General features: G+C 46.1%; 1 protein-coding gene across 4 annotated transcripts; it reads left to right on the top strand.

Annotated features, from left to right (window-relative positions):
* The first annotated feature begins 5,881 nt into the window (after positions 1 to 5,881).
* Positions 5,882 to 16,793, top strand: LOC116979886 (P2Y purinoceptor 1-like). 4 transcript variants are annotated; one of them, XM_033031804.1, is made up of 2 exons: positions 5,882 to 6,159; positions 15,533 to 16,793. In XM_033031804.1, exon 2 carries the CDS (start codon positions 15,578 to 15,580, stop codon positions 16,649 to 16,651), a length of 1,074 nt encoding a protein of 357 aa, XP_032887695.1. In that variant the 5' UTR covers positions 5,882 to 6,159; positions 15,533 to 15,577; the 3' UTR covers positions 16,652 to 16,793. The 4 variants fall into 4 exon arrangements, with proteins under 4 accessions (XP_032887695.1, XP_032887696.1, XP_032887697.1 ...); XM_033031805.1 differs by having other exon boundaries at positions 5,882 to 6,186; XM_033031806.1 differs by lacking the exon at positions 5,882 to 6,159 and adding an exon at positions 6,818 to 7,052.
* The last annotated feature ends 48,965 nt before the right edge of the window (positions 16,794 to 65,758 follow it).

Genomic DNA, 65,758 nt, shown 5'->3' with positions numbered 1-65,758 from the left:
CACGTACATATATTCACACACACACACATTCACACACACAACACTAAAATACACTGCAAAACGAATATTCAAATCCTGCTGTAGAGTCTTTTGCTGAAACAAAATGCTGCTTTTAAATAACGTCCAACAAACACAGACTTAACATAGAGAAAGCAGCCGAATATTTGAACGAATCTTCAAATCCTGTTGTAGTCTGTGGCTGAAACACAATTGCAGCTTTTGCTAAAACACAATTGCCGCTGTGGCTGCAACAAACAAACACTTACCAGTTCTATAGAATTATTCAACACCTCGTGCACTCTGTGGGCAGCCGCCATCTTGCCTCCGACCGGAAATGACGTCATCGCCGCCACCTTGCCTCCGATCGGAAATGACATCATCTCCGCCGGCTTACCGATCGCCGGAAATGACGTCATCGCGCCATCTTGCAACCGCCAAAATCACAAAATGTGCGCCAATTTTAAATTTAAACACAGTTCTGGTCCAAATAAAAAGCTTCATTCGTGCATTACTCGCCTGAAAACGTTGCAACAAATGCATTTCAATTTACATAACCATTTCAAAGACAATAGACATCATGCTTTAGTTACCTGAAAACCGGTGCAACCATTTTAAAACCCAAGAGAAACAAATTTACAACGCTTTATAACAATAACAAATGGTTTTTATTTTCAATTCACATTTCAAACACAATGTAGATAGACAAATATACAAATGGTTTTTATTTTCAATTCACATTTCAAACTCTGGAGAAAATGGATAGGTGACGTTTTGGGTCAAGACCCTTCTTCACACTAGTTTCTTCTGCCTGCATGTGATCCATATCCATCCATTCACTGTATATCCATCTAAAAGCCTCTTAAACATGACTATGGTATCTGCCTCCACCACCACCCCTGGCAGAATGTTCAGGGCACCTACCACCCTCTGTGCAAATGAACCTTGTCCCACACATAGTCGTAATCATAGAAGTAGTCCTGCAGCCTAACTTGTTCATACCGACTAAGACACCTCATCTACGCTAGTCCTACTTGTCCACTTGTAAATCTCTAATCCTTTCCTATCCAAGGAATCTCCTTTAAACTTTCCCCCTCTCAGCTTAAAGCTGTCACAAATCCTCCATCTCTTAGCCTGTTGCCCAGCAGGTTAAATTGTCTCAAGAAGACTGAGTTTTAGATGTAACAAGAGTTTCTGTCTCTTAAATGAAAACCAATCTCCACTCCATTTAGGAACAGTTTCTTCCCAACAATCTTCAGGCTTTTAAACAGTGCGAACACCAGCTAAACTATGTACAATCAACTGTCTTGGTTGCACAAGAGACTTTGAGCTTTTATTTTACACTAATATTACTTACTTCTTTTAATTTATCATTATTTTTTGTTTATTGTGTTATCTATGAGTACAGTAAACCCTCGTTATAATGGACAGTGGGGGGGGGATTGTGTCCGTTATTGCCGATAGTTCGCAGTAACCGAGTAAAGTAACACCGAATAATAGAGTATCATTGCATTATTGTAGAAACAAAGAACTGCGGATGCTGGTTAATACACAAAAGAACACAAAGTGCTGGAGTAACTCAGCGGATCAAGGCAGCATCTCTGGAGAACATGGATAGGTGAAGCTGCGGGCCGGGAGCTTTCTTCAGACTGATTGTGAGGTGGGGGGGGTGGGCAAAGTATGGCAGGCAATAGGTTGACAAGGACAGGGGTGGGGGTTCTTGATAGGCAGATGGATGAAGCAAAGGCTAGTAATAAGAATAGAGGTGTGAAGGTTGGAAGAATTGTGGATTATGAAGTGAAGCCAGAGGGAGGGAAATGGCAGGGGGTGGAGGGGGGGAGGCACAGGGGGTGGAAGGGAAGGGAGGAGAGTTGTGGGGGAGAAAGGGGGCAGGTTAGTGTGAGGTTACTAGGTGGCCGACTATTAAAAGGGGAGATGCAGCGAGACCTGGGTGTCATGGTACACCAGTCATTGAAAGTGGGCATGCAGGTGCAGCAGGCAGTGAAGAAAGCGAATGGTATGTTAGCTTTCATAGCAAAAGGATTTGAGTATAGGAGCAGGGAGGTTCTACTGCAGTTGTACAGGGTCTTGGTGAGACCACACCTGGAGTATTGCGTACAGTTTTGGTCTCCAAATCTGAGGAAGGACATTATTGCCATAGAGGGAGTGCAGAGAATGTTCACCAGACTGATTCCTGGGATGTCAGGACTGTCTTATGAAGAAAGACTGGATAGACTTGGTTTATACTCTCTAGAATTTAGGAGATTGAGAGGGGATCTTATAGAAACTTACAAAATTCTTAAGGGGTTGGACAGGCTAGATGCAGGAAGATTGCTCCCGATGTTGGGGAAGTCCAGGACAAGGGGTCACAGCTTAAGGATAAGGGGGAAATCCTTTAAAACCGAGATGAGAAGAACTTTTTTCACACAGAGAGTGGTGAATCTCTGGAACTCCCTGCCACAGAGGGTAGTCGAGGCCAGTTCATTGGCTATATTTAAGAGGGAGTTAGATGTGGCCCTTGTGGCTAAGGGGATCAGAGGGTATGGAGAGAAGGCAGGTACGGGATACTGAGTTGGATGATCAGCCATGATCATATTGAATGGCGGTGCAGGCTCGAAGGGCCGAATGGCCTACTCCTGCACCTAATTTCTATGTTTCTATGTTACTAAATATTGGAGAATTCAATGTTCACTGCTGTGTTGTAAGCTACCCAAGAGGAATATAAGACCCTGTTCCTCCAGTTGGCATGAGGCTAGTCCAATCTGAGTGTGTGTGTGAATTGTTTTAAAATTATGCCTCCTGTTTACTAACCTCTGCCTCAGAGAAAGGATTGCATTGCTGAGGAGATGAAGCTTTTGCTTCAGCAGAGAACATTGCTCTGTCAGAGGGTGACTTTGAAATAGAAGGTTTCAGAAATGAATGAAGGCTTCTGATGGAGAAATGGGACAGTCACTTATTTTCAGTGGCAAGAGGGTAATTTTACAGTCGAGCCCAGTGGTAGAATGTGTGGGAGGGAACTGCAGATGCTGGTTTACACTGAAGATAGACACAAATTGCTGGAGTAACTCAGCGGGTCAGCCAGCATCTCTGGAGAAAAGGAATAGGCGACGTTTCAGGTCAAGACCCTTCTTCAGATCTGTAATGAATGCACTGGACTTTTTTTTTCCCAAAGAGTCATAAAGTGGTACAGAACAGAACCATGCCCTTTGACCCACCGAGTGTAGCTATCTACATTGAACCCATTGCAGCGAAATTTGTAAAATTGTAAAATTGAAGCCCGGGTTACAAGTTGCCCTTGGAAGTCCTGATGTGGGTGGGATCAGCGGCCACCCGCAGGGACGAGACGCCGCTCTCCCGGCAGCCTCGCAGAAACACGAGCCGCGGAAATGCCATATGTCCGCCTTATTTGATGAGAAGAGCACAGATATATCAATAGAGTGGAGAAGGTTTCAGAAATGGGGAGGGACCAGGCCATGCAAGCCTTTGATCCCACATCCCAGAGATTGGCTGCCTCACTCAGCCTAGGCACCGCATTTTCTGGGGGACTTCTGGGGGCGATTTCAAATGCGCTCTCGTAATTTTGTCCGGTTGACAGGAGGTGCCGGATCACCAGTTGCCGAAAAATCGGTGGTGGACCTGTACTAGTGCATAATAGCGATATGCAATACAGTGTAGGGGCAAGATTACTGAATCCGCAGCGGAGATTTAAGCAACTTATCCGGAAATGTACACCAGAGATGGAAAGACAACGTGTTAGATAAGGAGGGAAGCAGAGAAGAGGTGCAAATCGTGAAGCCAGAGGAAGGAATGCAGGTGGAAGGGGATGGGGGGGGATGAGATGGAAGGAGAAAAAGTGGGGGGAAATCCTGGTGGGGCACAGGGAAGGGAGGCACTTGGAAGGGAAAATAAATAAATGTGGGATTTGTTAGTGGGATAGTTACCTAACATTAGAGATAGCCTGAGTTTGTTTTCCTTGTGGCACAGGAGGCTCTGGGAATGTGGGTCTTAATTGTGGGGATGGGCAGTAGATGCCAATACAGTAAACCCCCACAATACCGGACCTCCATATAACAGATTGTGGTTATAGGGGATCAAGGCGCCCATTGCACTGCCCCCATTTCCTCCAATGGGATGATGTGAGATGGCGTCACGCAACGGTTGCGTGAGCGAGCAGCACGAAGGCGGCGTGAGTACCGGGCCCGTCCCCGGCGCACCGTGTGTTGAGCCGGGAGCTCTGCGGCTCACAGGCCTGGGAATTTCCACTGGTTTAAACCCCATCGTTGCATTCCTTCCCTCCCAGCCTTGGGCCAAACTTTACCTTCACTTCACTCCGTTACAGCGGACAGTTGGCAATAACGGACACAAACCTCCCCCCACGTGGCCCGTTATAGTGAGGGGAGAAAGGAAGGAAGGGAGGAAGGAAGGAAGGAAGGAAGGAAGGGAGGGAGGGAGGGAGGGAGGGAGGGAGGGAGGGAGGGAGGGAGGGAGGGAGGGAGGGAGGGAGGGAGGAAGGAAGGAAGGAAGGAAGGAAGGAAGGAAGGAAGGGACTTTTCTGTATATTGTTATTGTTCCCTCTTGCCCAACAGTATTGGCAGAAGGAGTGGGATCATTAAGGTTTCTCTTTTAGCGGGCAGAGTCTAGAGAGCCAAGATTCAAGAGTGTTTTATTGGCATATGTGCTGAAAATGAAACTATGCAGTTTTTATTTGCAGCATTAGCAGCACACCAAAGATGTAATCATGTACTGTCTTCCCACTGACTGGTTATTACGCAGCGAAAACATTTCAGTTCCTCGGTACACGTGACAATAAACTAAACTAAACTAAATGACAGGTTTGTAATCAGTAATCAGTCGATAATACAGTTAACATACAAAAAAAAATTCAATAAGATTAAATAAATGCAATGTTGTGCAAAACACACAAGGCCAAAGTCCCTAGTGCAACCCAAGCAGTTGGTAGTTCAGAGTTTAATTGGTGTTTGTGGTGGACATTTGTGTGAGTGTAATCTTTAAGCAGTGAACAGTCTGAAAACTCATCCCATTCAGTCGCCCATATATTGGTGGCATCTTGGACATTGTGGCACCTCAAGAGTTCAAGAGTATTTAAATATCATCTGCACCAGAACGGAACAATAACAATTCTCACTAGCTGCAGCTTTAGAGTCATCGAGGCATACAGCACTGAAACAGGCCTTTCGGCCCAACTTGTCCCTACCGACCAAAATGCCCCGACTACACAAATCACTTTTGCCTGCATTTGGCCCATATTCCACTAAACCTTTCCTATCCATGTACCTGTCCAAATGTCTTTTAAATGTTGTTATAGTACCTTCCTGAACCACCTTCTCTGGCAGCTCATTCCATATAGCCACCACCTGTATGGAATGAGCTAAACGTTGCCCCTCAGATTCCGAATAAATCTTTCTCGTCTCAGCTTAAACCTCTGTCCTCTGGGTTTTGATTCACCTACTCTGGGTAAAAGACTTTGCGCATTTAGCCTAGCTATTCCTCCCATGATCTTATACACCTCAATAAGATCACCCCTGCGCTCCAATGAATAATGTCCTAGCCTGCTCAACCTCTCCCTACAGCTCAGGCCCTCGAGCCCTGGCAACATCATTGTAAATCTTCTTTGTACCCTGGTTCAAAAACATCTTTCCTATATTCAGGGTGACCAAATCTGAACCCCTCTTGTTTTTATACATCTCTATAAGATCACTCCTCAGTCTTCTGCACTACAAGGAATAAAGAATTAGTCTGCCCAACCCTTCATCGAGTATTAGCATGGAAACAGGCCTTTCGGCCCAACTTGGCCATGCCGACCAAGATACCCTTGTAGTTCAGGCCCTCGATCTCTGGCAACGTCTACAGAAATGTTCTCTGCATTCTTTCCAGGATATTAATGCAACAAATCAACAGACGAATGTACAATAATATATCATAGAGTAGATTATCAGTAATAATAGGTAAACAAACCACATTAGTGCAAGCTGAAGTACAAAGTGCAACCAAATCAAAGTCCATTGTACATTGTAACTGTGTTTCCTTTATTCACTTTCTCTCGATCTCAGCCTGCTGCCAAGAATTGCTGGCACATGAGGAGTAAGTCGGACATCCGTGCTTTTGGAACTCTACACACGTGGACCCCGACAGTCCTTTCAGGTACAGGGACCCCAACTATCCTTTCAGGTGAGGTAGAGGTTCACTTGCACCTCCTTCAACCTCATCCACTGTATCCGTTGTTCCAGGAGTGGTCTCCTATATATCGGCAAGACCAAGCATAGAATCCGTTGAACACCTTTGCTCCAGGGCCGGCCTTAGGAGGTGCGGGGCCCAATTGGGAGCAATCCGTCCATTCGGCTTAAGGCCGGCCCTGCTTTGCTCAGTCTGCCTTGGCCTACACGGTCTCCCGGTTGCCGAACACTTTAACTCCTCTTTCCATTCCCTCACTGACCTTTCTGTCCCAGGCCCCCTCCACTGTCAGAGTGAGGCCAAACATAAATTGGAGGAACGGCACCTTATATTTTGTTTGGTCAGCTTACAACCCAGCGGTATGAATATTGATTTCTCTACTTTCAAGTAAGCCTTACATCCTCTCTCTCTCCGTCCCACCCCCACCCTAGTCGTCGTACTTGTTTCACTGTCGCCTTGTTGAGTTTCACCGTGTGTATAACTCATTATCACCTACCCCACAGCCAACAATGGACCATTGTGGGTTCCACCTTTCCTTGATCATCTTAGCTTTCATATCTTTCATTCATTTGTTCTATTTACCTTCTATATCTCTCGTTTTCCTTTCCCCAGACTCAGTCTGAAGAAGGGATTTGACCCTAAACGTCACATATTCCTCTTCTACCCACTGAGTTGCTCCAGCATTTTGTGTCTATCCTTGTGGTTTAAATGAGATGGATTGGCCCAGTGGAAAGGTTGGGGCTGGTGTTACAAACCTTGCTTTATTAATGCCTGTTCACATGGAGAATGTGTCTGAAAGATTGGCCATGCAGTCGAGATTTTTTTTGCATGCACTGAAGAAGGATGTGTGGGAATTTCATTGCGTGAGTTGTGAAAGATAAGGAAAGGTAAACAAATGTTATCAGTTTAATACAAGCATTTTAATTATGATGATTGATGTGATCAGCTGCAAAAATCAACCTTCTCTATTCCATGAATTTCATCGTACAGTGGTGGAGTTGCTGCCTTACAGCGCCTGAGACCCAGGTTCGATCCTGACTTTGGGTGCTGTCCGTACAGAATTTGTACGTTCTCCTTGTGACCGCGGAGGATTTCTCAGGGTGCTCCGGTTTCCTCCCACAATCCAAAGATGTGTAGTTTGTAGGTTAATTGGCTTCTGTAAATTGTCCCTAGTGTAGGATGAAACTAGTGTACAGGCTAGAGGTTGGTTAGAGTGGACTCGGTGGGCCAAAGGGTCTGTTTCCACAATGTATCTCTTAACTAAACTAAACTAATTACTCTGTAACGCCTCACAATACTGCTATCGTATTTCAACCTGAATATTGTTTCTAATTAGACGACATAGATTTCCTTCTAATTCTATAAAACCATCCGTACAGGGACCATCCTCAGCTGCTGCTCTGCGGGTGTCAGATGTTATGGGGAGAAAGCAGGAGAATGGGGTTGATGCGGAAAGATATCATCAGCCATGATTGAATGGCGGAGTAGACTTGATGGGCCGAATGGCCTAATTTTGCCATCACCTTGAACTTTTACCCGTGTCTTTGTTGCCTCTTCTCCAAGACTTTCTTGGCAGGTCCCTCTCAACATTCCCTGACTTTAGTGGTGTAGTGAGCGTGGCACAGTGGCACTGCAGGTTGAGCCGCTGCCTCACGGCGGCAAAGGCCCAGGTTCGATCCTGGCCTCCGTTGTTGTTTGTGTGGAGTTTGCATGTGATTGCGTGGGTTTCCGGATTCCGGATTGCGTGGTGCTCCGGATTCCTCCTATAGACGTGGGGGTTTGTAGGTTAATTGCTTCTGTTTATTGCCCCAAGCGTGCAGGGAGTGGATGTACAAGTGAGATAACATGGAACTAGTGAGAACGGGAGATGGATGGTCGGCATGGACTCAGTGGATCGAGGGGCCTGTTTCCATGCTGTATCTTTCAATGAATGAATAATTCAATCTATCAGTCAACCAAAACACTATTCGCATCCTTGTATCCCTCTTGTTGTCACACCTTCCCCTGCCAACAATGGGACGTTATAGGCTCCACCCTTCCTGTCATCTGTTGCCAGCCTTATCTTGCCTCCAGTTTATTTCTCCACCTGCCCCCGCTGACCCCCTCCCCCCTCCCCCACCCCCATGCAGTCTGAAGAAGAATTCCGACCCGGAATGTCACCTATTCCTTTTCCTTTTCTCCAGAGATGCTGCCCGACCCTCTGAGTTACTCCAGCATTTTATGTCTATCTTAGGTATAACCCGGCAACTGCAGTTCCTTCCTCTACAAATCTCTTTGCCTTCTTCCGTGTCTGAAGAGGGGTTCTGACCCAAAACGTCACCTATCTTCTAGGTCAGGCTCATTTGATATGAAGAGCACAATGGGTGGTTAGGATGGAGGAGGTTTCAGAAATGGGAACGGACCATGCCATGAAAGCCTTTGATAACAAAAATGAAAATGTATAGGTGTGTCCATGCTGTGCTGAGAGACTGATGTTGGCAACTACCTTCATACACAGAGGGGCTTTGGTGCAAGTTAGTTGTAAGCAGCAGAGTTTTGGTTGGATGCAAGAAACTGCAAGAAACTGGATACAAGAAACATTGGGTTTATACCAACGATAAACCCAAAGTGCTGGAGTAACTCAGTGGGTCAGGCAGCATCTCTGGTCAACATGGATAGCTGACGTTTGGAGTCAGGACCCTTTCTTTCAGACTGTTTGTGACCGTGGGGCAGGGGGAAAAGAAAGTTGGAAGAGAAATGGGGGAAGAACAAAGCCTGGCAATTGATAGGTAGATACAGGTGAAAGGATTTATAAGAAGATGGTTGTGATATTTGGAAGTCCACCAGCCCAGTCCTCAGACATGATATCAAGGACTTCAAGCATATGTCCTAGGCCCATCCATGAGCTCAGAAGTGTGTGTTCACTGATGATACATAGTGGAGTAGCTCTGGACTTGGTGCCTTACAGAGCCAGAGACCCGGGTACGATCCTGACTACAAGTGCTGTCTGTACGGAGTTTGCACATTCTCCCTGTGAATGCATTGGTTTTGCTCTGGGTGTTCCGGTTTCCTCCCACAGTCCAAGGACATATTGGTTTGTAGGTTAATTGGCTTTGGTAAAATCGTAAATTATCCCTAGTGTGTGTAGGACAGAACTAGTGTACGGGGTGATCGCTGATTGGCGCGGTCTCTGAGGGCCAAAGGGCCTGTTTCCACGCTGTATCTCTGAAGTCGAAATTCTAAACTTTCTTTTCCATTTGTATCTGCTTAGGTACTAAAGCAGTTCACGTCTGCATAAAGCAAATTATATTTAGATTATATTTAGGCAAATAATATTTGTGCCCATCCCCAATAGCAGAGAATCAGCTTCGGATACCAGCATCCATAGTTCCTTGTGTCTCCAAACAACCTTCCTTGTCGCTCAGCAACCCAGCATTTATCAAATTGACATTATTCCGATTCCCCCATTGATTCAATCCATTTCATCATCCTTCCTGACTGCGAATACCAGACGATATGGAGTATAAATTACGATGTTGCTTTAGACTTTAGTGATACAGTGCAGAATCTGGTCCTTCGGCTCACCGAGTTTATGCCAACCAGCGATCACCCTGTACAGTAGTTCTGTCCTACACACAAGGGATAATTTATAGTTTTTACCAAAACCAATTAAACCTCTGGAATGTGGGAGTAAACCGGAGCAGGGAGAATGTACAAACTCCGTACAGACCGCACCCATGGTCAGGATCGAACCTGAGTCCCTGGTGCAGCAAAGTGGCAGTTCCACCGCTGCACCGCCCTCGATGTGCCGAATGGCCTAATTCTGATGCTATGATTTATGAGCATATGAACCCCACCTCCTTCACCAAGCTTTTGTTCAGAGAGTCATAGAGTTATACAGCACAGAAACAGGCCATATGGCCCAACTAATCCAGATGGCCAAGATGCCCCATCTACACTAGTCCCACTTTCCTAAATTTGGCCCATATCCCCTGAAAGCTTTTTTATTCAATACACACTAACAAAATAAGTAGCATCTATGCAGTAATGTATCAAGTCTTTGAGTTGTCCCTACAATCCAGTGTTTCAAACAATGATGTACTTTTGGAGGTCAGTCATTTCTAGTAGATGGGATTAGGCAGCATTTGTAACATAGTCATATTCCACACACAGCAAATGAAGGAGAAAACATTATACTTAGTTTCTGATTATGGGTGGAACGTTGTACAGGGCGGCCAAAGGATGCTCTGCTTAGTGTAGTTTAGTTTAGAGATATGGGGGTGGTGGTGATGGTGGCGGAAGCATCTACGCTAGTGGTGTGTGAGTCTCTTAGATAGGCACATGGATATGCGGGGAATGGAGGGATATGGATTACATGTGGGCTGAGGAGTTTATCGTGGTATCATGTTCGGCATGGATTTGTGGATCGAATCCCATGCTATACATTTCTAATGCTCTATGTTCTCCATCCCTCCAATACATTTAATTCTCTGTCCAGTTTTGTGTTGCCATCAATTCCCACTCCGAACTCGCCCTTTCTAGCTTCCTGCACTGTTGCAAATAGGACCAATTTCACTGGCACATCACAGCTTGCTGTATCCAATTGCAAATAAACCGCTTTTTGGATGTAAATGTTAACAATGTTCTACATTTTGATCGAAAGATATCTGGAAAGGATTCAGAAAAGATATACTGTACGAGGCTGTTGCAAGGATGGAAGGGCCTGAGCTATAGGGAGAGGTTGAGCAGGCTAGGACTTTATTCCTGGGCACGCAGGAGGATGAGGAGTGATCTTATAGAGGTGTACAAAATCATGAGGTGAATAGATGGGGTAAACACACAGAGTCTTTAACCCAGAGTAGTGGAATTGAGAAGCAGAGGTTATAGGTTTAAGGTGAGGGGGGAGAAGATTTAATTGGAACCTGAGGAGAAACATTTTTACACAAAGAGTGGTCGGTGTATGGAACAAGCTGCCAGATGAGGTACTTGAAGCAGGGATTATCACAACATTTAAGAAATGTTTACAGTTACAGGACTAGGACAGGTTTAGAGGGTTATGGGCCAAATGCAGGCGGATGGGACTAGTGCAGATGGGACATGTTGGTCGGCGTGGGCAAGTTGGGCCGATTGGCCTGTTTCCATGCTGCATGACTATGACTCTATGAGATCAACATCTGCAGTGGTTGAAGGACTATCTAGTAAATGAAGATCTGGCCAGGGTCTGCCACAACCAGTTAAGTGAATAAAATAAATTGAGGCTCCGACATCAAGCAATATGAAAACAAACCCAGTCTCTCCTCATAACTGAGACATTCCATCCTAGGCAAAGTCCCGGCGAATGCCCTCTGCTAATCCTGCAGTTTAATCCTCACAAGTACCCAATTTATAGATGGTCTCAGCTATCCATTCAGGGGTGGAGACTATCTTTCAGTACCCGCACATGGCCCCAAGAAATGAAATGGAGAAATAAGAACTTGCATTTTAATGCTGCAGTAAGAGATAGAAACGGCCATATGTATTTGTGCAAGGTATAGATAGGGTAGACATACTGTAGATGGGGAGGCACAGTGGCGCAGCGGTAGAGTTGCTGCAGCACAGCGCCAGAGTTTGTACGTCCTCCCCATGACCGCGTGGGTTTTCTCCGGGTGCTCCGGTTTCATCCCACATTCCAAAGATATGTAAAGGGCCTGTCCCACTTGGGCGTCATTTGCGCGTAATTTATGCGACATAATTTACGCATTACGCGCGCATGGTGCGTGGTGAAGTAGGCAGTGACGTGCAGTTGCGAGCGGCGCCCCAGGATTTTGGGATGTACAAAATCTTCGCGCGCCATCTGCGTGACGCGCAAATGACGCCCAATTGGGACAGGCCCTTAAGTTTGTAGGTTAATTGGTTTCTGTAAATTGTCCCTAGTGTGTAGGATAGAACAAGTGTACGGGTCATAGTTGGGCAGTATAGACTTGGTGGGGTGAAGAGCCTGTTTCTACACTGCATCTCTAAAATTAACCGTCAGTAACTTTGTTTCCCAGGGTGGAAATATCTAATACCAGAGGGCATAGCTACAAGGTGACAGTGAGAATGTTTAATGGAAATGCACGGGAACCATTGCCAGGGGTGGTGGTGGAGGCAGATACGATCGTGAGGTTTAAAAGGCTTTTAGATAGGTACATGGAAGTGCTGGGAACAGAGGGATATAGATTATGAACAGACAGATTAGTTCAGTTTAACATTGTGTCATGTACGGCACAGATATCGTGGACCGAAGGGCCCGGTCCTGTGCTATAATGTTCAATGGATAAACTTGAAAGAGAACCATAGATGTGAGTCAACAGATATCCTCTCAAGCAAAAAACATAGAACATCACATCAGCTTCCAGGAGAGGTAGTGGAGGCAGATACAATGACAATATTTAAGAAGCATTTGGACAAGTACCGGTCACTTCCTGAAGATGAATCAAAGTCAGGAAAAGCCTAGGTTTTATGAGGTCTAACCAGCAACCACAGCCCAACAACAGACCACAAGCAAACATAGTCATAGAATTGCACAGCACGGAAGTGGGCCCTTCGACCCAACTCATCCATTCTGACCTTGATTCCTATCTATGCTAGTCCACTTTGCCCACGTGAGGCCTACACTCCTTATTTATGCAAGGACTTGTCTAAAGGACAGCTTGAAATTGATGGGCCGAAGGATCTGTTTCTCTGCTGTGCTACTCTATTACAGGACATCTCAGCAAATGGCAGCACAGTGGCGCAGCGGTAAAGTTGCTGCATCACACTGCCAGAGACCCGGATTTCGACCCTGACCTCAGGTACTGTCTGCACGAAGTTTGTATGTTCTCTCTGTGTCCATGTGGCTTTTCTCTGAATGCTCTGCTTTCCTCCCACACACCAAAGACATACAGGTTTGTAGGTCCATTGGCTTTGGTAGAATTATAAAAGTGCCGCTGGTGTGCAGGATAGTGCTAGTACACGGGGTGATCACTGGTTGGCATGGACACAGTGGGCCAAAGGGCCTGTTTCCACGCTGTATCTCTAAAGTATAAAGCATTCTTGTGGTACCAGAATGTTCACGGTGCAGAGATGAAAGCCCTAAATTTTGCAGTATTCCCATTGACTATTTTGAAGTCTTAGGGGCCGGAAGGATCCACAGAACTGTATAAGGTTATGAGGGGAATAGATGGAGAATATAATGCACAATCTTTTCCCCAGGAATCAACAACTAGCAGATATAGGTTAATGGCAAAATAGAAAAAAATTGATAGGAACCTGAAGGGCAACTTTTTCACTCAGAGTGTGTTGGGTATATGGAACGAGCTATCAGAGGAGGTCGTAAAGGTTTAGAGGGCAATGGGCCAAAAGTAGACAAATGGGACATCTTGGTCGGTATGGGCTGGTTGGGTCACAGGCCTAGTATTATATGACTCTATGAATGTATATAGGAATGCAGAGATGAGATCACAGTCATACCTGCTGTGATTTTATTGAGTGATCGTAGAGGATTGGAGGGGCCAAATGGGTTTTCTCCAGGTGCTCCAGGGAAGGATAGTGCTAGTGTACGGGGATCGGTGGTCGACACAGACTTGGTGGGCCAAAGGGCCTATTTCTACGCTGTATTTCTCAAGTCTAAAATCTAAAAACTCTATGAATGTACATAGGAAATGGCAAAATGAGATTAGAATCATTCCTGCTACGACCTTATTGAGTGACAGCAGAGGATTGGAAGGGCCAAACGGCGTACTCTTGGTAAAGACACAAGGAACTATAGATGCTGGATAATGCACAAAAGGACACAAAGTACTGGAGTAACTCAGCAGGTCAGGCAGCATCTCTGAAGAACATGGATAGGTGACGTTTCGGGTTAAGATTATTCTTCAAACTTTACTCCTTGGAATTTAGAAGAATCTTGGCAAACTCTTGGTCTTGATTCATATGTTTGTTTCTAGGAGGGATATCAGTAATTGAGGCAGTGGAATGGATACACCAAGATCATTGTATGCAGATTGTTAATGGCAGGGATGGAGACTGTTTAAATATTTGATGTTATTTGAGACGTTGTGTAGTCAGTCGTCCCGTGGTGATGCTCATCTGATACAGAAACTGACACTAGACCGCCACACATTCATGCACAGCCCTACTTTCACACGCAATCCCAATCCAACTCAATTATACACACACAAAATCACATTCATACTTACTGTCACACTCACACAATTGCATTCACACATGCAAATTCACCAACAACTAGAAGGCACAGTTTCAGAAGCATGTGGCACCCATTGAAGCCTTCCTGTTCCAATTTCCTATTCAAATACCAGCGAGCAGAGCTCTAAGGTGAGAGGGACAAGCTCTGTATATACAATTATGAGAGGCATGGATGGGGTAGACAGTCATAATCTTTTTCCCAGGGTGGAAATGACAAAGACTAGCAGGCACTGCTTTAATGTGAGAGGGACAGGGTTTAAAGGAGATATGGAGGACAACATTTTAATACAGAGGGTGGTGAGTGCCTGGAACACACTGCCAGGATTGGTGGTTGAAGCAGATATATTACTGGCATTTAAAAGACTTGGGTAGAGTGGATGTAGAGAGGATGTTTCCACAAGTGGGAGAGTCTAGGACTAGAGGTCATAACCTCAGAATTAAAGGGCGTTCTTTTAGGAAGGAGATGAGGAGGAATTTCTTTAGTCAGAAGGTGGTGAATCTGTGGAATTATTTGCCACAGAAGGCTGTGGAGGCAAGGTCAGTGGGTATATTTAAGGCAGAGATAGATAGATTCTTGATCAGTATGGGTGTCAGAGGTTATGGGGAGAAGGCAGGAGAATGGGGTTAGGAGGGAGAGATGGATCAGCCATGATTGAATGCCGGAGTAGACCTTGTGGGCCGAATGGCCTAATTCTACTCCTATGACATGATCTTATGGGCTTTTCGATAGGCACATGGCTATGCAGGGAATGGATATGGATTATGTGCGGAAAGATAAGTGATCAGATATTGTGGGCTGAAGGGACTGTTCTTTTCTGTTTTTCTATGTTCAGAGCTGCTGAGTCATTGAATAAATCTGAGAATGAGGTTGGCAGATTATTAAATCAAGTGTTGTGGTGACAGGGCAGAAAATTGGAGCTGAGGTCAAGTCAATGGGCAAGGGACAAGAGATCAGCCACGATCCTAGTGCACGGTACAGCATATCCAACGGGCTGAATGGCCCACCCCTCTCTCCATTGTGTAGAAATCCACTTGTTTGCCTTTCAGTTCTCATTGATCGAGATCACATTCTTAAAAAGCAAAACGAGTGATTGCTAGAGTATTGTGTGCCATTAACCGCAATTTTCTGGAATGAAACCCTTCTTGTTTAATGTTTCAGATGTGTCTTATCTTGATGGAACACTGGCCAAATTGTTGATACTAAATGGACGACCTTGACTTCGACACAATGGAGGAGGTGTTTGCAAACCTTTCTGATTTGACTGGCGGCCTCAACAAAACCTGCTCCTTAAACAAGGGCTTCCAATTTTATTATCTGCCCATCATGTACATTATCGTCTTTGTCACCGGATTCATCGGCAACAGTGTTGCTCTCTGGATGTTCATCTTTCACATGAGACCTTGGAGCAGCATCACCATCTACATGTTCAACCTCGTCCTGGCTGACCTCTTCTACGTCTTCTCCTTGCCCGTCCTAATCTTCTACTACTTCAACAAAACCGACTGGATCTTCGGCGAGCTCCTGTGCAAGCTTCAGCGGTTCATCTTCCACGTGAACCTGTACGGCAGCATCCTGTTCCTGACCTGCATCAGCGTCCACAGGTACACGGGTGTTGTCCACCCCATGAAGTCGCTGGGCAGGCTGAAGAAGAAGTCGGCCACCATTGTCTGCGTGTGCGTGTGGATTACCGTCATGGCCGGCATCTCCCCCATACTTTACTTCTCCAGAACGGGGCTGAGAAGAAACAAAACCAACACCTGTTACGACACCACGTCTAAGGATCTCCTGGAAATCTACTTCATCTACAGCATGAGCACCACCTTCTTTGGATTCTGCATCCCCTTTGCCACTATCTTGGTCTGCTACGGTTTCATAGTGAAGGCACTGATATCAAACGATATGAAGACTCCACTCCGAGGCAAGTCCGTGCGCCTGGTCATCATTGTGTTGGCCGTCTTCGCCATCTCCTACCTGCCCTTCCACATCATGAAGAACCTCAACCTTCAGTCCAGACTCTATTACCAAGGGCTAGACACTTGCGAGTGGAACCGAAGGGTCTACGCCACGTATCAAGTGACCAGAGGTCTGGCCAGCCTCAACAGTTGCGTGGACCCTATCCTGTACTTCCTGGCAGGAGATACATTCAGGAGGAGGTTCACAAACGCTGCCAGTAGGTTCATGACTCGACGGGGCGAACTCTCTATGCCGTTCAGGAGTGAAGACAGTCCACTCCAGCCTGTGTCAAATATTTCACAGAATGGAGACACTTCCTTGTAAACCGGTTTTTTGTAGGCAGTGAATTGTGTGACTGTGTAGGTTTGGAGGGTACAGTAAAGTATTACACTTGAGACTTAAACTCTATAGGAAACGATGATACGTGAAATGTCCAGGAATTAAATGTTCGTGCTCGCAATCTTTACGGAAGTATTCTGTTTCAAAATTAATCTCCACTGTGAATCTTTAGACTTTATACAGCGCGGAACCATGCCCTTCAGCCCACCAAGTCCGTGACGACCCGCAATCACCCCTTGTATCTTGTACACTGTGGACGTAGTCATGTATAGTCTTTCCACTGACTGGATAGCACACAACAAAACGCATTTCACTGTACCTCGGTACACGTGACAATAAACTAAACTAAACCCCATACATTAGTTTTATTCTACAAATTTGTGATACACATCTACACACACCACACCCTATCTATTCCCTATCGGGCTCCTGCGTTCCAAGGAATAAAGTCTTCGCCTGACTTCAGTCGGAAACACAAATCTCCTGTGTCTCTTTCTTTCTCTTGTTTTCTCCATCCCCTCCCCCTTCCCAGTTCTCCCACTAGTCTTAGAAACATAGAAACATAGAAATTAGGTGCAGGGGTAGGCCATTCGGCCCTTCGAGCCTGCACCGCCATTCAATATGATCATGGCTGATCATCCAACTCAGTATCCCGTACCTGCCTTCTCTCCATACCCTCTGATCCCCTTAGCCACAAGGTCCACATCTAACTCCCTCTTAAATATAGCCAATGAACTGGCCTCGACTACCCTCTGTGGCAGAGAGTTCCAGAGATTCACCACTCTCTGTGTGAAAAAAGTTCTTCTCATCTCGGTTTTAAAGGATTTCCTTCTTATCCTTAAGCTGTGACCCCTTGTCCTGGACTTCCCCAACATCGGGAGCAATCTTCCTGCATCTAGCCTGTCCAACCCCTTAAGAATTTTATAAGTTTCTATAAGATCCCCTCTCAATCTCCTAAATTCTAGAGAGTATAAACCAAGTCTATCCAGTCTTTCTTCATAAGACAGTCCTGACATCCCAGGAATCAGTCTGGTGAACCTTCTCTGCACTCCCTCTATGGCAATAATGTCCTTCCTCAGATTTGGAGACCAAAACTGTACGCAATACTCCAGGTGTGGTCTCACCAAGACCCTGTACAACTGCAGTAGAACCTCCCTGCTCCTATACTCAAATCCTTTTGCTATGAAAGCTAACATACCATTCGCTTTCTTCACTGCCTGCTGCACCTGCATGCCTACTTTCAATGACTGGTGTACCATGACACCCAGGTCTCGCTGCATCTCCCCTTTTCCTAGTCGGCCACCATTTAGATAATAGTCTGCTTTCCTGTTTTTGCCACCAAAATGGATAACCTCACATTTATCCACATTATACTGCATCTGCCAAACATTTGCCCACTCACCCAGCCTATCCAAGTCACCTTGCAGTCTCCTAGCATCCTCCTCACAGCTAACACTGCCCCCCAGCTTAGTGTCATCCGCAAACTTGGAGATATTGCCTTCAATTCCCTCATCCAGATCATTAATATATATTGTAAATAGCTGGGGTCCCAGCACTGAGCCTTGCGGTACCCCACTAGTCACTGCCTGCCATTGTGAAAAGGACCCGTTTACTCCTACTCTTTGCTTCCTGTTTGCCAGCCAGTTCTCTATCCACATCAATACTGAACCCCCAATGCCGTGTGCTTTAAGTTTGTATACTAATCTCTTATGTGGGACCTTGTCGAAAGCCTTCTGGAAGTCCAGATACACCACATCCACTGGTTCTCCCCTATCCACGCTACTAGTTACATCCTCGAAAAATTCTATAAGATTCGTCAGACATGATTTACCTTTTGTAAATCCATGCTGACTTTGTCCAATGATTTCACCACTTTCCAAATGTGCTGCTATCCCATCTTTAATAACTGACTCTAGCAGTTTCCCCACTACCGATGTTAGACTAACTGGTCTGTAATTCCCCGTTTTCTCTCTCCCTCCCTTCTTAAAAAGTGGGGTTACGTTTGCTACCCGCCAATCCTCAGGAACTACTCCAGAATCTAAAGAGTTTTGAAAGATTATTACTAATGCATCCACTATTTCTGGAGCTACTTCCTTAAGTACTCTGGGATGCAGCCTATCTGGCCCTGGGGATTTATCGGCCTTTAATCCATTCAATTTACCCAACACCACTTCCCGGCTAACCTGGATTTCACTCAATTCCTCCAACTCCTTTGACCCGCGGTCCCCTGCTATTTCCGGCAGATTATTTATGTCTTCCTTAGTGAAGACGGAACCAAAGTAGTTATTCAATTGGTCCGCCATATCCTTGTTCCCCATGATCAACTCACCTGTTTCTGACTGCAAGGGACCTACATTTGTTTTAACTAATCTCTTTCTTTTCACATATCTATAAAAACTTTTGCAGTCAGTTTTTATGTTCCCTGCCAGTTTTCTTTCATAATCTATTTTTCCTTTCCTAATTAAGCCCTTTGTCCTCCTCTGCTGGTCTCTGAATTTCTCCCAGTCCTCCGGTATGCTGCTTTTTCTGGCTAATTTGTACGCATCATCCTTCGCTTTGATACTATCCCTGATTTCCCTTGTTATCCACGGATGTACTACCTTCCCTGATTTATTCTTTTGCCAAACTGGGATGAACAATTTTTGTAGTTCATCCATGCAGTCTTTAAATGTCTTCCATTGCATATCCACCGTCAACCCTTTTAGAATTAATTGCCAGTCAATCTTGGCCAATTCACGTCTCATACCCTCAAAGTTACCTTTCTTTAAGTTCAGAACCATTGTTTCTGAATTAACAATGTCACTCTCCATCCTAATGAAGAACTCAACCATATTATGGTCACTCTTGCCCAAGGGGGCACGTACAACAAGACTGCTAACTAACCCTTCCTCATTACTCGATACCCAGTCTAAAATAGCCTGCTCTCTCGTTGGTTCCTCTACATGTTGATTTAGATAACTATCCCGCATACATTCCAAGAAATCCTCTTCCTCAGTCTTACTGTCTCTGCCTACATTCTATCTCTGTCCCGCCCCTTCCCCGACATCAGTCTGAAGAAGGGTCTCGACCCGAAACGGCGCCCATTCCTTCTCTCCAGAGATGCTGCCTGTCCCTAGGGGGGCAGTCAAAAGTCTTCCACAGTGGTGCAGCCATGGTTGCGGCCTCACAGTGCCAGAGACCCGGGTTCGATCATGACTATGGGTGCTGTTGGTACGGAGATTGTATGTTCCCCCAGCAACCGCGTGAGTTTCCTCCGTTTGCACCAGTTTGCTCCCACATTCCAAAGACGTGTAGGTCTGTAGGTTAATTGCCTAATGCAAAATTGTCCCCACGTGTGTAGGATAGGACCATTAGGATACGATTTCTAGCATCTGCAGGTTTCATTGAAGTAATTCAAACAGGTAGGTTTTCAAATATCAAACACACAAATATCCCAAGAGTTACCTTGGTGCTGTTTAAATGCTACATGAGAGATTACTATTTTATTGGTATATTATTGTCATGTATACTAAGATGCAATGAAAAGCTTTGTTTTGCGCGATATCTATCCACATCATACCATACCTGAGTATATCAGGTACAGCCAAGGAGAAAATAATCAAGATTTCAGAATATAGTATAACAACTACAAAGAAAGTACAAATAAAAAAGTGCAGGGACCTCAACACGGTAGGTTGGAAGATCAGAAATGTATCCTCAACACATGAGATGTCTGTTCAGTGGGGAAGAAGCTGTTCTTTAAATCTGGTGGTACATGCTTTGAAACGTTTGTATTAATTGTGTCAGATTGTACGGTGTAGCACCTCTGTATGTGACTGACATGAGATTGAATCCAAGGTGCAGTTGGCGCTGAACCAAGGGCGGCACAGTGGTGCAGCGGTAGAGTTGCTGCCTTACAGCGCCAGAGACCCAGGTTCGCTCCTGACTACAGGTGCCGTCTGTACAGAATTTGTACGTTCTCCCTTCGGCCCACCGATCAGCGATCAACCAGTACACTAGCACTATCCTACACACTGGGGACAATTTACAACTTTACCGAAGCCAATTAAGCCACAAACTTGTGACGTCTTTGGAGTGTGTGAGGAAACTGGAGAAAATCCATGCAGTCACAGGGAGAACATACAAACTCCGTACAGACAGCACCCGTAGTCAGGGTCGAACACCAGTTCTCTGGCGCTGTAAGGTAGGAACTATACTGCTGCGCCACGGTGCCACCCGTTTATGAAGTTCATGGGGATAGTCTTTGATATTTCCACGCTGACTGACTACCCTATCTATGCCTCTCATCATTTTATATACTTCTATTGTCTGCTCTTAATCTCTGGCGTTCCAGAGCAAATCAATCTGCTTACTCTGCCTTTATTGATTACAGCTTTGCCTTTCAACAAAACCACATTCAGATTTCCAATGTTCGATTAATGTCAAATTGACTATTGATTCAACATCTTAGAGATCCTTACCTTCTTCACATCTCTGTCCAGAAAATGATGAATGTAAGAGATCTCCTGGATGTTAATAAAACAATGATATCCAGACTTTTATTCCCTACATAAGTCACTGAAACATATTATTTGATCAGTATCATGTGTGTGTGACTTTGTTGTGTGACTACCATGTTTCCTACGACAATCCAGTTATCAGATTCAGATTCAATTTTAATTGTCATTGTCAGTGTACAGTACAGAGACAACGAAATGCATTTAGCATCTCCCTGGAAGAGCGACATAGCAAATGATTTAAATAAATAATAATAAGTGATAATAAGTGTCCGGGGGGTGGGGGGGGTGATTGGCAGTCACCGAGGTACGTTGTTGAGTAGAGTGACAGCCGCCGGGAAGAAGCTGTTCCTGGACCTGCTGGTCCGGCAACGGAGAGACCTGTAGCGCCTCCCGGATGGTAGGAGGGTAAACAGTCCATGGTTGGGGTGAGAGCAGTCCTTGGCGATGCTGAGCGCCCTCCGCAGACAACGCTTGCTTTGGACAGACTCAATGGAGGGGAGCGAGGAACCGGTGATGCGTTGGGCAATTTTCACCACCCTCTGCAATGCCTTCCGGTCGGAGACAGAGCAGTTGCCATACCATACTGTGATGCAGTTGGTAAGGATGCTCTCGATGGTGCAGCGGTAGAAGTTCACCAGGGTCTGAGGAGACAGATGGACCTTCTTCAGTCTCCTCAGGAAGAAGAGACGCTGGTGAGCCTTCTTGATCAGAGTTGAGGTATTGTGGGTCCAAGAGAGGTCATCGGAGATGTTGACTCCCAGGAACCTGAAGCTAGAAACACGTTCCACCTCCATCCCGTTAATGTGGATGGGGGTGTGCGTGCCGCCCCTGGACTTCCTGAAGTCTACAATGAGCTCCTTGGTCTTCTTGGAGTTAAGGGCCAGGTTGTTGTCAGCGCACCATGCTGCTAAGTGCTGGACCTCCTCCCTGTAGGCCGACTCATCGTTGTTGCTGATGAGGCCAATCACCGTTGTATCATCTGCATACTTGATGATGGTGTTAGTACCATGTACAGGTGTGGTCATAGGTGAAGAGGGAGTAGAGGAGGGGGCTCAGCACACAGCCCTGTGGAACGCCGGTGTTCAGGGTGAGGGTTGAAGAGGTGTGCTTGTCTAACCTAACAGACTGGGGTCTGTTGGTTAGAAAGTCCAGTATCCAGTTGCAGAGGGAGGGGTCGATGCCCAGGTTACCGAGTTTGGTGATCAGTTTTGATGGTATAATGGTGTTGAATGCTGAGCTGTAATCGATGAACAGCATTCTTACGTAAGTGTCTCTGTTGTCGAGGTGGGAGAGGGCGGAGTGAAGTGCCGTTGAGATGGCATCCTCCGTACTCCTGTTCTTGCGGTAGGCAAACTGATAGGGATCCAGTGTGGGGGGTAGGCAGCTTTTGAGGTGTGCCAGGACCAGCCTCTCGAAGCACTTGGTGATGATGGGGGTAAGTGCAACTGGGCGGAAGTCGTTGAGGCTTGCCGCAGTGGAGTGTTTTGGCACTAGCACGATGGAGGTGGTTTTAAGGCACGTGGGGACAACTGCTTGGGCAAGTGACAGGTTGAAGATGTCAGTCCAGACGTCTGTCAGCTGCGCAGCACAGGCCCTGAGCACGCGCCCGGGGATGCCGTCAGGGCCAGCAGCTTTGCGTGCATTAGTCCTACTCAGTGCCACAAATACGTCGTAGGGGGTGAGTGTGAGGGGTTGGTGATCGGCAGGTAGCACAGCCTTGATGGCTGTCTCTAGATTGTCCCTGTCGAAGCGGCCATAGAAGTGGTTAAGCTCCTCAAGGAAGGAGGCGTCGCTGGATGTGGGGGTGGTGTTGGAGGGTCTATAGTCCGTGATGGCCTGGATGCCTTGCCACATGCGTCGGGGGTCGGAGTTGTTGTTGAAGTGCTCCTCAATCCTGAGCTTATGGCAGTGCTTGGCCTTCTTGATGCCCCTCTTCAGGTTAGCCCTGGCTGAACTGTAGGCTCGAGCCTCGCCTGACCTGAAAGCAGTGTCCCGTGCTTTCAGCAGTAGCCTGACCTCGCTGTTCATCCATGGCTTCTGATTCGGGAATATGGTCACCTGTTTGAGGGAGGTGACACTATTGATGGTGGAGTTTATAAAGTCCAGAACAGAGGATGTGTAGGAATCAATGTCCGTGTGGGAGTCAAGGGTGGCCTGGGCTGCAAACGCCTTCCAGTCAGTGTTTCCAAAACACTGCTGAAGTGTGAAGTCCGCTTCCTCTGACCAGACTTTAACTGTCCTCACAGTTGGTTTAACCCGTCTGATGAGTGGGGAGTACTTAGGGAGCAGGAACAATGAGACGTGATCAGACTGACCAAGGTGGGGGAGGGGGATGGCTTTGTAAGCTTCAGTTATAGTTCACTGGCTATAAAGTGATTGAAATATCTTGAAAGGTGCCCTATAAATGCAATATATTTTTATCTGTTTCTACTTTCTCTAGCCATCCTTCCCACAGCACTGTGCAGTGAGATTGTACGGATATAATTAAGGTTATAAATAACTGTTATCCCTTGGCACCAATGTGAGCAAATTTGAGAAAGGGAAATAAAACTAGTCTTGTTTTCTCTCGTTTGGAAGTGTGCAGTTCTGGTTGCCCCATTAGACAAGAGACAAGAGAGTTTATTGTCAGAGGTACACAAAATTGCTGGGGAAACTCAGCGGGTGCAGCAGCATCTATGGAGCGAAGGAAATAGGCGACGTTTCGGGCCGAAACCCTTCTTCAGACTGTAGAGTTTATTGTCATGTGTCCCAGATAGGACAATGAAATTCTTGCTTTGCTTCAGCACTACAGGAAAGATGTGTAAGCTCTAAGTAACTGCTTGATGGAATATCTCTGATCAGACTACCGGGGAAACACTGACCTTTAAGTGGACTTTCTCCTGCCTTCTCCCTGTAACCTTTGATGGCCTTACTAGTCAAGGGCACTTGGAGATAAGGAGATTGGAATTTTGAACAATTAGAAGATTGTCATGCGTGATCAATACCTCACAACTTCACAACTGGAGTGAAGCAGTCAATTTGATGCATGTCAAATACTGTGGAATGATTGAAAGGTTGATTCAAAGAAATTGATTGAAAGAAACAGCATGGAAACAGGCCCTTCGGCCCTACGGGTCCATGCCAATTATCGGCATCTGTTTGCACTAATCCTATGTTATCTCACTTTTGCCTCCATTCCCTACACACTGGGGGCAATTTATAGGGATGTGGGAGGAAACCGGAGCACCCGGACAAAACCCACAAGGTCACAGAATGTGTGAACTCCACACAGACAGCAGCCAAGATCAAGATCGAACCAAGGTCTCTGGTGCTGTGAGGCAGCGGTTCTACCAGCTGTTCTTGTACCAATGCTGGACTGTCAGAGGAGCTGCCATTTAGGGGATATTGGAGGGAATTGATGTGTTTGACTGGGCTGGGCTGCACAGACATATAATCTTGTAGAACAGCGATAAGTTTCTCAAATAAGTCATTTTATTCAAGGCCTTAGGGGGCGGCACGGTGACGCAATGGTAGAGCTGCGGCCCTACAGTGCAACTGGGGTTCGATCCGGACTTCGGGTGCTGCCTGTACGGAGTTTGTACGTTCTCCCCATGACCACGTGGGTTTCCTCCCACACTCCAAAGACGTACAGGTTTGTAGATTAATTGGCTAGGTGTAAGTGTAAATTGTCCCTAATGTGTGTAAGATGTGCGGGGTTTGCTGGTCGGAGTGGATTCGGTGGACTGAAGAGCCTGTTTACGCATTGTATCTCTAAACTAAACTAAATTAAACTAAACCTTAACAGTATATACTGGGTATATGTTTGAACCCCAAGTGATTCAGTGACTCACAGCACCCACAGGATATTTATACTCTGGGAGTTATTCCACCTCAGAACTTTCAGTACTAACTGCAAATTTCCTCTTCATTCTCAAATGCCATGATTAACTGGAATTGTATAGCCATTTTATATTTGAATGGCCTTTACATCGAAAGCAAGTCTTTCATCCTCCCCTCGTTGTGCTTCTAAATCGTCCTGTCTATGTAGCTCTAGACAGGCAGGCCAATTATGCAGACGAGTGGCTCCACTTCTCTCAATGTGCCCGACTGTGCCCTCGATGCTCCGTGTTCTTGCATGTAAGTCCGATAAATGTGTACAGCGTGTCAGGATTCACTGCATGCTTTACTCACCATGTTGTACATTGGAAGTACTATGCGCAGTGCTGTCACCTCGAGCAGTGCAACACTGAGTCCAGTAACAAAGCTGCTGTAATAGAAAATAGAAAATAATCATTATATCAGGCTGATATTATGGTGTTTGCAATGCATTGTTTTAATGTAGACACAAGGAACTGCAGATGCTCCAGGCCTTTGGGCTTTAGAGATACAGCATGGAAACAGGCCCTTCGGCCCACAGTGTCCGTGCCGACCAATGATCACCCCGGGGCAACCAGCAGTGGGAATGTGATCGATCTAATTATCTTTAATCGGACTTTACTGGACTTTCTCATGCACTACACGCTATTCCCTTTATCCTGTATCTGTACACTGTAGATAACTTGGTTGTAATCACATATAGCCTTTTCGCTGACTGAATAGCACGCAGCAAAAAGCTTCTCACTGTTCCTCGGTTTATGTAACAATAAACTAAACTCAATTCAACTAAACTCAATTCAACTAAACTAAACTAAATTAAACTCTATGGATAGGAAAAGTTTAACACACATGGACCAAGTGGGGGCGAATGGGAGTATCATAGATGGGATGCCTTGGTTGGTATGTATGAGTGTGGCTGAAGGGCTTGTTTGCTTGATGTATTTCCCTACGACAATATCAAAATTCTATGACCCTCGGAGTGAAAAACTTTCTTCCCTAAACTGCTCCCCAGGCACCGTTCCTCCCTTTATCAGGTATCTCTACACTGTGGATGGCTTGATTGTAACGATGTATAGCGTTTGCGCTGGCTGGATAGCGGTGCACGTGGTAATAATACACATTCTTGATTGCTTTGGGCTGTCGGGCGCGTTCAAAATGTATCCAGCAAAAAACAAATCAATATACAGATTATCTGATCGTTGTCACATTGCCGGGCATGGTAACCCTTTGTGCATAAGGTTGCAAGATTTCCTGGGTTACAACAGGAACTTCAGGGCAAAAGTAGCACTTCAGAAACTGGATGCCATCTCGGACAAAGCCGGTGACTTGTTTGGGTGCCAAGTGCCTTGGGCAGCCTGGGGCGATGGAATATGCTATAGATGCTGCTTTCTGGTGCCTCTGCCTCTGCAAGGATTTATTTCAGAAAGAACTCCAGATGCTGGTAAAATCGAAGGTAGACACAAAATGCTGGAGTAACTAGTCGGGTGAGGCAGCATCTATGGAGAGAAGGAATTGGCGACGTTTTGGGTCGAGACCCTTCTTCAGCCTGATCAGGGGAGGGACAAAGATAGAATGTAGGCGGAGACAGTAAGACTGGTGGGAGCACTGGGAAGGGGGAGGGGATGGAGAGAGAAAGCAAGGTCTATCGTAAGTTAGAGATCTACCCAGGTATCCGGTGTAAACTACCCAAGCAAAATATCTGCAAGGATTTCGTTTAGAGTTACAGCGTGGAAACAGGCTCTTCGGCCCACCGAGTCCACACCGACCATGATCATTCGTACACTAATTCTATTCCACACATTCGGGATGATTTACAGAATTAACCTACAAACCTGTACGTCTTTGGAACATGGGAGGAAACCGGAGCACCCGGAGAAAACTAACGCGGTCACAGGGAGAACATACAAACAAACTCCACACAGGCAGCACCCAAGGTCAGGATCGAACCCAGGTATTAGGTGCTGTTGGGTGGTAACTCTAATGCTGTGTCACCCACTTTATGCACATGAAGGCAGGGGAGGCAGACATCGAGGATTTCTGAACCCTGGGAATCGCGTTCAGCAACTAGTAAATTTAAACAGAGTTCCCCACTGTAGTATAAAACCTCCCTTAGATATTCATAGATATTCTCATTCGGAGTAAATATTGGTATAAATACACTCATTGTCGTAAATGGGTACTTGAAGGTCAGCACAGACTCGATGGGCTGAAGCGCCTGTTTCCAAATTGCAAGCCTCCCATGGTGCCGAGCAACACGGAAAGAGGCCCTTTGGCCCATCGAATCTGTGCCGACCATCAAGAAACAGCAAGGCCGGCACAGTGGCGCAGGTGGCAGAGCTGCTGTGTCACAGTGCCAGAGAGCCGGATTCTATCCTGACCGCGGGTGTTGTCTGTGTGGAGTTTGCACGTTGTCCCTGTGAGCTCGTGGGTTTCCTCAGGGTTCTAGTTTCCTCCTACATCCCAAAGACGCGCTGGTTTGTAGGTTAATTGGCATCTGTACATTTCCCCTAGTGTGTAGGCCGCAGATGCAAGATTGGGATAACAGTGTGAATGGATGGTCGAATCGGTGGGTCCTAGGGCCTGTTTCCATGCTGTGTCTCCCTAAATAAGTCAAATTCTACCAGCAGAGAGAGAAACTGAGCCAAAGTTGTAATGTTGGGGAGAAAGAGCAAATTATCAAAAGTTGGAGAATTCAATAATGAGCCTGAGATTGAGGAGAAACCTGATTGTAAAAATGATCAGAGGCATGGATAGGGTAGACAGTTAGAACCTTTTTCCCAGGTGGAAATATCAAAAACTAGAGGGCAGAGCTCAGTGGGCCGAAGGGCCTGTTTCCACAATGTATCTCTAAACTAAATTAAACCCAAACTACTGCACTCCTTAAAACATTTCCGGAAAGCTTAATACTTACTGTATCTTATGTAAACAAAACCCATTAACAATTCCTTTTTATTTTGTTGGTGATTGCTCTCAGTTAAATATTCTAATCCTGTTTATCCTTTGATTATTCATTCAATTATATTTCTGCATGATTGAGGTTTATTTGAGGTGTGTCACTAATTGTAGTCATACGGTATTTGAATAGTTTGCTGCGATGTGTAATCTTGTGTCCCATACAGGAGTTCATACATTCTCCCTGAGACCTCGTGACTTTCCCTCAGTTTCCCCAAAATGTCTGGCTTGATAGGTCAATTAGCCACTGCCAGTAGCCCTCAGAGCGTGGGTGAGTGGTGGAATCTGTCGAGAATCTAGAGCAGCAATGTGCCTGTTCATTAATCTATCTAAATGCCTCTTAAATGTTGCTACTCTATCTGCTTCTACCACCAGCAATGCATTCCAGGCTGTGTCTCTTGGAATAAAAAAATATAGCCTGGCACATCCCCTTTAAACTTTCCTCTTCTCACCCTCACTCTAACCCTCTAGTTTAGTTTAGTTTAGAGATACAGCGCGGAAACGGGTCCTTTGGCCCACCGAATCCGCGCCGACCAATGATCACCCAAACTCTAGTTCTATCCAACACACTTCACTTGGGACGATTTACAGAAGCCAATAAACCTACAAACCTGCACATCGTTGGAATGTGAGAGGAAACTTGAGCACCCAGAGAAAACTCATGCAGTCACAGGGAGAACATACAAACTCCGTACAGACAGCACTTGAGGTCAGGATCAAACCTGAGTGTCTGGCACTGTAGGGAAGAAATTCTACTGCTGCTCCATCATGCCGCCCTATTTTGACCTTTCCACCCATGGAAAAGTGTTTTGACTATGTCAATGTGTTAGTTACATTATCAATTGCTTTTTATTCCATACGTATTTCATTGCTTTCTAAATTCCCAGTTGTAACCTGTCTGTATGTACTTTATGCATTCTCCCCAGAACCGTGTGGTTTTCTCCAGGAACTCCGGTTTCCTCCCATTCTCCAAAGCCATGCAGGTTTGTATGTTAATTGGCTTCGGTAAAAATTGTAAATTGCCCTTAGTTTGTAGGATAGTGTCAGTGTACGGGGTGATCGCTGGTTAGCACGGACCAGGTGGACTGAATTGCCTGTTTCAACGCTAATTTCTAAAGTCTAAAATGTAAACTCTAACATAAACATATCTCTGATGCCTAGTTTACTAATTGAATCAGAAGCTTCCTACAATTTGAAATAGGCCAACAATATCTGTACTGAATCCGATGCCAAGTTAGACTAATGTTCTCTGCCTGCGTGTGATCCATATCGCTCCATTCCCTGCATATCCACGTGCCTACCTAAAACCCTCTTAAACATCACTATGGTATCTGCCTCCACCACCACCCCTGGCAGCACATTCAATGCTCCCTCTGTGTAAAAAAACGGCCCTGGACAACTTCTTTAAACTTTGGCCCTCTCACTGTAAATCTGTGCCCTCTGGTCTTTGACATTTCGGCCTTGATCTAAATTGAATGTGGATCTGATTCAGATGGAACATGGTTTGGAAGGAATCAGAGCCCTCATTCCCAGAAGCATTCTGATTAAATTAATCTAGATTGACGATTGCAACAAGTTAGACTTTATATCATTACCAAGCAGGATTAAGAACAGCTGACGTAGGCGGAATTATTCTGAACTCAAGACTTGCACAGCCTCGCCATTGAATCCAATGACACCATCCTATCTCCAACTAGAGTGCGGTCTTGAACTCCCATCTACCACGTTGAAGACACACAGACTATGTTCTTGACCTATACGTTATTCCCTTTATCCTGTATCTGACCACTGTGGACGGCCCGATTGTAATCCCATATAGTCTTTCCGCTGACTGGTTAGCACACAACTAAAAGCTTTTTACTACTGTACATTGGTACATGTGACAATAAACTAAATTAAAGTAAACTAAATTAAGCAACTAATCTAAACTAAACCAAACTAAACACTAAAGAGAACAAAAAGAAGAAATTCACATTGTACATTGTATAAATGGAAGTGTAGATTATTACAAATAAAGGAAATGTTTGGCATTTTATATAACTATATGGAATTGAGATGTGAAACATATTGCTGGAGTGGGTCAGGCGGCAGCTTTGGGGGAAATGGATAGGTGATGTTTAGGGTCAGACTGATTCTAGTAGGGGAGAGACGGCTCATGCATAGCGATACGTACTGAGCTGTATACAAAAATGAATTTCACTGTATCTCTCGGTACATGTGACAAATAAAGTAACATACCATACCATGCCATGTCATGCCATACCATGCTGTACCATACCATGCCATGCCAAAGCTGGAAAAGAAGCCTGGATGAGACAAAGCCTGGGAGATGATAGATGGATGAAGGTGAGGGAGGGTTTTGTATGGAAAATGGATGGACAAAAGCTATATATGTAAAGGAGACAAAAGGGTCCGATAAGGGGATAAGAGATGTGTTAAGGCATAAAGGCACACGAGGGAAGCATATAGTCATACAACAGGCAACAGGACCTTCGGCCCATCTTGTCCATGCTATTGATACTAAGCACATGTGCCTGCATTTGACCAATATCCCTCTAAATGGTTCCTTTCCATGTATCTTTCCAAATGTCTATAAAATGTTGCTCAGGTACCTTTCAGAATTTTGATATACAGTGCAAAAACGGGCCCTTCGACTCACAGAGTCCGTGCCGACCAGTGATCACCCCGTACACTATCCTACACACTAGGGACAATTTATGGAATCCAATTAAACTACAAACCTGTATGTCTGCGGAGTGTAGGAGGAAACCAGAGCACCCAGAGAAAATCCACAAGTTCAAAGGGAGAACATACAAACTTCGTAGACAGCACCTGTGGTCAGGATGGCATCCAGGTCTCAGGCGCTGTAATGCCCCTGTCCCACTTAGGAAACCTGAACGGAAATCTCTGCAGACTTTGTGCCTCACCCAAGGTTTCCATGCGGTTCCCAGAGGTTCCCGGAGGTTTTTTGTCAGTCTCCCTACCTGCTTCCACTACCTGCAACCTCCGGAAACCACCTGCAACCTCCGGGAATCGCACGGAAACCTTGGGTGGGGCGCAGAGTCTCCAGAGGTTTCCGTTCAGGTTTCTTAAGTGGGACAGGTGCATAAGGCAACAATTCTACCGCTGTGAGAGTGTGCCGCGTGAACAAAAATCGGTGAACAAAAAAAAGACACAAACTGCAGGAGTAACTCCGTGGGTCAGGCAACATCTCTGGATACAAGGATGGGCCATGTTGTCTTGCTTTCCGGAGATGCTGACTGACTTGCTGAGATACTCCAGCACTGTGCCCTTTATTTTTGGGGGAACTAGGAGATGATAGGATGGACAGAGTGGCCTCGGTCCCAATGGGTATGCGGCGAGCTTGTCTCCCAACCAGCAGTGAGCACTGGGCCACCTTCACAGACCACCAAGCTCTCGCTAGTCTCTCTATAACTTGCCAGACTTTATTTTTGTACAGTGGCCATCAAATGTGGATTGTATTAAAGCTGGTTGCTGGGTTCCAGTGTAGCATTCTTTTCATGCCTGTCCAGTAAAATGTAGGGGGAAGCTAGTAATCGGCGGCACAAAGAACTCTTTCATCTGCCTGTCTAACTTTTCCTTGTAATTGTTATTGTCACGTTAAGCAACTGTCCACAATGCTTTCCTCCACTCCAGCAAGAATGATTTGGATTCTCGGATTTGCTTTCATCCACCGATAGCTTTCGCCTGCACTGTTGAGGAGCTTAAGGATTTTCTTTTCAAAGCATTATGTCAGAGAAGGAGGCCATTCAGCCCAGTAGATCTATGCCAGCAGGTGGCAGAACAATGCACTGCCCAGTGGCGCACTGGTTGAGTTACAGCGCCAGAGATCCAGTTTTGATCCTGACTACGGTTGCAGTCTACAGAGTTTGTACGTTCTCCCTGTGACCTGCGTAGGTTTTCTCTGGGTGCTCCAGTTTCCTCCCACACTCCAAAGATATACAGGTAGGCCTATTGGCTTGGTAAAATTGTAAATTGTTCCTGGTGTGTGTAGGATCGTGTTAGTGTGCGGGATCACTGGTCGGCATGGACTCGGTGGGCCGAAGGGCCTGTTTCCACGCTGTATCTTTAAACTAAACTAAACTCTCTGCTTGTGTTGGAAGGAACTGTCGATGCTGGTTTGCACGGACGAGAGACACAAAATGCTAGAGTAACTCAGCGGGTCAGGCAGCATCTCTGAAGAAAAGGAATAGGTGACATTTTGGGTTGGAAACCTTCTTCGGACTCCTTTTCCCCAGAGGCTGCCTGACCCGCTGAGTTACTTCAGCACTTTTCTCTATCTTCAGTGTGAACCAGCATCTGCAGTTCCTTCCCACATAGTTTCACATGTTTGCTGCAGCTGATTGACAATTAATTTCTGGGGCACCAATTGTCTGAATAAAAAACAAATTCCTTCCTATTATTAAGCTGAGGCACAAATGTTCTTACAGTACTGATCAGATAGGCACAAGGACTCTGATCTCAGAAGTCCTGGATAGAACGTTTACATGGATAGGACAGGTTTGGAGGGATATGGGCCAAATGCAGACAGGTGGGACTAGTGTAGATAGGGCATGTTGGCCTGTATGGGAAAGTTGGGCCGAAGGCCTTGTTTGCATTCCTCACCTAATACAATTGATCACATCAAGTGGCAATAATGCCTAGCCACAGTACTATAACAGCATTTAACGCAGTTAACATTTCAAGTCCAATTGAGTTCATGCATGTATTAACAAGTGCAACTGAGAACAGAAGGCCAGAAATTACTGGAGTAACTCAGTGGGTCAGGCGGCATCTTTGGAGACTATGGCCTGGTGACGTTTCGAGTCAGGACCACTCTTCAGAATCTCGGTCTGGAACTGGGCCTAGAATCCAGGTGAGTTGTCGACCCCAGCTTGCAGGATTTAAACCCTAGTCTCTGGGTTTACCAGCTGTGCCACTGTTCCTACATCCCTCCAATCCTTATCTATTCCTGAGTCTGAATAAATGCCTCTTAAACATTGCTATTGTATATGTTTCTCCCACAAGCAACACATTCCAGTCACTGGCCACTCTCTGTGTGAAAAAAACTCTAAACTTGCCTCCATCTCACATTAAACCTATACCTAAATTTGGCATATCCTTGAGAAAAGGTTCTAGCTGTCGACACTATCTATGCCTCTCATCATTTTATAAACTTCCATCAGGTCTCCCATCAGCCTCTGACACTCCAGTGAAAACAATCCAATTTAGTCTTAATTAAAATCTTCTAAACCAGGTAACATCCTGGTAAACCTCTTCTGCACCTTCTCCAAAGCCTCCACATCCTTCCTGGAATGGGGCAACCAAAACTGCACACAATACTCCTGTCATAGTTAACCAAAGCTATATACAATCTGGAACTTTAATTTTGTATCTCACTCTGTAACGGTTTGGATATTAATTTATTCCAAAGAAGCACGGGTTTATAGATTAATGCGCCTCTGTAAATGTGCCCCTGTGTAGGGAATGGATGAGAAAGTGGGATAACATAGAACCAGTGCGAATGGATAATCGAAGGTCAGCATGGGGCTCGGTGGGCCGAAGGGCCTGTTTCCATGTTGCATTTCAAAAAACTAAAAAGAAACTAAAAGATTGTGTACAGGCAGAGTGAAATAGCTTAAATTGCCATCATAGTCTGCTAGATATGTTGGGCCGAATGGCCTGTTCCTGTGCTGTACTGTTCAATGGGCTATTTTTATAAAATTGTTACTTGGAAGCAGACATACCATGCAGCTGCTCTTTGTAAGATCACAACACACACATAAACACACATTGATACGGGAAAACTATGTTCAATGCTTAACGACATATTACAAGGGGAAACTTGCAGGTGTGATGATCTGTACACCTTCTCCCATGTCCTTCCAAGAATAGATGTGATCAGGTGTTGTGAAAGAAATTGTGGTGAGTGTATTTTGTAACTGGTGCACACTGACACCACTGTATTGTTGGGGTGAACTCTTCGAGGCAAGTGAAGGGTATTCAAGCCTTCACCAGGAAGGGATAATTAGGCATTTCTATTAGAGACACAAGGAACTGCAGATGCTGGAATCTTGTATAGAACACAAAATGCTGGAGTAACTCAACGGGTCAGGCAGCATCTGTTGAGGACATGGATAGGCAATGTTTCAGGTCGGTCGGGACCTTTCTTCAGATTCAACACAAGCAACTGCAGATGCAGTCCAAACCCAAAACATCGCCCATCCATGTGGAGTGTAAGAGGAAACCCACACGGTCACAGGGTATATGTGCAAACTCCACACAGACAGCACCCAAGGTCACCTGCCATCTAGAATCATAGTCACACAGTGTGGAAACAGGCCCTACTGCTCAATTTGCCCATATCGACCAACATACCCCATTAGTCCCACCTACCCACATTTGAACCATATCCCTCTAAACCTTACCTAACCATGTACCTGTCTCCAAATGCCTCTTAAATGTTGCAATAGTATCTGGCTCAACTTCTTCGGTAGTTTGTTCCATACACCAACCCCCCTTTGTGTAAAAATGTTACCCCTCGGGTTCCTATTAAATCTTCACCCCCACATCGTAAACCACATCTCACCACTGGGTGGTGCCCGTAATGGCCACCTCGCCATCAATCTGTCTTGTCCCTTCTCTGTTTTTATTATTTTATGTAGTTGAATGTTTGTTTTAATGTCTCCTGGTATGTTTTATGTGGGAGATGCGGGGGGGGGGGGGATCGGGGGAAACCTTTTTCAATCACTTACCTTGACGGAGATGCGATTTCTCTCCGTGTCGCATCTCCACCCCCCTCCCCTCTTTGCGGCCTACAACATGGAGTGGTGCGGCCTTTCCTGGAGACCGGCCCAGAGCTTCAAGCCGCGGGTGCGGCGCGGACTTACCATCGCGGAGCCTGTGATCTTCTGCCGAGGAGCGGCAGTTTTGGAGCTCCAACCAAGGGGCCTCTGAACTTTAACACTGTGAAGCAGCGGTCTCCGGTAAGAAGCGACCGACTCGGGAGCTCCATGCCGTAGAGTGTTCCGATCCATCCCAACGCCGGAGTTTCGATCGTCCCGACGAGAGGGCTTGAACAACGGACCGTCGGCACGGTCCCATTCAAAGATCCCGGCCACGGGTGGCCAAAGGAGGAAGATGCCTGAACTTTATTGCTTTCCGTCACAGTGAGGAATGTTGATTCCACTGTGGTGGATGTTTATGTTAAACTTTATTTTACGTGCTGTTGTATTTTTGCTTTTTTACTTAGTATGGCTGTATGGTAACTCAAATTTCACTGTACCTTAATAGGTACGTGACAATTAAATTGAATCTTGAATCTTGAATCCTTAGTCACCTGGTTTAGAGATACAGCATGGAAACAGGCCCTTCAGCCCACCGAGTTCACACTGACCACCGTTCGCCCATGCACTAGTTCTATCCTACACACTAGGGGCAATTTAGACAAGCTAATTAACCTACAAAACTACAAATCTTTGGATGGAAGCCGGAGCACGTGGAGAAAACCCATGTCAGTAAGGCAGTAACTCTGCCGCTGCTCCACTGTGCCATCCTTCTTCCTCTTTCATCCTGTATTTATTACCAAATTAAGCTAATTTATGTTAGGTTCAGGTTCAGGTGTACCGAGGTACAGTGTAAAGCTGTGTTTTGCATGCTATCCAACAGATCAGATAATGCTACACATAAATATGATTCAAGTACAATAGATAGGTCAATGGGGAAGATACAGAGCACAGGATATAGTTCTCAGCATTGTAGCACATCAGTTCCATAGGCAAATATCAATGTCCGCAATGGGGTAGAGATGAATTGGACAGTACCCTTGTTTATGGAAGGACCTTTCAGAAGCCCGATCACAGAGGGGAGGAAGCTGTTCCTGGCTCTGGCGGTGTGCACTTTCAAACTTCTGTACTATCTTCTGGATGGGAACAGGCAGAAGATGGAATGATTGGCTTGGGACAAGTTTTTGATTATGTTGGATGCTTTCCCGAGGCAGTGTGAGTCTGTGAATGCTTTCCCGAATGGTGGGGAGTCTGGTCTTTGTAATGGGACAGGGCTACATCTACAACTCTCTGCAATTTCTTACGGTCTTGGGCACAGTTGTTCCCAAACCGACCCAACAGTACGGTGTATCAGTGGAAATTTTAAAATGTTTTTATATTTTTACATGTTTCTCTTTTTGTTCTGGCCTTGCTTTGTTTCCATGCCTGCTTTCAGAATTCAAAATGCTCTGCCTGCCAACTTTGTATCTTTCGTCAGCTGAGAGTTAGTGAGGCTAAGTCTACAGTTACAGGAAGAGCAGCTGGAGTCAGTGGGTGTTAGCTACAGTACGAGTGGCCAACACAATGTCCTACAAGATAGTCCCTAAAGGAGCGCAAGGAGGGTGTGCCAGAGGGTGAGGCAATGACTAATCAGCCCGTTGTTCTTCCCCAGGAACCAAGCACCATCTGCTGGGTGCCAACAAGTAGCAATGACCAAGAGCTGGCAGTTGCCATGGGTCAAGTATTAACATGATTGATCAAGCGCAAGAAAGAATGATGAAGAAAGATGTTCCCCTCAGGCTTCCAATTGCCACAGCATTATCTGAGGATTCAAAAATCACTGTGCAGAACTGACGGTGCATTGTTTTAGTGTCTGTTGGTCATGAAAGGGAGTATATTTCCTTTTGTTTTATTTTGTATTCAGTTCTAATTCCTCTGGTATTTTTTAAAGTGTTTTATTTATGTATATGTAGTTGTATGTGCTTATGTTTAGTTTAGTTTGGAGATACGGCGCGGAAACAGGCCCTTCAGCCCATCGAGTCCGCGCCGACCAGCAACCACCCTGTACACAAACAGTGGCGACAATTTACAATCCTTACCGGATTCAATTAACCTACAAACCTGCATGCCTTTGGAGAGTGGGAGCACCCAGAGGAAGCCAACGCGTCACGGGGAGAATGTACAAACACCATACAGACACCACCCATAGTCAGATCAAACCCGGGTCTATGGCACTTAAGGCAACAAATCTACTGCTGCACCACCGTGCCACTCTGTTTGTGCATACATCTGTTTGTGAGCATGCCATAGTCATATGGTGTGTGGAATCATGCCATTCGGCCCATCTCATCTATGCCAACCAAGTTGTTTAATGGAGCTGAACCCTCTTGCCTGTGCCTGGCACATATTTCACGCACCCTTGAATAGACACAAAGTGCTGCGGTAACTCAGTGGGGCAGGCAGCATCTCTGGAGAAAAAGGATTGGAGACGTTTCGGGTCAGTATCCTTCATAAGTTCATGAGTTCTAGGAGCAGAATTAGGCCATTTGGCCCATCAAGTCTATGCCATTCAATCATAGCTTATCTATCATTCCCTCTCAATCCCATTCTCTTGCCTTCTCCCCATAACCCCTGACACCCGTACTAATCAAAATCTGTCAATTTCCTTCTTCAGAAATTTCCTTCTGTGTATTTGTGGCTGTCTATAATGCTGTGTGCGTGAGGAAGAAACAAGGAACTGCAGATGCTGGTTTACACAATAAAAAGACACAAAGTGCCTGGAGTACCTCCATTCCCCTCCCCCCCTCCCCCTCACCCTTCCCTCCCAACTCCAGTCCCGTCCCGACCCCTTGGGAAACTGAAGGGAGCGACAATCAACTGGCACGGATACAAATAATGTCATACACAAGAAAGGGCAGATGCTGGTTGACAAACAGTGAACACACGGTGCTGGAGTAGCACAAAGACACAGCAGAAATTTGGAAACATCGTCCCGTCACCCATTCCTTCTCTCCAGAGATGCTGCGTGCCCGCTGAGTTAAAGAGTACCCACGGTAGACTCACGAATCACTACAGTAAACTCATGGGCTACTATGTTCTTACAACGAGTTTAAATGTTTCATATTTTAACTTCAAGAGTAAATTTGACTCGTGGAAAAACATGTTTAAGATTTTTCAACAGTTAACAAGTTTCCCGGGTACCTGCCGTTAGCGCCACGAGTCGCTAAGTTGCGTCCACGAGTTCCGACGACCCCGCTACGTTAATTGTACGTGATTACCACAAGTTTAAGTTGTTTTAAACTCGGGGTCACTCGTGGGTCGACTCGCACCATGAGACAGGGGTTTAAGAATTTCATTGTTCCGTTTCGGGACATATGAGACGATAAAACACTGATAGAGCTGCTGCCTCACAGCGCCAGTGGCCCCAGTTCAATCCTGGCATTGGGTGCTGTCCTTGTGGAGTTTGTACATTCTCTCTGTGACTGCGTGGTTTTTTTTACTGGGTGCTCCAATTTCCTCCCGCATCCCAAAGACTTGCACGTTTTCAGGCTATTTGGCTTCTGTAAAAGCATGATTAGTAAATTGAAATTAGACACAAAATGCTGGAGTAACTCAGCGGGACAGGCAGCATCTCCAGAGAGAAGGAATTGGTGACGTTTCGGGTTGAGACCCTTCTTCAGTCTTCGATTTAAACCAGCATCTGCAGTTCCTTCCTACTCATCATTAGTAGGTTTGTTGATGACACTAAAAGAGGTGGATATTGTAATTGATGAAAATGTCAACCAAGAATTACAGAGGGATTTTGATCAGATAGTAATGACAAACAGAGTTTAATACATAGAAACGTGAGATGTATTCTACAATGTAAAACCAGGGTAGGACAGTAAACAGTAGGCAGCACAGTGGCGCAGAGGTAGAGTCGCTGCCTTACAGCGCCAGAGACCCGGGTTCGATTTTGAATGTGGGTGCTGTCAACACGGAGTTTGGACATTCGCCCTATGACTGCATGGGGTTTCTCAGTGTGCTCCGTTTTCCTCTCACACTCAGGTTTTACACATTAAAAAGCGTGCAGGTTTGTGAATTAATTGGCTTCTATAAATTGTGATTGTCCCTAGTGTGTAGGATAGTGTTAGTGTACAGGGTGATTAAGGTTCGGCATGGACTCGGTGGGCTGAAGGGCCTGTTTCTATGTTGCATCTCTAAAGTCTAAAGTAGGCAGCGTTGTAGAACAGAGTGGCCACAGTTTCTTCTCAAAACATTCTGCTCACTGGATGTCTTTATCCACTGATAAATTCTCGGATAAAGGTCTGGTTACAACAGGGTTATGTTCCGGAGTGGGGATGAATTTCTGGGAAACGGTGCTCTGGATAAAAACAAATCCTTATCTATCATTTAGCTGAAACAGAAATAATGCTGCTTCATCAGAAGCCTAACTGCAGGGAAGGAAATCAGCAAAATGTTCCTGTCCTGTATGGACGCCATACTCAAGGGGGCTTAGCTCCCCATCGAGGTTTCCTGTCCCATACAGATGATATATTCAGATACAATTGAGTCGGCAATGAAGGATGTGGACCTAATGCTGGCAAATTGCCTTTTTCTGTGCCCTACAACTCTATGACTCTGTGGGTAGGCAATATCACGGCTTGATAAGTAATCAGTTGTTTTGGGTCAGGAAACAACATTGGCCAGGACTTCTGAGATCAGAGCCCTTGTGCCTATCTGATCAGTACCGTTAGATCGTTTCTGTCTCAGCTTAATAGTAGGTAGGAATTTGCTCTTATAGAGACAATTGATGCCCAAAATTCAACATTAATCAGCTGCAGCAAACATGCAATTGTCACACTAGTTATTTGTACCCTGCACTTAAGGGTGGCACGGTGGCGCAGCAGTAGAGTTGCTGCCTTATGGGCCTGTCCCACTTAGGCTATTTTTAGGCAACTGCCGGCGACTGTCATAGTTGTGGCAGGTTGCCGAAAAACCGGCGACTGGACGCCCCTATGAAATAAATTTGGAATAGAATAATTACTTTAACAACAAAAACAACAAAGTCAGCACCGGCGACAACCTACGTTACCTTGTGACAGCCTACGTTAACCTGGCGACAGCACCTACGTCAGGAGAAGTCAAGCTACGCTCATTGGCGTCAAACCCACAGTCGCCGACAGCGGCGACCAGAAAGACGCTACAACTCTTTGGGCGACTGAGGAGACTACTGACGACCATACAGGCGACACCCCGGTGACAATGCAGTGACAGCCTAGCCGCCGGCAGTCACCTAAAAAAGCACCTAAGTGGGACAGGCCCATTACAGCGCCAGAGACCTGGGTTCGCTCCTGACTATGGGTGCTGTCTGTATGGAGATTTTTACGTTCTCCCCGTAATCACGTGGGTTTTCTCCAGGTGTTCCGGTTTTCTCCCACACTCCAAATGCGTGCAGTTTTGGAGGTTAAGTGGCTTCGGGAAAATTGTAAATTGTTCCTAGTGTGTAGGATACTGCTAGTGTACGGGGTGATCGCTGTTTGGCACGGACTCGGTGGGCTAAAGGGCATGTTTGCAGCCTGTAATCTCTAAAGTCTAGAGTCTAAATCCAGTCCGTTGACTTCAACAGAATACATTTAGGAGGCAGATACAATATGTTCTCAATTGTTCAGAACTTCAACCAATCCTAGTGTAAAAAAAAACATTTCCCGCAAAATGTGCTTTGAGTATTGTCACAGTGCCATGCTGTCTACTTGTTATAATTTGCATCTTCCAGGGTATTTCTCGCGATGCAATAGGTCTGGTTACAACGGGTTTCCGCTTCGGATTGGTGATGAATTTCTGGCAAACAATGCTCTGGATAAAAACAAATCCTTATCTATCATTTAGCTTGGAAATAAATAATCCTACATCATCAGAAGCCAAATGTCCTTCTGGAAGGAGATTAGCCACACATTCCTGTCCTGTATGGACTCCACATTCATCACTGTGATTTAAGGGTGCTTAAAGGAAGGGTCTTCCGACCCGAAACATCACCTACCTATGTTCTGCAGAAGCCAATTAACCTACAAATCTGTACGTGTGGAAGGAAACCAGAGCACCCCGAGAAAACCCACGGGGTTACAGGGAAATCGGAGAAACTCCATACAGCCAGCACCCATAGTCAAGATCGAACCCGGGTCTCTGAGGCTGTAATGCAGCAACTCTTCCATTGTGTCACTGTGCCGCGCAATGTGGCCTGACCCTCTAAGTTACTACAGCACTGTGTCTTTTTCTGTAAGCAAGCATTTTCTGTAGAGCTGCTGCCTCACAGCGTTAGAGACTCGGGTTCAATCCTGACCTCAGGGGCTGTCTGTGTGGACTTGTTCTTTCTTTGACATAGTGGCCTTCCTCTGTATGCTTTGGTTTCTTCACACATCACAAAGATGTGCTGGTTTGTTGGTTAATTGGCACTCTGTAAATTGAAACCCTGGTGTGTAGGAAGTGGATAAGAAAGTGGTATAACATCGAACTAGTATGAACGGGTGATCAATGGCCAGTATCTACTGAGTGGGCCAAAGGGCCAGTTGCCCTGCTGTGTCTTTATAAACTAAACTAAACTAATCTAAGCTAAGCTAAGCTAAACTAAACTATATACCAGCATTGCCAGTATCATGAACTTACAGTCAATGAATAAAAATTAAACATATGTGCTATTTCCTAGAATCGTGTTACCTAGAGGAGAAGGGTCTGTCAAACCGAATAAACAAAGTCGAGAAACATATGTGCTGGTCCATTAGTTCCAATTCAAGTCAGTGACAAGAATGTGGATTGAGCCACTGTTGCTCTTTCAGGCTTCAGGCAGCCTAAGCAGGAAAGTTACCCCACCTGCTGGCAATCACTGGTAGTTCCAACACTTCTGAAAGACACAAAGGTAACTCAGCGGGTCAGGCAGCATCTCTGGAGAACATGGACAGGTGATGCTTCGGGTCAGGGCCCTTCTTCAGACACAAATTGGGATCGTTATTGAGTGAGCAAACGGCTGTGCATTCAGAGGGGGTGAGATTGGAGTGGGGGAGCGAAGCGGAGAGGTCAAGAACGGTTGATGTCATGCTGGCAGTTGGAAATGAAATGGTCCAGAGAGGGCAGAAGGTCGGCAGGGGGAGTCTAAGAGGAGGAGGAATGTTGGAGATGAGCGAGAACGTCATCACTGGGTGGAGTGGACTCCCTAGCAGAGAAAAAAGCCTGGTTTGTGTCTGAAGAAGGGTCCCGACCCGAAACATCCAGACCATATTCTCCAGAGATGCTGGATCTCTAAAGTCTCAAGTCTAAAAATCCTTCTCACCTGTATCAACCTGCCAGAGATAGACACAAAATGCTGGAGTTACTCAACAGGTCAGGTACATTCTCTAGGGAAACTGGTGACGTTTCGGATCAAGCATCCTGATAAAGAAGGGTCCAGACCCAAAATGTTACCTGTCCATTTCCCTCCACTGATGCTGTCGGATCAAGACCCTGCTTGGAGTACATTGACTCCATTTATAGTTCAAGTTCAAGTGAGTTTATTGTCATGTGTCCCTGTATAGGACAATGAAATTCTTGCTTTGCTTAAGCACACAGAAAATAGTAGGCATTTACTACAAAACAGATAAATGTGTCCATATACCATGATATAAATATATACACACATGAATAAATAAACTGATAGTGCAAATAACAGAAAGTGGTTGGTAATAATCAGAGTTTTGTCCGAGCCAGGTTTAATAGCCTGATGGCTGAGGGGAAGTAACTATTCCTGAACCTGGTTGTTGCAGTCTTCAGGCTCCTGTACCTTCTACCTGAAGGTAGCAGGGAGATGAGTGTGTGGCCAGGATGGTGTGGGTCTTTGATGATACTGCCAGCCTTTTTGAGGCAGCGACTGCGGTAAATCCCCTCGATGGAAGGAAGGTCAGAGCCGATGATGGACTGGGCAGTGTTTACTACTTTTTGTAGTCTTTTCCTCTCCAGGGCGCTCAAATTGCCGAACCAAGCCACGATGCAACCGGTCAGCATGCTCTCGACTGTGCACCTGTAGAAGTTAGAGAGAGTCTTCCTTGACAATCCGACTCTCCGTAATCTTCTCAGGAAGTAGAGGCGCTGATGAGCTTTTTTGATAATTGCGTTAGTGTTCTCGGACCAGGAAAGATCTTCAGAGATGTGCACGCCCAGGAATTTGAAGTTCTTGACCCTTTCAACCATCGACCCGTTGATATAAATGGGGCTGTGGGTCCCCCTCCTACTCCTTCCAAAGTCCACAATCAGTTCCTTGGTTTTGCTGGTGTTGAGGGCCAGGTTATTGCGCTGGCACCATTATACCTCACGCTACCAAGGCCAGCAGCATAATCAATGGCAAGTCGGCTTTGTCCTGCCCCTCCTCTCTTCCAGCTTTCTTTTCCCACCCCCTCCCCCCTACTATCAGCCTGAGGAAGGATCCCAACTGAGATACAGTGAAACGTGAAGTGTAGATTGAGTCTTTACACATTACTTTAGACTTCAGATAGACAGCAGCGACCAACGACCCAAGAAGACTAAGGTGACGTGCCTCAATGACTATCGACCAGTGGCACTAACGCCCGTGGTGATGAAGTGTTTTGAGAGGTTGATCATGGAGCAAATCAACTCCTACCTCGACAAAAACCTGGACCCACTGCAGTTCGCTTACCGCCACAACAGATCAACGGTGGATGCGATCTCGCTGGCCCTCCACTCCTCTCTGGACCACTTGGACAACAAAAACTCATATGTCAGGCTGTTATTCATCAATTACAGCTCGGCATTTAACACAATCATCCCCTCCAAGCTGGTTACCAAACTCGCAGAACTGGGTCTCTGCGCATCCCTCTGCAACTGGATCCTCGACTTCCTCATTCACAGACCACAGTCTGTTCGTATTGGTGGAAATGTGTTAGCCTTGATAACAATCAGCACGGGAGCACCTCAAGGCTGCGTGCTCAGCCCCCTGCTGTACTCACTCTATACTCATGACTGCGTAGCCAGTCACAGTGCGAACTCCATCATCAAGTTCGCTGACGACACCACTGTTTGGATTGGATTGGATTGGATTCAATTTATTGTCATTCCACTTTTCAATGCAACGAAATGGTTTAGCCTGCAGTCATAACATAGAATAAATAACAAACACTCAACACAGTTTAAAGTCCCAAAGTCATTGTCTCTTCCCTCCTTGCTCTCCCTCTGCGCTGAGGTAATCCAAGCCTCCGATGTTGTGACCCCGCCGGGTGATGGTAAGTAAGTCCCGCGGCTGAATCCGTGCTCCGCAAACGGGCCGGTTCAAACTCTGCGTCCCGGGGCGGTCGAAGCTGCCGAAGCTGCCGCCCTCCAGTCCAGCAGACGCAGCTGTAGTTGCGGGAGCTCCGGAAAAACAGGTCACCACCTGTGACCTGCGAGCTCCCGATGATGTCGTCCACTGGCCCGCGGCCGAGCCTCCGAGGCTCCAAAGTCGGGTCGAAAGTTGGGTCGCACCGCAACCACAGCCCCAAAGTCGGCCAGCCTCGCGTTGGTAAGTCCTGGCTCTGCCTCTGCAGCCTCCAGGTCGGTCGCAGTTGGAGGCCGCCAGCTCCGCGATAGGCCTCAGCGCAGATGGACACGGAGATGGGGGATATGGCAGGAAAGGTCGCATCACCCCCGAAGGAAGATTAAAAAAACATGTTACACCCACCCCCCCACACATACACAACTAAATAATGTCGTGGGACGTATCACTGATGGGGATGAGTCAGAGTATAGAAGAGAGATCGAGCAACTGTCTACATGGCCGTCCGAAGGTAGGGGTGCGTTGGGTTTTTTCCCCCTAAGAAAAAAGTCACCAAAAAAAAAAAAAATCTGAAAAAAAAAACCTGAAAAAAAAATAAGCGTTTCCACTTTGGAAACGGCCAGTTCTCTGTTCTCCCGTCCCCGGGTGGGAGTAGCTGAATCTGAACCCAACAGCTGTAACCCCAACACCTGACATCGCTGCGGCGGAGCCCGCTCCCCTCGCTCCCTCCGCCGCCACCAAGCCATCTTCCCTCCACACCACTCCCGTTGGGCCCACGCCACCCCCGCTGGGCTCATGCCACCCCCGCTGGGTTCATGCCACCCCCGCTGGGCCCACGCAACCCCCGCTGGGCTCACACCACCCCCGCTGGGCCCACGCCACCCCCGCTTGGCCCACGTCACCCCTGCTGGGCCCACGCCACCCCCGCTGGGCGCACGCCACCCCCGCTGGGTCCACGCCACCCCAGCTGGGCCCACGCCACCCTCGCTGATGCCCGCTGGGTCCACGCCACCCTTGCTGACCCCCGCTGGGCCCACGCCCCCCCGCAAGAAAGAGGGGGGATGTGAGAGGGGGGAAGGGGAGAGAGAGAGGGGAAGGGAGAGGAGAGAGAGATGGGGGAGGGGAGAGGGAAAGGGGGATTATCTTGTGAGATTGCAAAAAATTTAGAGCTATTATATTTTCTATGCCATATGAATAATATTAAACAATATCAAATAATATCAAACAATTGGAACTGCTTTCTTTTCCTTGATAACAATACTGAAAAATATGAATTCCATAGTTTATGACATAAATACACATTTTAATGGGATCATTACATACAGATGTAACATTTCAATTTCGAGATCAGGGGGGGGGGGGGGGGGGAATATGCGTCAAGCCGAGAGCCTAATCGTTAAAGAGTTAAAAGATAGCCTAATCGATAAAGAGCTGAGAAGAGGAATCAGAGCTGCCAAGGAAAGGTACTCTGAGAAGTTGAGGTTCTCAGCTAATGATTCTTCTTCAGTTTAAAAGGGCATGCAAGAAATCACCAGCAATAAGAGGAAAGCCCCCCGCTCTTTGGACAATCGTCAGCTGACGAACGACCTGAATGAGTTTTACTGCAGGCTTGAAAATCAGAAACATAACCCTGGTACCACTTCCCCAACAAACACAGCCTGACCTCAGTCTGCAAAGACTGGGCCCTTCTACACCCACTTCACTCCAATCACCACTTCACTCCAATCACCACTTCACACCCAATGACTGCACCTCCACAGACACCTCCGTCAAGCTTCTCAAGTTTGCGGATGACACAACCCTGATTGGACTGATCCAGGATGGGGATCTCTGTACTCTTTTCAGTTTGACATCTTTCCTATAACATGGTGCCCAGAACTGAACACAATATTCTAAATGCGGTCTTACCAACGTCTTATACAACTGCAACATGACCTCCCAACTTCTATATTCAATACTCTGACTGATGAGGGCCAAAGTGTCAAAATACTTTTTGACCACCTGATATACCTGGAACACGACCTTCAAGGAACCATGCAACCATCAACCATTCCTCTGCCCACCTGGCTAATTGATCCAGATCCTGCTGCAATCTTTCACAACCATCTTCACTATCTGCAAAACCACTCACTTCTGTATCATCAGCAAACTTGCTAATCTTGCCCTGTTCTGTGACGTTCCAGAGAGTGCTGGAGTAACTCAGCTGGTCAGGCTGAGTATAGAAGTTGGGAGGTCATGTTTGAGTTGCATAAGAAGTTGGGGAGGCCGCATTCAGAGTATTGTATTCAGTTCTGGGCACCATGTTAGAGGAAAGATGTCATCAAACTGGAAAGGGTACAGTGAAGATTTATGACGATGTTGCCAGGACTAGAGGGCCAGAGCTATAGGGAGAGGTTGAGTAGGCTGGGACTCTATTTCATGGAGCACAGGAGGATGAGGGATGCTCTAATAGAGGTGTATAAAATCATGATTTGAATAGATATGGTTGAGTCTTTTGCCCAGAGTAAGTGAATCGAGGAGCAGAGGACATAAGTTTAAGGTGAAGGGCATAAGATTTAATAGGAATCTATGGGGTATGTTTTTCACACAAAGGGTGGTAGGTGTATGGAACAAGCTGCCAGAGGAGGTAGTTGAGGGAGTGACTATCGCAACATTTAAGAAACAGTTATACAGGTACATGGATAGGACAGATTCGGAGGGATATGGATCAAACGTGGGCAGGTGGGACTAGTGCAGATGGGGCATGCTGGGCCGAAGGGCCTGTTTCCACACTGTATCACTCTATGACTCTATCTTTCCCTCTCAAACCCATTCTCCTGCCTTCTCCCCATTACCTCTGACACCCGTATCAATCAAGAATCTATCAATCTCCTCCTGAAAAATGTCCATTGACTTGACCTCCACAGTTGGCTGTGGCAATGAATTCCACAGTTCACCACCCTCTAACTTAAGAAATTCCTGCTCATCTCCTTCTCAAAGGAATGTCTTTTAATTCTGAGGCTGTGGCCACTGGTCCTAGACTCTCCCACTAGTGGAAACATCCTCTCCAAATCCACTCCATCCAGGTTTTTACCAGGCTGGGACAGACGGCAACAGCTTCACACCATGTCCCAAAGCTTGTGTCCTGTCCTGCATCACCCAAGGCAGCAGAGATGTTATAGGAGAGGGCAAGCACCGTAACAAAGTAGCTCACGATGGTTTGGGTAACATTCAGGAATGTCTATGCATGTCACATCATGAATATTACTGAAGAACGGTCTTGACCCAAACTATAATCTATACCTTTTCTCCAGAGATGCTGCCTGACCCACTGAGTTACTCCAGCACTCTGTGACATATCACCTATCCATGTTCTCCACAGATGCTGCCTGACTTACTGAGTTACTCCAGCACTCTGTGAAACGTCGCCTATTCACATTCTCCGCAGATGCTGCCTGACTCGCTGAGTTACTCCAGCACTCTCTGAAACGTCGCCTATTCACATTCTCCGCATCCTTTCCACCCATAAACCTCTCTCTGCCTTTACATTTCACTCCTCTTTCAAATCTGCTCTACTTATCTACATGCATTTTTCTTCTTCACTTTTTGGTCATAGAATGATGCAGTGTGGAAACAGGCCCTTCAGCCCAACTAGCCCAAACCGACCGACATGTCCCATCTAAACTAGTCCCACTCACGCGCGTTTAGCCCATATCCATCTAAATCTGTCCTATCCATGTACGTGTCCAAATGTCTCTTAAACATTAGGATAGCCCCAGCCTTAACTACCTCCTCTGGCAGCTCGTTACATACACCCAGCACCCTTTGTGTGAAAAAGCTACCTCAGTTCCTGTTAATTTTTGAAATATTGGTCATAAATTTGGTGCAAAAATGCTCCAAACCAAGGCTCAGAATGCATCAGAGAGCATCTAAAACCCTTGAGCTTCCAGGGCCCTTAAGCTGCACGCACATTATTTAACATTAAGTTTTTTTGTAATCCTGTAATGCCACCCCCATTTTTGAAAAGCTTCGTACGGGCCTGCTCTATATGGTGCCAGCGCAATAACCTGGCCCTCAACACCAGCAAAATCAAGGAACTGATTGTGAACTTTGGAAGGAGTATGAGGAACACCCACAGCCCCATTTATATCAATGGTTGAAAGGGTCAAGAGCTTCAAATTCCTGGGCGTGCATATCTCTGAAGATCTTTCCTGGTCCGAGAACACTAACGCAATTATCAAGAAAGCTCAACAGCGCCTCTACTTCCTGAGAAGATTACGGAGAGTCGGTTTGTCAAGGAGGACTCTCTCGAACTTCTACAGGTGCACAGTAGAGAGCATGCTGACCGGTTGCATCGTGGCTTGGTTCGGCAATTTGAGCGCCCTGGTGAGGAAAAGACTACAAAAAGTAGTAAACACTGCCCAGTCCATCATCGGCTGTGACCTTCCTTCCATCGAGGGGATTTATTGCAGTCGCTGCCTCAAAAAGGCTGGCAGTATCATCAAAGACCCACACCATCCTGGCCACACACTCATCTCCCTGCTACCTTCAGGTAGAAGGCACAGGAGCCTGAAGACTGCAGCAACCAGGTTCAGGAATAGCTACTTCCCCACAGCCATCAGGCTATTAAACCTGGCTCGGACAAAACTCTGATTATTAATAACCCATTATCTGTTATTTGCACTTTATCAGTTTATTTATTCATGTGTGTATATATTTATATCATGGTATATGGACACACCTATCTGTTTTGTAGTAAATGCCTACTATTTTCTGTGTGCTGAAGCAAAGCAAGAATTTCATTGTCCCATACAGGGACACATGACAATAAACTCACTTGAACTTGAACTTGATCATCCCGTACACTAGCACTGTGCCACACAGAAGGGACAATTTACAATTTTTAACCAAAGCCAATTAACCTACTAACTGCACATCTTTGGAGAGTGGGAGGAAGCCGGAGCACCCGGAGAAACCCAAGCGGACATGCGGAGAATGTACAGATTTTGTACAGACAGCGCCTGCAGTTGAACTTGGATCGAACTTGGGTCTCTGGCACTGTAAGGTAGCAACTCTACCGCTGTGTCACTGTACCGCCTCTAATGGGGAGTCAATGATGGAATGTCTATTTTATTAGTGTTGTCATGTGTACCGAGGTACATAAAAAGATTTTTGTTGCATGCTATCCAGTCAGTGAAAAAAACATACATAATTACAATCAAGCCAACCACAGTGTTACAGACACAGACACAGGTTAAAGGGTATAACGTTTAGTACAAGATAAAGTCTAACTAAACTAATTGGATAAAATCTAATAAAGTCCAATTAAAGATAGTGTGAAAGTGTCCAGCTCTAGTTTGTGATAGAATGATTCAATTGCCTGATAATAACCAAAGATCTTATAGCCGCTATAGGATCTTTGATAATAACTGGGAAGAAACTGTCCCTGAACCTGGAGGTGTGCGTTTTCACACTTCTGTACCGCTTGCCTGATGGGAGAGGGGAGAAGAGGGAGTGACTGGGGTGAGACTTGTCCTTGATTATGCTGGTGGCCTTGCCAAGGCAGCGTGAAGTGTAGATGGAGTCATGTCATTAGAAAGGAGGTTGGTTTCCGTGATGGTCTGTGCAACATCCACAACTCTCTGCAATGTCGTTGCCAATTCCCAAACCATTCTGTGATGCATCCTGAGAAAGAAGGGTCCAGACCCAAAATGTTACCTGTCCATTCCCCTCCACTCGTGCTGTCTGGCGTGCTGAGTTCCTCCAGCACTTTGTGTTAAACTCTTTTATTATAATGTTAAACTAATGCTTCAATATTTGCGAAGTCCATTGGAGCATTCAGAGTGCTTCATAAATGCAAGTCTTTGTCTGCAGTTTGTCCGAATGACCTGCAGAGGGAGCTCAAAGCCCTGATTCCGAAGAGCTAACAGTCAGAGTGAGGAATAGTGCTCTGCAGTTGACAAATGTGAAAGGCTGGTGATACAGTGAATTTGGATTTTACAGGGGTTTCACCCTGACATGAAAGATACAGGCTGCCTTTTGCGAAACAAGAAGGGCCGCCGGAACAGTGGCAGAGCATTGGTGTTGCTGCCTTACAGTGCCAGGGACTTGCGTTCGATCCTGACTTTGAGTGCTGTCTGTATGGAGTTTGTACATTCTCCCTGTGACTGCGTGGATTTTCTCTGGGTGATCCAGTTTCCTCCCACATTCCAAAGACTTAAAATTGTAAATTGTTCCTAGTGTGTAGGATAGTGCTGGTGTATGGGGACCGCTGGTCGGTGTGGACTCGGTAATCCAAAGGGTCTGTTTCCGCACCTTTTCTCTAAACTAAACTAAACCTCAAATGGTATGCGAACCCTTCATTTCTTATAAGGAATGCCTTCAACCGCATTGATGTGAAACCCAAAAAGGAACACCTATGCCTCTACATGGGACGACAGATGGCACAATGGGCTAAGTGTTCGGCTGGCAACCGGAAGGTAGCCGGTTCGAATCCCGCTTGGAGTGCATACTGTCGTTGTGTCCTTGGGCAAGACACTTCACCCACCTTTGCCTGTGTGTGAATGTATGTGAGTGATTGGTGGTGGTCGGAGGGGCCGTAGGCGCAGATTGGCAGCCACGCTTCCGTCAGTCTGCCCCAGGGCAGCTGTGGCTACAGAAGTAGCTTACCACCACCGAGTGTGACTGAGGAGTGAATGAATAATGCGATGTAAAGCGCCTTGAGTATTAGAAAGGCGCTATATAAATCCCATCCATCATTATTATTATTACTTTATAAATTCATATGTTATAGGAGCAGAATTAGGCCATTCGGCCCATCAACTCTACTCCGCCATTCAATCATGGCTGATCTATCTTTCCCTCGCAACGCCAATTTTCTGCCTTCTCCCCATAACCCCTGACACCCTTACTAATCAAGTACCTGTCAATCTCCGCCTTAAAAATCTCCAATGATTTGGCTTCCACGGTCGTCCGTGACAATGAATTCCACAGATTCACCTCCCCCCGGCTAAAGAAATTGTGTCTGAAGAACGGACTCGACCGGAAACATCAACCAATTCCTTTCCTCCAGAGATTTTATCTGACCCGCTGAGTTACTCCAGCTTTTTGTGTCTATCTAAAGAAACTCCTCCTCATCTCCTTTCTAAAGGTTCGTCCTTGGAGTCATACAACATGAAACAGGTCACTCAGCCCACACTGACCAGTGGCCACCCTTTGTGACAGCTCCCTCTTATTTGGACGTGTCTCAGATCCCTTTAACTGGCTGACAGGCAGAAGACACCAGTCCCAGGATTATTGCTGCCGCTTGGCCTCGAATCACGTTAGCCTCCTCTTTATAAAACACTGGTTTCCAATCCAGAGGGGGGAGTGGGATGATAGAAAGTCTGAAGAAAGACTGACGAGAGGAAGGGCGCGAAAGTGGGCATAAACGGGCCCTTTGGCCCACTGAATCTGCACTGACCAGCAATTACCCCGTACACTAACTACCACTATCCTAAACACTAGGTACAATTTTCACCACAGCCAATTAACTTACAAACCTGTACGTCTTTGGAGTGTGGGAGGAAACCCATTCTGTTACAGGGAGAACGTACAGACTCTGTACAGACAGCACCCATAGACAGGGTGGAACCCAGGTCTCCGGCGCTGTGAGGCAGCAACTCTACCATTGCATCACTTGCCGCCTCCCATTGTTTTTATCCAGAGATGCTGCCTGACCCGCTGAGTTACCCCAGCACTGTGTGCCTCTAGTCGTTGGTTTGGGTCGGCTTGGGAGATCTGATATAAACGCCCTTACCTTGGCTCAATGTCAGCAGTGATTGAGAGTGAGATGTGGCCCCCAAATGGGACGACCATTGGACTCATTAAAAGGCACTTCATCTTGCTACAAGGTGCCATTAAAATTTGCCAGCATTTCCCCTTTGTTCTGCTCATTCCCGAGGGTTGCGATCGGCCCCGTAAAGCAGAGAGGAGCAGGGAGTGATGAGGGACCAGGATAATGAAACCTCCAGATGCTCCTGAAAGTTTAGCATAAATCTCGGCACTGGAACCACGCTTGATGCGATATGAGAATCTAAATTAGCCAGTAATGTAAAAATGTGTGAGATGCACATCATTATCATCTGCTGGGCAACATAAAACAAGTTTAATTAGAGCTCAGTTTAGTCGTTTGTTCAATGGGAGGGGGAGGGGTTCTCTTAAACATTAATGACTGTACTGGGTACACCATCTCTTAATTATTATCATCTGACTGCATTAGGCGAGCCCTCGTACTAGTCCTCAGTGTAATTCTAATCGGAGAAGGTGTGCTCTACTGAATTGAGCTGTTATTGTTCATCCCTTTTGCCCAACGAGGCAGAGTTGTAGAGCACAGAACCAGGCCCTTCAGCCCATCAGGTCCATGTTGACCATTGGTTCGATTTAACCATAATCCAGAGAATACATTTTAGTTTAGAGATACAGCATGGAAACAGGCCCTTCAGCCCACTGAGACCGCACCAATCACCCGTGCATACGAGTTCTGTTATCCCACTTTCTCATCCACTCCCTACACACCAGGGACAATCTAGAGGTCAATTGGCCTACAAACCTGCACGGGCACGTCTTTGGGATGTGGGCGGAAACCAAAGCATGCCAGAGGAAACCCATGCGGTCCCAGGGAGAACATGCAAACTCCACACAGACAGCACCCGTAGTCAGAATCGAACCGGATCTCTGGTTCTGCGAGGCAGTGGCTCTACCGGCTGCGCCACTGTGCCGCCTGTTTGTAATGCAACTCCAGTCTACCATTTATTTAAACAGCAAAGAATGGTAATCAAATGAAGGACAAATAAAAAGAAATGGCACTAATCTACTGTCCATTAATCAAAGGAAATTGAGAACCGGTTGAAAGGATAGGGTTTCTGGTTGGTCCAGTTCCAGGTTACTAGTATAGTGTTAGCAATGGATTAACACAACGAAGAGTTCTTTCTGATGGAGTAATTCTATCGACCTTTTCTTGCGTAAACCGCTTCTCAAATGTGGTCTTTGAGTTGCAGAGTCATTATTTATGGAGGTTACAATCCTGCTGTGTGCAAATTAGCAAAGATTTGTCACTTTGTCACTTAATAGGGTCACGGGTGTTCTGAATTCAACTCCACAGAAGGGTGGCATGGTGGCGCAGTGGTAGAGTTGCTGCCTTACAGTGCCAGGGACCCGGGTACGATCCTGCCCACGGGTGCTGTCTGCATGGAGTTTGCACGTTCTCCCTGTGACCTGTGTGGGTTAGCTCCGGGCGTTCTGGGTTTCGCCCCACACTCCAAAGACGTACAGGTTTGGAGGTTAGTTAGCTTGGCAAAACTGTAAATTTGTCCCTAACGTGTGCAAGGATTGTTGGTCGGTGCGGACTCAGTGGGCCGAAGGGCCTGTTTCCACGCTGTACCCCTAAACTAAGAAGAAGGTTCGCAGAAGAAAAGGTCCGACCCTAAACGTCACTCATCCTTTTTTTCGAGGGATGCTGCCTGACCCGCAGAGTTACTCCAACATTTTGTCTCTATCTCAACTCCACAATCCCAACTGGCCCAACTTTGGCCTCCACACACAATGCCTGACCTGCTGAGTTCCTCGCTCAGCTTGTTTAACTGTGCTCCAGATTCCAGCATCTGTTGTCTCTTGTGCCCCTGACCCTTCATCATATCATAAGACATAGGAGCAGAATTAGGCCATTCAGCCCATCGAGTCTGCTCCACCATTCTATCATGGTTGATCTATGTTTTCCTCTCAACCCTATTCTACTGCCTTCCCTCGGTAACCTTTGACACCCCCTAATCAAAGGCCCTATTTCTATGCAGTATCTTTCAATTAGTCCGAATTTGATAATATTAGTGCGAGCGTTTGGTTTTAAGTCAGTCCTTCGAAGAGACCTTACATTTGTATCCCTACACCCATACCTCAATGAGTTCTAAGCCCGCTGTGATGCAGAGCTCTCCATCCATCACATCCACCTCCACCTCCAGGCCTTTTTCGCGGGTAAGGAGCCCTCGACTCTCATTGACAAACCCTTCTCCCATCTCCAATGTTCTCAGGGATTCTACCTGCTGGTCTTCTACATGGCAACATGTGGGTTCTGAATCAGTCTGAATAAGGATCCCAAGCAGAAATGCCACCTGTTCGTGTTCTCCAGAGATAGAGTCATAGAGTCATAGAGTGGTACAGTGTGGAAACAGGCTCTTCGGCCCAACTCGCCCACACCAGCCAACAATGTCCCAGCTACACTAGTCCCACTTACCTGTGCTTGGTCCATATCCCTCCAAACCTGTCCTATCCATGTACCTGTCTAACTGTTTCTTAAGTTGGGATAGTCCCAGCCTCAACTACCTCCTCTGGCAGCTTGTTCCATACACCCACCACACTTTGTTTGAAAAGGTTACCCCTCTGATTCCTATTAAATCTTTTCCCCTTCACCTTGAACCCATGTCCTCTGGTCCTCGATTCCCATACCCTGGGCAAAAGACTCTCCTATAGCTCTCCCTTTAGCTCACACCCTCTAATTCTGGCAACATCCTCGTAAATCTTTTCTGAACTCTTTCAAGCTTGACAATATCTTTCCTATAACAAGGTGCCCAGAACTGAACACAATATTCTAAATGCGGTCTCACCAACGTCTTATACAACTGCAACATGACCTCCCAACTTCTATACTCAGTCCTCTGACAGATGAAGGCCATGGTGCCAAAAGCCTTTTTGACCACCTTATCTCCCTGCGACCCGACCTTCAAGGAACCATGCACCTGTACTCCTAGATCCCTCTGCTGTACAACACTACCCAGAGGCCTACCATTTACTGTGCAGGTCCCGCCCTTGTTCGACGTCCCAAAATTCAACACCTCACACTTTTCTGTATTAAAAACCATTCCTCCGCTCACCTGGCCAATCGATCAAGATCCTGCTACAATCTTACACAGTCATCCTCACTATCTGCAATACCACTAACCTTTGGATCATTAGCGAACTTGCTAATCTTGCCCTTATGTTCTCATCCAAATCATTGAGGTACTGTAGATGACAAACTGTATTGGCCCCAGCACCAAACCCTGAGGCACACCACTAGTCACAGGCCTCCAGTCTGAGAAGCAACCTTCCACCATCACCCTCTGCTTCGTTCGATGGAGCCAATTTGCTATCCATTCAGCTATCTCTCCTTGGAACCCATGCGATCTGACCTTCTAGAGCAGCCTACCATGTCGAACACCTTACTGAAGTCCATGTACACAACATCTACAGCTCTGCCCTCATTAACCTTTTTGGTCACGTCTTCAAAAAAAATCAATCAGATTTGTGAGACACAACCTCCCATGTACAAAATCATGCTGACTATCCCTAATCAGCCCTTGCCCATCCAAATGCTTGTATAACCTTTCCCTCAGAATACTCTCCAATAACTTACCAACTACAGATTTTAACCTCACCGGCCTGTAGTTGCCAGCATTTTCCCTGCAGCCCTTCTTGAAAAGAGACACAAGATTTGCCACCCTCCAGTCTTCCCGCACCACTCCTGTATTTATGGACCACTCGTAAATTTCAACCAGGGCTTCCGCAATTTCCCGCAATGTCCTGGGATATATCTGATCAGGCCCTGGAGATCTGTCTACCTTCAAACACGACAGTACCTTCAGTACTTCTTCGACGGTAACCCTGACTGTTCTCATGACACTTCCAGTGACTGCTCCAATTTCCTCCATCCTACTGTCTTTCTCCTCGGTAAATACAGAGGAGAAATACTCATTTAGTACCTTGCCCATCTCCTGTGGCTCCACACAGAGGTGACCGCTTTGATTCCTGAGCAGTCCCACTCTCTCTCTCTCTAGTTACCCTTTTCCCCCTTAGGTATTTATAACATCTTTGGGGTGTGTCCTTAATGTTACCCGCCAGATCTATCTCCTGGCCCCTTTTTGCCCTTCTGATTTCCTCTTTTAGTTTACTTCTTAGTTCCCAAAACTCCTCCAGGGATGCACTTGATCCCAGCTGCCTATACCTGACCCATGCATTCTTCTTGTTTTTGACTAACATCTCAATTTCCCTCGTCAGCCAAGCTTCCTTATGTTTGTCTGCTTTGCCCTTCACTCTAACGGGGATGTCCACATCCTGAGTTTTCTTCAGTACACATTTAAAAACATCCCACTTGGCCGATGTTCCTTTCCCCTCTAAAAACCTGTTCCAGTCAACTTGAGCAAGACCTTCTCGCATACCCTCAAAGATGGCCTTACCCCAGTTGAGCATTTTAACATGTGGACCCTCTCCGTCCCTATCCATAACCGTCTTAAACCTAATCGAACTGTGGTCACTGGTCCCAAAAGGCTCCTCCACACACACTTCGTTAACTTGCCCGTCCCAATTTCTCAGTACCGGATCCAGCGTTGCCCTCTCACGTGTGGGGGCCTCCACATACTGCCACATACTGCTTGAGAAAACTCTCCTGAACACTTTTGAGGAATTGCACCCCATCTGAACCGCTATGCTTTTCCCAGCTTTTTTTGGGATAGTTAAAATCCCCTATTACAACAACCTAATTTGACCTGGAACGGTCTACAATCTCCTGGCACATATGTTCTTCCAATTCCCGTTGACTATTCGGGGGTCTGTAGTACACCCCCAACAAGGTGATCATCCCTTTCTTGTTGCTGCCTGGCCCACTGTTACTCCCGCACTGTGTCATTTTTTGTAAACCAGCATCTGCATTTCCTTGTGTCCACCTATCACTTGCCAGGTTTTGTCTCGCCCCACCTCTCCAGCCCAGCTTTCTCACCCCTACTACAAACAGTGTGCCGACCCAAAACGTTGCCTCCCCATTTTCCTCCACAGATACTGTTACTCCAGCACTTTGTGTTTTGCTTAAGATTTGAGTATCTGCAGCTCCTTGTGCCTCCTCTTAATTTCCCATCTATCTTTGCTCCTGCAGCAAACTTAGCAAGTCTATCTTTGTTGCTTTAACCAAATTATTTACATAAGGTGTAAGAAGCTGAGACCCTGTCTGCAATGATAGGTCTGTGGTACTCCACTTGTTACATTTTGCTAATCCCCAAAATATCAATTTTTATATTGCATAGGAAGGAACTGCAGACGATGGTTTGCACCGAAGGGAGGCACAAAATGCTGGAGTAACTCAGCGGGTCTGGCAGCATCTCTGGAGAAAAAGGGTGGGTGACGTTTTGGGTCAAAACCCTTCTTCACACACGCGGTCCTTGGGACCTCTCTTCTGACATAATGCCATCTATTTCTTATGTTTCTTGAGTCCCGAAGAAGAGTCCCAACCTGAAATATCACCCATCCTTTTTCTCCAGAGATGCTGCCTGACCTGCTGAGTTTAGTTTAGTTTAAATGCTCAAGAAGGAACTGCAGATGCTGGAAAATCGAAGGTAGACAAAAGTGCTGGAGAAACTCAGCAGGTGCAGCAGCATCTATGGAGCGAAGGAAATAGGGAACATTTCAGGCCGAAACCCATCAGTCTGAAGAAGGGTTTCAGCCCGAAACGTTGCCAATTTCCTTCGCTCTATAGATGCTGCCGCACCCGCTGAGTTTCTCCAGCACTTTTGTCCACCTTAGTTTAGTTTAATTTGGTTTCAAGATACAGCAAGGAAGCAGGCCCTTCGGCTCACTGAGTCTGCGCTGACCAGCAATTATCCCATACACTAGCACTATCCTACACACTAGGGACAATTTTCAATTTGACCAAAGCCAGTTAGCATACAAACCTGCACGTCTTTGGAGTTACTCCAGCACGTTGTGTCAAATCCGACATCTCTTACCAACACATTAACACTTGATTCTGATCATTAATAGTGCAGTGTCTACCATTCAGTGGTGGCCAGTGCTCTGTTTTTTGCTGTGGCCTGTTGGGGAGAAGGCGCCCGCATAGCGGACAAAAACTAACGGTCCAGCAGGTGGCAGAGGCCAGAACTCTGAACAAACTGGGTTCAATAATGACCAACCCCACTCACCCACTCCACACCCTGAAGGTGATCAAGAGCAGCACCTTCAGTCAGAGACTGATTGCACCAATGTGCAAAACTGAGAGATATAGGAAGTCTTGTATACCAGCCGCTATAAGGTTTTACAATGCACAAAAATAACTTTGCACTTTTTTAGTATTCATTCATTGTATTTTAACTTATTAAGTATGGAAGTTATCTGAGGAAATGTGTGGTGTTATGTCTGTCTTGAAGCTGTTGTGGCACTGTAATTTCCTGTAAAGGATTATTAAAGGATCTATCTATCTATCTATCTATCTATCTATCTATCTATCTATCTATCTATCTATCTATCTATCTATCTATCTATCTATCTATCTATCTATCTATCTATCTATCTATCTATCTATCTATCTATCTATCTATCTATCTATCTATATAAGATTACAAGAGGATTATTCTCCTCTTACACAACACCCACCCGCTTACAGCATCAATAAGGAGTTAACCTACCTTGTACGCACTGACGCAGAATTTTCTCCAAGACAAAATACCTGCCAAACTCACTTAGATAACCAGAGCTACCTGAAAGGCATTTAATTAGATGTGAATTGCTTTGGGACGTTTCTGGGAGATGTGATAAGCTGGTGTGCAATCTTAGCTAGCAATGGCTAGCAAGGTGTTATCAGTATATTTGTTAAAAAAAACAACTCCCTCCTCAACCCCCAGTGGGTGTTCTCAGAATATTGCACGCATCCATTTATAAACGACCTTTTCCCTTGCAGATGAAGTGATAAGACGGAAGTGAGAGCCAGACACAATAGCAATGTCCTGCATGTTACACCAGTTGCCCCGAGTCCACTGTTTCTCTTTTTAGACCCATTGAAACTGATATTTTAGTTTAGTTTAGTTTAGAGATACAGTGCGGAAACAGGCCATTCGGCCCATCGAGTCCGCACTGACCAGCGATCACCACGTACGTTAGCACTATTCTATACACTAGGGACAATTTACAAATTTACCAAGCCAATTAACCTACCAATGTGCACATCTTTGGAGTGTGGGAGGAAACCGGAGCTCCCGAAGAAGTCATGGGGAGAACGTACAAACTCCATACAGACAGCATTCGTAGTCAGGATCGAACCTAGGTCTCTGGCGCTGTAAGGCGGCTACACCACCGTGTGTATGGGCTCCTATGATGATATGAAGGAGATACGGAGCTAGCTCTTAAATTAGTACATAAGAAATAGCAAGCGATTTAGCCCTTAAGGGCTACTCTGCCATTCCATCGATCCTGTGCCTCAATGTCACTTTAATGCATTAACCCCAGATCCTTTCATATAGAAAAATCTATCAATGTTTTCATTGATGGGACAGAGATGGAGAGAGTTAACAACTTTAAGTCCCTGGGCAGTCTAAGGCGTGTCACCCGCTCACCCCCAAAGACCGGGAACTGGAGGATGGAGAGAGTTGGCGACAGAAGAGTACACTGGACAAAGGGCCAGTAGGGAGAACCCGGGGTCTTGCCTTCCGCGCCCTCAAGGTCTGCTGCGGGAGGCGCCCCCAGGACACGAAGGCTGAGGGTGGCCGAGCGAGGAGAGGGACGACGGTCCGTGGGACGATCTGGACAGAGGGACGGCTGAAATGGGCCTTTGTGGCCGGCTGTAGCTGGGACTTGGAAAATAGCCCCACAACCTGGCGACTCTTGTAGATGGACTCATGTGTATGGGCAACGTCTACGCATTGTGTGCTTCCCCGGGGATTGTACTCATGTATTATGATGATGGGGATCCTTGATGATAGACGCCGCATTCTTGAGGCAGCGCGTGGTGGAGATGGTTTCAATGGTGGGGTGGGCTGTGCACGTGATGGACCAGACTGAGCCTAACATTCTGTGCACCGGGTGCAAATAACTTCACTTCCATTGATCATCTCCTTAATGAGGCCTGGAAATCATCCCAAAAGTCACAATTAAGGGACGGCTCTAATTGCAAGGTTTGCCGATGATTCCTCCCTCACACAAATGGTATTGGCATCGGTTTATTCTTGTCAGATATACCGAGATACAGTGAAGAGATTTACTTGTGTGTTATCCAATTAAAACACATGGGTATAATTAAGTCACACACATGTACAATGCGTAGTGGAAAGAGAATAATGTCAGAATGTAGAATATAGTGTTACTGCATTATTGAGCAACTTGGTCCGCGTTGATGAGTTGGACTGAAGGCTCTGTTCGTTCTGTGCAGATTTAAGACTTTAGAGATACAACGTGAACAGGCCCATCAGCCCATCGAGTCCACGTCGACCAGCGTTCATCCCACACTCTAGCATTATCTTACACACTAGGAACAATTTACAGAAGCCAATTTACCTACAAACCTGCACATCTTTGTGGAAACTGGCGCACCCACATAAAACCAACGTGATCACAGGGAGCAAGTACAAACTCCGTACAGACTGCAGGATCGAACCCAGTTCTCTGGTGCTGCAAGGCAGCAATTCTGCCGCTGAATCACTGTGACTCTAATCTGAAATTGGATGTGAACTGTCTGGTTTGTGTAATTTTCCCAAATAGTCACAGTCATTGAGTGTGGAAACAGGCACTCCCTACTAAGTAGAACAGATCTAAACAAAAAATAATCAAATATTCAGATTGGTTTGATCTGATCCCCTACCCAACTAAATATGACTCTAAACTTAAATTGTAAGAGTAACAGAGACCGGTTCTGCTTGATAGGTAACGTTTGTGGAAATAAAGGTCTCAAGCAAGATTTGGAAACAGACAGTTTTAGTTGAGAGTCACAGAGTCATGGAGCTATACACACGGAAACAGGCTCTTCGGCCCAACTCACCCATGCCTACCGAGTTGCTTTGTCAGCTCAGAACCTCAGACGACCGTGTCCAAGGGAGAACAGCTGGCGGAAGGTCCAGTGGTCTGGGATGGAAGAAATTGAGAAGATCCTTCATGCAGTCACAGTACATCAGAAACCATAAAGCTGCTCCATGGCACAGCAGTAAAGATGCTGCCTTACAGCGCCAGAGGCCCGGGTTCATTCCTGACTATGGGTGCTTGACTGCGTGGGTTTTCTCCGGGGACTGGATAGACTCGGCTTGTACTCGCTAGAATTTAGAAGATTGAGGGGGGATCTTATAGAAACTTACAAAATTCTTAAGGGGTTGGACAGGCTAGATACAGGAAGATTGTTCCCGATGTTGGGGAAGTCCAGGACAAGGGGTCACAGTTTAAGGATAAGGGGGAAATCTTTTAGGACCGAGATGAGGAAAACATTTTTCACACAGAGAGTGGTGAATCTCTGGAATACTCTGCCACAGAAGGTAGTTGAGGCCAGTTCATTGGCACCTATTTTCTATGTTACTATGTTTCTGTGTCTCCGGTTTACTCCCATACTACAAAGACATACAGGTTTGTAGGTTAATTGGCTTGGTATAATTGTCAATTGTCCCTGGTGTGTAGGATAGCGTTATTGTGCAGGGGGATCGCTGGTCGGCGCAGACTCGGTGGGCCGAAGGGCCTGTTTCCTTGCTGTCTCTCTAAACTGAACTAAACTAAACACACTAACAAATCGCCAAATTGAACTGGATGAGAGAGCAGTGGTCACTGAAATTGCTAAATGATACTTATTTTCTTTTTTAGTTCAGTTTAGAGACACAGTGCGGTAACAGGATCTTTGGTCCACTGAGTCCGCACTGACCAGCGATCGCCCCATACACGAGCACTATACTACACACTAGGGACAACTTACCATTTTTACCGAAGCCAATTAAGCTACAAACATATACATCTTTGGAGATTGGCAGGCAACCGGGGCACTCGTGGAAAACCCACACGGTAGCTGAGCGAACGTACAAACTCCGTACAGACAGCACCCATAGTCAGGATCGAAGGTGGGTCTCTTGCGATGTAAGGCAGCAACTGCACCGCTGTGCTACCCTGTCTCCCAGCTCCATATCCTGTCCAAATCAGCAGCCTCGTGATGCCTGGAAGTGTAGGGTACATGTTCTTCCCAATTTGTTCCTTGAATGAGTAAAGGGTGTCCTGCAAACTCATCTTCAACGTTCCCATGCTATGATATGATCAGCAACCTGAGGACCCACCAACCCCCAACACCCACACTGACACCTGCCTACTGATCAGGCTTAGATGGAGTGCATGTGGAGAGGATTTTCCACTAGTGGGAGTAGAGGAACAGAGGTCACAGAATAAAATGATGTACCAATAGCCAGAGGGTGGTGAATCTGTGGAAATTTATGTGGCGGCCAAATAAGTGGGGATTTTTAAAGCGGGGATTGACAGATTCTTGATTAGTGCGGGTGTCAGGGATTTTGGGATGTAGGCAGGAGAATGAGGTTGAGAGGGAAAGATAGATGAGCCATGATTGAATGGCAAGGTTATCTAGATGGGCCCAATGGCCTGATTCTGCTCCTATGTCTTATGATCATGCGAGGCTAAACAAAACTAAACACTTCAGGTCTTTGGAGTCTCAGAGAACGAGGGGTGCCATACAAATTTGCCAATGGCTTCAAGAGACTAGTTAAGATGAGAGGGTTTTCACTGACAGGAGGGGTAGTAACTGGAGGTCAACAGAGAACAGTGACGGCGGTAAATTTGCTGCCTCACAGCGCCAGAGACCCATGTTCAATCCTGACCGCAGGTGCTCCCTGTGACCGCGTGGGTTTTCTCTGGATGATCCGGTTACTTCCCACATTCCAAAGACTTGTGGGTTTGTAGGTTAATTAGCCTCTGGAAATTGCCTCTAGTGTGTAGGGAGTTAGAAAATGTGATAACATAGAAAGAATGTGAACACGTGATCGATGATCGGCATGAACTCGGATGGGCCGAAGGGCCTGTTTCCATGCTACATCTCTAAAACTAAAACTAAACTGCTGGAAATACTTAACAGGTCAGGCAGCATCCATGGAGAGGGAGAATCAGAGTTAACGTTTTAAGTCCAATTGCATGCATAAACAAGTGCAACTGAGAACAGTTTTTATAAACATAAGGAACTGCAGAAGCTGGTTTACACAAAAATACACAAAATGCTGGAATGTCTCAACGTATCAAGCAGCATCTCTGGAGAACATGGATGGATGACGGTGTGGGTCAGGATTCCTCTTCAGACAGATTGTAGGTGACGGAGTGGGAGAAAGCTGGAGGAGCGGAGAGGCAGGACAAACCATGGCTGGTAATTGGCGGACATAGGCAAGGGAGCTTTGATAGGCAGATGGTTGGAACAAAGGTCAGAGATAAGAGCAGAAGGTGTGAAACAGAAAGGTACACAGGGGAGAGGAGGGGTGGGGTGAGAAGGGAGGGGGGGGGGGGTGAGAAGGGAGGGGGGGGGGGTGAGAGATTAGTTTAGTTTAGCTTAGTTGGGTAATACAGAGTGGAAACAGGCCCTCTGGCCTACCGAGTTGATGCCGACCAGCCATCCCCCTACACTACCAGACCTGGGTCTCTGGCGCTGTAAGGCAGCAACTTTACTACTGTGCCACGGTGCCACCCTAGCACTTTGTGTTTTGTTCTGAGAACAGCTTTTCCTCCTCTCTCCTTTGTTGTGACTGTCAGCGGCTCCCTGAAATATTCTCCAGGTGCATCACATAGCACCAGATACTGCTGCTGGATGAGCAGGGGCTGTAATTGCACTTGTTGCTATCACTGTATATATTACCCGGCCGAGAGACGTGAAAGCAATCCCTTGAGAATTGAGATTGCCTCCGACTTTGAGGAAGTTTTGTGAGAATGGAACTTTGTCGTCAACTCCTGAGGGCTCCAAGAAACTGTAAGATTTGCACATTAATTGGCCATGAAGGTTCCCCAGGAAAAACAGCTCTGCATTTTAACAGCCTGAGAAGGTTTTGTAGAGAGCAGATTTCTTCCAGCAGTGCCACTTAATCTCTCTGGCCCAGTTTCATTGTGTTGCCATTACCAATAGATAAAATTTAACATTCTTACTTCTTCCTTTTGCATCAATCTCATTTTTTTCCCTCTATTTCAATCCTGTCTGCCTCTCCTCTCCATTTCTCTTTTTCTTATCTGACAGTCTTCGATACACCCGATTAGAAGGATATTTTTAAGGTGGAAATTGATAGATTCTTGATTAGTACAGGTGTTAGGGGTTATGCAGAGAATGGGTTTTGAGAGGGAAAGATAGATCAGCCATGATTGAATGGCAGAGTAGACTTGATGGGCCGAATGGCCTAATCCTTCATAATCCTAACATGAATTTATGAACATATAAAATGATGAGAGGCATAGATAGGATAGACATTTCCCATGGAGGATATGCCAACACTAGCTTTAAGGGCAGCACAGTGTCACAGCGGTAAAGTTGGTGCCTTATAGTGCCAGAAACCCGGATTTGGTCCTGACTACAGGTGTTATCTTTACGGTGTTTGTACATTCTCCCCATGACCGCGTGGGGTTTCTCTGGGTGCTCTGGTTTCTTCCCACACTCCAAAGGCATACAGGTTTGTAGGTCAATTGACCTCTGCAAATTGTCCCCAGTGTGTAGGATTGAACTAGTGTACGGGGTGATTGGTAGTCAGCATGGATGTAGTGGGCCGAAGGGCCAGTTTCCACGCTGTATCTCTAAACTAGACTAACCAAAAAAATAAACTGAGTAGTGTCGGATATAATGCTGTTTCCTGTCAAGCTCAAGTGAGTTGTGATGTTAACATTTCATGAACATCTTGCCTGGAATAAAGAGGAAGTGCAAAAAATATTGTAAAGGAAGATATATTTAGCTGAGTACTTGGAAAATACTGCGGTCACATTACTTGGAACTGAGAGGTTTAGCTAATAATTCAGGCAGTCATCCACGGACAGTTTCGAATACGAATGAGAATGGGGAGAATGTAAAAATGGGAATCGTATAAATGGGTGATTGATGGACAGCACTGACCTGCTGGGCCGAAGGGCCTGAGTGTGTTAATTATCTCTCTGAAGAAGAATCTAGAAATTTAATAACAGGGATTGCTATTTTGCTGTATTCAGAGTTTGGAGAGACAGCGTGGAAGCATTTATTTCGAGGGGCCTTGTATATATAAACACAGGGATGTAGTGCTGAGGCTCTTCAAGGTGCTGGTCAGGCCACATTTGGAATATTCTGAGCAATTTTGGGCATCATATCTGAGGAAGGATATGCTAGCTCTGGAGAGGGTCCAGAGGACGTTTACAAGAATGATCCCAGGAATGAGGAGTTTCGTGTTCGTTTTCTCGGTCTGCACAAAATTTGGGAGTCTTCAATTTACAACAGAAGTCTTTAATGTTTTACCCAATGCTGACAACAAGACAACTCCAAAATGACTACAACACACAGAATCTGACTGCACTGTCTACAGACAGGATAAACTATATACAAACATCTCCCTTTGTCCTGTGCAGTGCCACCTGCTGCACGGGAGGAGCAGCAGGTCCTCCTACCCCACACAGTCCACCAAACATCACATTCCCCCTTTCCAGTTTGAACGTCTCCATTTGGGGGACCTCGCTTCACTCTTTTTTTCCAGCCTTTTTTGCATTTCACAAATCTTGCTAAAGGCTCAGAATCAACAGAGTTTACCTCTCTTTTGAAGAGATACCAGTATTTGCTTTATCTTTATGCTGTTCTTTCTCCACTTGCCTGTAGTTTTTCTCGGTGGTCGTCAGCGTTTTGGATGCAAACGCGATTAGTTCTTCCTTGCTGTTCGATGCTGTTTGTGAGATTACAGCTTCATGATCATATGGCAATGCATCGGCGGCCAGCGAGATCGGTTTCGATGGGTGAAGTTGGCTTCGATGAGGAGATTGGGCGAGCATCTCCTTC

This window comes from Amblyraja radiata, chromosome 13 (assembly GCF_010909765.2).
Source record: "Amblyraja radiata isolate CabotCenter1 chromosome 13, sAmbRad1.1.pri, whole genome shotgun sequence".
NCBI classification, from domain to species: Eukaryota; Metazoa; Chordata; class Chondrichthyes; order Rajiformes; family Rajidae; genus Amblyraja; species Amblyraja radiata.
The sequence above is the reverse complement of the archived record's forward strand: the minus strand, read 5'-3'. Positions and strand labels throughout refer to the sequence as shown.

Excerpts from the sequence above, each read along its gene's own strand:
- LOC116979886 (XM_033031804.1), top strand. The coding sequence starts at position 15,578 with ATGGACGACCTTGACTTCGACACAATGGAGGAGGTGTTTGCAAACCTT.